General features: G+C 40.4%; 1 protein-coding gene across 2 annotated transcripts; it reads left to right on the forward strand.

Moving 5' to 3' along the window:
* The first annotated feature begins 38,867 nt into the window (after positions 1–38,867).
* On the forward strand, positions 38,868–42,961 carry LOC147603680 (pentatricopeptide repeat-containing protein At2g03880, mitochondrial-like). Of its 2 annotated transcripts, none has more exons than XM_086795775.1 (3): positions 38,868–39,018; positions 39,885–40,077; positions 40,264–42,961. In XM_086795775.1, the coding sequence occupies exons 2-3, from the start codon at positions 40,064–40,066 to the stop codon at positions 42,713–42,715; spliced, it is 2,466 nt and encodes an 821-aa protein (XP_086651901.1). In that variant the 5' UTR covers positions 38,868–39,018; positions 39,885–40,063; the 3' UTR covers positions 42,716–42,961. The 2 variants fall into 2 exon arrangements, with proteins under 2 accessions (XP_086651901.1, XP_086651902.1); XM_086795776.1 differs by having other exon boundaries at positions 38,872–39,018; positions 39,885–40,096.
* Positions 42,962–72,089: the final 29,128 nt, after the last annotated feature.

Genomic DNA, 72,089 nt, shown 5'->3' on the forward strand with positions numbered 1-72,089 from the left:
GGATGATGGGAATACATATGATTGGATGTGGATTAAGCAATGTAAATTGATGTAGAAGAATGTGGAATAACGAGAAATGATGTGGAACAATGTGAAAAGATGAGAGTTTGTTAGAAACTGTATTTATGACCTGTTTTATGTCAAGAATGCTAGGGAAGCATTTTGACCATCTTGTGAATGAGGTCGTGGAGACCTAAGTGATAAAGTTGCAACAGCTGACGGAGAGGAGAGTCAACGGAGGACATCTCGCGTAGCAAGGTCGGCCGAGGTCTTGACCAGCCTCGGTTCGATTTAAATGGTGAGCTTCCGGTACGGTGGATGAGGGACCAAGGAAGCGGCCTATGAGTGAAGCGCTAGGTGACGTGCGAAGGATCCTAGAAGAGGGTGCTGACCATACGGTGCTCGAGCTGGGTCGCTGAAGATACCCACGTGTGTATCGAGGAAGAAAATGGAACAAGGTTTTAGAGTTGTTTTCTGAACTCAGGCATGGATTTGGTTGATTGACCTTGTTGGTCCTCAACGGATGAGTTCACGGCTCTTTTAAATGGATCTGTCGGTTGATCTTGCTGATCTTCAACGGAGAGTCCATCTGGATTTTTATAAGTGAATATATTTCCGGGTTACTATGAGCTAGGAACTATTGAAAAGGTCCCTGAGTGAACAGGTGGTGAGCGTTCTGGTTGCCAATAATGCCATAGGTACACCGATGAAAGAATGATTGGAAATTAGAATTCAACCTGGATATTTTGGAGGATTATGATCAATGATACTATGGTTTCATTAAAAGATTGTTTTAAAGATAGCTGAATCTGTGAAACAGGCAATTTCATATTGGGTGTGTAAGTGGTGTGACTATCTTGAAGTTTGCTTGAAGCGTCGGCTAGGGGACTTGGGAACTCTTTTCCCTGGTACCCGGGGCAAAACATAACCAAATTATTAGAATGATTGGCTAACCCATGAGACTGGATGGGGTTAGGCTAGACTAATGGATCCCTAAAATGAAACTCAATTCTGTTATGGTACAATAGATGAAGTAAATCCCAGATAGTCCTTGTTCTATGGTGGAAAAGAATCAACGGCTGTGCCTCTTGATGGGGGAAAAAGCGTTGGTCTCTATGATCCAAGTGCAAGTCTCTTCCTTGATATGATCATGTGACTTACGGATTTGGTCGGATCAGTTTGGTTGGTTAAGGCTCTTGAGTACGTTAGAATAAAAATATCTTGGAGGAATCACCCGTGCTTTTCTATGATATATTCAAAAAAAGGCTACAAAAATTGAATGAGTTATGGGCGAGGGAAGTTTTTCCGGGTCGTCGGTTTAGGAAGAACCGAGGGATTAGTCTCTTGTCCGGATATCCGTGGGCGAGGCCCTTAGAGTGAGAGGCTCTGCCCTGTGCAAGAAGTGCTACTTCCGCTGCTAGCACCCCGATTTCGTTGCACGGAGGGGGCATGGATCTTTCAAGCTGGATTTCCAATGACAATAGATGCTGGAGAAATTCAGCATTTACTTTTTTAATCACAATTTCATTCAACTTGGCTCTTAAGTGCTTAAACAATTAAAGGGTATTCCCATGGGCTTTTCTTGCTTCCTGGTTATGTGCACTATCTATTTTGCTTATTTTGAATATTGTTTCTTTACTTCTTACATGGATAGCACACATAAAACTATGTTAGAAAGTATCAAACACTCTTGTCGATATATGGATGATATCCTTAATTTTAATTGTCCTAAGTTTGCTTCACTCCTCAAAGAAATCTATCCAACTGACCTTATTCCAATCAAATCTACTTGGATTAATGGGTTAAACATTGAGGAAACCTTCTTTGTCACCAAAACTATCTTTCTAAATATTGAATTTTCACTTATAAGCCCTTTCACTGTGGTGAATTTGTGACACGTTACACTTGGAAACGGAATAAGCTACCGATTATACCTTCGAAATTCGTAAAGAGGAAAAGTAATCGTCCCTTTACTCAAGCCTTAAACACCATTCTTGGGCCTTTTCACCTGGTAATATACTCTTCGACTAACCCTTTTGCCGCTTTTGAGGACGTCTCTAAACTGATAAATAAGTTTTGTAACAATGGCTTCAGAAAAGTTGATGTTCTTAGGATTATCGTGGATGGTTTGGCCCGCAAAGAGTGGCCTAGGGTTAAATTCTAGGATTAACGAGAGCTACCACCATTATCTTACATCAAGGAGTCACGGTAGATATACCAAAGGGTCATACATTCAAGATATAAAACAATAGTGTCCAAAGCTACAACTTGGATGGGCGCCCGTAATGGTGTGACGGAGTATTTATGGCAATTCTCGCTTCAAGAGCATGTGGTAGCAAGTTAGGATGAAGTCCTAAGTGATGTACTTCATGGATATATTATGAGAGTAGTCATTGTAATAGCATTAGGCCTCTTATGAGCCTAAAGTGCCCGGTCGGCCACAGTTTAAGTGTGTGTGAACACTTATGGCCATGTATATGAGTGAATTTCTCTCATAATACAAGATACTCTCCCATTGTGCAATTGAGTCTTGCTCTTGCTAATCCTCTTGCTAATCTCTCTCCCTAATGCATGCTAGTGAGTGTGTGTGATGAAGTGAGGTGAGAGGAGGGACGAGGACCCGTAGTACAACGTGGCGGTGTGATAACACTCGCGGGAGACGCGGTGGGATTGCTTCTCAGGGAGTTGTGGAGCTTGGAGACCTCAAGGGTTGCGAGCTCAGCCATTGGAAAGATTCTCACAACAGTTGCGGTTCACGAGGTAATCTCTTTTTGGATGTGTTTCAAGGAGGGTTAGGGTGAGCCATAACATTTTTGGCGCTGCTGCCGAAGCCATCCCTTGGCTTTTTCCATCGTTTTGCCTCTAATCTACGCATAACCCACTGCCCATTATTTTGATTAGTGGTTTCCCATGAAAAAGATGTGGATTTGATGGTGATTTGTGTGAGATTTGATGTAGAATAGGTCTCTTTTTTATTTTTTAAAAGAATGGTCTTTACTGAATTTTTAGATTAATTTGTGTTTTTATTGTTGTTTTTATGGTTTTTAATGTTCTTAGAGCTCACATAGTTTGTATTAGGCTTAGTTTGCATCCATTGCATCAAACAATGCAAGAGAATGCATTTCTTAGTGAATGTTAGCTCTCTTTAGTTTAAACATAGATCTAAGATCATTAATTTTAGTTTAATTGTGTGTTTTTTATTGAAATTGTTTGGATTAGAGTGTTAGCAAGCATTAGAAGTAGCTGAATCTTTTAAAAAAAATTAAAACCATAAAAAAAACCTTGAATTTGACTAATTTCTCTTAATGGACTGGTTTTTGTCATTAAGGGTGATTAATCTTGTTCAAGAGGCTAAAAATTTAGAAAATGTGTTAATTGGGATCTAAATTGATCATATGAGTAGTCGAAAGTTGGGTTTTTGAGTGTTTTGAGAGATGCTCATGAGTTGTCATTTTGTCCATTTTAGGGGTCATTTATGAAGGGTATAAGGGGTGTCATTAAAAGGTTGACTTTTTTTATTCCACTTACCTTTTTTTTTGGAAAAATGCCCATATCCCTTTCATTTTAAATTCAAAAAATATCCCCCCCAAAAGGAAAATTTGTATTTCCCACAAGATTAAAAAATATATATATATAATTTTCACGTGAAGTCTGGTTCACGCGTGAAAATCGTTTCATAGCGTGAAACACTAGTTCACGCGGCAAAAAAAAAACGTGAATGAAAATCTGACGTGAATAAAAATCTGACATGAACAGAAAAATGACGTGAACGAAAATCTGATGTGAACGAAAAAATGACGTGAACGAAAATCTGACGTGAACGGAAAAATGACATGAACGAAAATCTAACGTGAACGGAAATCCGATGTTTTAAAAAAAATCAAAACTTAATTTCCACATGAAGTCCGGTTCACGTGTGAAAACTGTTTCACGGCGTGAAACACCAGTTCACGCGATTAAAAAAAAAGCAAAATTTCATTTCCACGTGAAGTCTGGTTCACGTGTGAAAACCGTTTCACGGCGTGAAACACCAGTTCACACGAGGCAAAAAATAAAAATAAAAATAAATCAAAATTTAATTTCCACGTTAAGTCCGATTCACGTGTGAAAATTGTTTCATGGCATGAAACACCAGTTCACGCGGTAAAAAATAAAAATATAAAAAATAAAAATATAAAAAATAAAAATTTAATTTCCACGTGAAGTTCGGTTCACGCGTGAAAACCGTTTCACGGCGTGAAACACCAGTTCACGCGGTAAAAAATAAAAATAAATAAAAAATCAAAATTTAATTTCCAAGTTAAGTCCGATTCACGCGTGAAAACCGTTTCACGACGTGAAACACCAGTTCACGCGATAAAAAATAAAAATAAAAATAAATCAAAATTTAATTTCCACGTAAAGTTCGGTTCACGTGTGAAAACCGTTTAACGTGGTTTAAAAAAAAAACCAAATTTAATTTTTTGTGAAGTCTGGTGTGAAAATCGTTTCACGGCGTGAAACACCAGTTTCATGGAGGGGAGAGGGGGAAACACTTGATGTTTGGAGACCCGTATCTCCTAAACCGTATACCTGAGATGAAGGCACTCTAGGGCTTATCAAAAAGCTCACATCGAGCTCTTCGACTTTGGACCTGGTCGTCCGAAGTCAAAATCGACCATTTTGGCCTCCGACGACCAGCAGCCTTAAAATTCGACCCGAAAATCGAGAAAAAAACAGCCCAAAACCACGAAAAATTATAAAAAACAGCACAAAAACGACGATGAGCCATATTCGGGCTACTTTTTTGAGGGTCTAGACGATAAAATCACGAACGACTCAGGGAAACAAAGTTGTACTCCAAAAATACTACAACTCCCTCATACAGAGTTTTTCAAAATTTCTTTTGGAACACCCTAAAAAATGTGCTGCAAAACAGGGAAAAAATTCTCGAGATTTTTTTTTTTGGTTTTGAGACAGTGATGGAAAATAGGTTTTAGGACCTCCTCTTCCATCTGGGAAGTTCCTAGCATACACTTTTTCTGAAAAATATCTCTAGCAGGTTCACGTGCGTATAGCGCCTAAGCTATTTAGGGCAAACGGACACTCGTTTGATCCAACGAAGAGTACGCCAAGCCTCTTGAGGCTGTAATGGGCTGTGGGAAAGTATAAAAAACACCCAAAAAAAATTGTGATTGCTCATTACGGAGCATTTAGGCACTCTGACATGGCCACGAAAGAGGGATTGCCAGGGATTACACAAGGACTCAACCCAATGGCTGACATCTTCGAGCCATTGAGATCTATGCCACCAGTTCACCTCCCCATGCCATTGGCCATGCCTATAAACAAGCGTGTCATCAGGTTTTACACCCCCTATGACTTCGATCCCACCAAGCTTTGGTCCCTTACCTAACATTCTCGCAAATCCTATAAGTACCAACCCTTTCCTGGATGCCCACACCTTGGACATACTGACTAGTCTAGGAAGGGGGGTGGCCCAAGGACTCACTGAGTCTCTTCTAACAAGAGCACTCACATACGGCCTCAATGATTCATACAAAAATATGACCATTTAAATTTCAAAAATTATGGGCAAATTTGACGGAACAACAGACCCTGTTCAATTCATTCAAATGTTTGAACACAGAGATGTGAAACCTTTGGAAATCCCAACTGCCCCACTATGGTACATGCGAAGAACTTATGCTTAGAGGGAAAGCTAGTCGATGGTTCATCGCATTGATGCGCCAGCGATCAAGACCAACTTCAAAACCTTGAAATCAGCCTTTATACATGGCTTTTCCAGACAAGGTGATTGATGGAGTGCAGTAACAGAACTCTATTCAATTGAATGTCAACCCAATGAATCCATTAGAGATTTTATCCTTCGGATTAAACTCTTGGACTCACGTTGTGAGTCATGGGAAAAACTAAATGATGTTCAATTGAGGAGATGTTTCATGATGGGCTTGAAAAATAATAGCTTACACAACTTAATCATTGTATCCAATCCGGAAACATTCGATCAATGTTGTAAAGAAGCAATACAGATGACACCATGCTAGAAGATGATCATGCTACGAGGTGTTTCTCATCTAAACCAAGTGAAGCAATGGCAAAAGAAAGATCGATCTTGGAATTAACATTCCCAGTATTTTATGCAGCCTTGCTTAAGACATTACAGCAGACATCTATAAGACAGGATGAAAACCTTCAAAACCAGACATCCTTAATGCCTCTGATAGTGAGGAGCGAAATGCCTTGTGTTGAATGCAATAAATACGACCATCCCAATCCTCATTGTGTATACAAGGCACCTGTTCTTCTATACTGCATATATTGTAAAACCTTTGACCATGATAGTAAAAAGTGTCCTACTTCATCCACAATGGACTCAAAACCTCCATCTCCCGTGCACCAAACATAAACAATCCAAAGGGTAGAAACTGCTCAGGAAGCAATTAATTAGACACTACTTCAATGTTTCTATTGTCGTTGTGGACCTCACGAGGTGACAAACTGCACAGTTTGGAATACTTCCGTGCCCATAGTCAAACTGACACCTTATGCGACCAATGTGTGAACGATGTGGCATTGATCACATGTTCCAAGATTGCCCAAGATGAGTTGCTTCAATGCAACTTGTCTCACAAAATACAACTCTTAGCATCTTAAGTGTGCAAAACGGACAATTGTCCACGGTGCCCTTGAATGTGCTTACACACTTACAAGCCAAGGCACGACAAACAGTCAAAAAGAACGTAAAAGATAATACCTCAACATGGGTAGAAGAACATGTTTTAAAATAGAACCTAAAAGAGAAAACAAAACCTTCTAAACCCAAGAAAAACAAGGGACTACAAAAATTATCAAAACCAAGGTCCAATTAAAAGACAGGGAAAAGGAGCCTGCAGCAGCAGCAGCAGCAGAGACAAAGACCCAAAAGGGGACATAATCCCGAAAGAGCCAAAAGCTATACAGGATGCAGAAGCATCCACCTCAAAGAGACCACAACACAAACCACAACACCCATATGTGCAACACAGGATACAAAAACCCAAGAGAAAATTTGATCTCGTCGCATGGGTAAACATAGTGAAAAACTTACAAACCAAAGAAATTCAGAGAATGAAACAAGTTCTAGTACATCACTAAGTGAGGATGAAACAAGTTCTTACTCTTCGCTCAGTGCACCACATAGACTAATCAAGAAACTAGAACCCACCCAACCACCCCAAATGGATAATAATGATCACATGATATATGTGGAACGTAAAAAGCAAGCTTAGGAGACGTGGCATGCTTAGCTTGGTTGAATGTTTTACAGGGTCACCGGTTGTGATTGAACCTCATAATGTCAAACCTAAAACAGCAACCAAGATACAAAACCTAGAGGAGTACCGCTTTCCCTTTCAAGAGGAGAGAGTCAATTGAAACAGACTGTATGAACTATAGGCTTGAGAAAGCACGTGAGGAATTCGATAATTCCCTTACAAGATTAAAATAGTCTCTCAAAACCTCATTTGGAGGAATGCTCTCTTCTCTCGTGATAAAGCCAACATCACATCAACACTTGCACCTTTAATGGCTCAACCAGAGTTATACAAGGACATAACGAGCTACATAAAACAGGACTATCAGGATTCACAAGTTTCCAAACAGCCCTCATTAAGAATTGTCAGATGGCCAAGTGTGCCATTGGACGGGTACTCTTGAAAATTTGAAACCCAAACAAAGGATGAAAGTGAATGGGAATATAAAATAGACACAGGATCTAAAGCTGAAACAATAACCGAAACACCCATGGTTCCTTTGGAAGATTCTATCATGGTATGGTTGGATTTCGCTACAGGCAATGATGTTCAGCGCAAACGCACCTTGATTAGCCCTTGAGCAAGTCATAACATCATGGCAATAGACACTTGGGTGTCATTGGGACAACCTAAACTCACCCCAACAAGCAATTGTCTTACAAAAGGAATCAATGAACAAAACATTGAAGTTCCAGGTTACTTTAGATACACTACTCAAACAATCGATGATGCGATATGGAATTTACATTTCATGTTACCCTAGATTCCCTTGAGTATGATGTCGTCTTTGGTGGACCTTGGATAAGTGAATCGTTGTATTCACTAGATGAATCCATGCAAACAATCACCTTGAACACTCTTGCATGCAATGTACAATTGCTATTTTATGGGAGGAAAAAACCTTGCAAGAGCTGGAACTTCCAACATATCTTACTGAAAAGATCCCTAGGATTCTAGTTGGATTGGAAATTGTGAATAAAATCAACATAGCTCAAGCATAGCTTTATCCACCAACACGAGAACACAATCTCATGACCCTTGAGCTATGGGGTTTGTTAGGTCAACCAACACTCATGGCACATCCTGAAAGAATACACTTTACACAAGACTTGAACATGCCATGTTTGGGGTACTTTGAACATACAATGTATATTGAAACTAACCCCCTTGCAAGTTTTTTGTGGTTGAGTATGTGTTGAAAGCAGATTTAATATTGGGCCATAAATGAACTGTTGCTACCCAAGCACCACTATGCTTTACTAGCGATAGAGTCATCATGATGGTCAACGACAAAAAGTTGACAATACCATACTGCCAAGAAGAGGATCCAACTTTAATGGATATCTATGATGTTAAAACGCAAAAGGATACAAGCCTCTTCCACAAAAGCCCCTGTACACAATGACCTACAATCTGCGTCAACAACCAACTCCGATGAAGCCTCTGCTCCTTCAACCCCATCCTCATCTATGAAGTTTGATACCAAAACCTCGCAATCAGTAGGCTATTCCTAAAGAAGTTCCTAGAGCCCACCAACCATCTAACTCTAATAGGGAACTCAAAGAAAAGGCCCTGGATCCTATGCATCTTCATCAACAAACCTCACCAAAGGAGACAACCACATGCTCAAAGGCCTCGTCTCATTGACAGCCACTCCACAAGAGACTCTAACCTCATCATCATCAACAATGTCAATGAGTCTCAACCCTGCAACCTCAATGCCACCAAACTCAAGGAGGGCCCCAAACCTTCCACATCAACCCTAAAGAAAACTCCACCAAGACTCCCACAATCATGATATCTTAACCCTGCAAACTCAATGCCACCAAACTCAAGGAGGGCCCCAAACCTTCCACATCAACCCTAAAGAAAACTCCACCAAGACTCCCCCAATCACGATATCTCAACCTTGCAACCTCAATGCCACCAAACTCAAGGAGGGCCCCAAACCTTCCACATCAACCCTAAGAAAACTCCACCAAGACTCCCACAATCACGATATCTTAATAGTATCAAAATGTGGGTAGAGAAGTAGCTACTTGTAGCTCAAGGCTACTATGAAGGTGCCAATCGAATTTGGGTGCCTCAACAGTAAAAAACTCTTCCTCAACGAAGCACTTGAAAGCCAAGGAAGAACAAGAGTAATCCACAACACCGTCCACAAGAGCCTATGCGAGTTCCTCAAAGAACTCCACCAATGCAACAAGTGTGGGCACCAAAAACATTGCTGCAAGTCCCCTAATCTTGCACAAAGAAGAAAGCCTCAACACCAAGCACATCGGTAACCAAATTATAGTGTTCATCAAAGATGGGTGCCTGTGTCCATGTACTTCAACAACAAGGATTCTATGATGGTAATTCCATCATATGGTTGCCAAAATCGAACAATGTGAAGAAAACCTCACCACCGACTTCAACCCCAACAACTTCACCTATAGTTCGACAAGAATGAATCCCAAGAAACGGCAAGCAAATCCCTCACCACTCTCGTCGTGCATTCAGCACCAACATAAGAGCTTGTCTGTTCAAGCAAACAATCAGCAGTCTTCCTTACTACCTCGACATCATTTTAGCAACAAATTCAAAAATCAACATGGAGACTTAGGAGCACATCAAGAACAGAATAACAATGCTCTTGTCATCCCTCTGGAAGTAAGAAATTTAAGCATAAGAAGCTGTTGCCTATAAATCATGACCTAGATGGCCCATTTAAAAAAAAAAGAGAGGATCAAAATCTACAAATTCAGGGAATTCCATTTCACGAAATTACAATTCAAGGAGTTCCATCTCACGGCTTAAGCACCTGCACTTTCACGATTTAAGCCTCATCACGGTTTAAGCCATATCACACAATAGCCACTATATATTTGTTAAGCTTATCGTTTACTATTCTTTTGGCTAAATTAATGTAGCAGCTGCTCCATGAGTACGAATCCATACTCATGCACTAGAGAACATTTGCACCAGAGTCTCACCATCAACAACTTCCAGGTACATCTCTGGATGGGGGGGCCATGGTGGGCGAAACCTTGGTCAATGGTACAACCCATCGCCTGGAACTTCCCTTCAAATTACCAACCTCTCCAAACGATGCCACAATCTTCACAACTCAATGATTTTCAATCCCTAGTGAAGATCTCTATATTAGCCTCGCAAGAGCCGAAGTAATTCTTTTAATCCTCACCAACAAGTGGCTACTTCAACACGATTTAAGCCTCATCACGGTTTAAGCCATATCACACAATAGCCACTATATATTTGTTAAGCTTATCGTTTACTATTCTTTTGGCTAAATTAATGTAGCAGTTGCTCCATGAGTACGAATCCATACTCATGCACTGGAGAACATTTGCACCAGAGTCTCACCATCAACAACTTCCAGGTACATCTCTGGATGGGGGGGCCATGGTGGGAGAAACCTTGGTCAATGGTACAACCCATCGCCTGGAACTTCCCTTCAAATTACCAACCTCTCCAAACGATGCCACAATCTTCACAACTCAATGATTTTCAATCCCTAGTGAAGATCTCTATATTAGCCTCGCAAGAGCCAAAGTAATTCTTTTAATCCTCACCAACAAGTGGCTACTTCAACACGATTTAAGCCTCATCACGGTTTAAGCCATATCACACAATAGCCACTATATATTTGTTAAGCTTATCATTTACTATTCTTTTGGCTAAATTAATGTAGCAGCTGCTCCATGAGTACGAATCCATACTCATGCACTGGAGAACATTTGCACCAGAGTCTCACCATCAATAACTTCCAGGTACATCTCTGGATGGGGGGGCCATGGTGGGCGAAACCTTGGTCAATGGTACAACCCATCGCCTGGAACTTCCCTTCAAATTACCAACCTCTCCAAACGATGCCACAATCTTCACAACTCAATGATTTTCAATCCCTAGTGAAGATCTCTATATTAGCCTCGCAAAGAGCCGAAGTAATTCTTTTAATCCTCACCAACAAGTGGCTACTTCAACACAGAGTAGTTAAATAAGAGTCTATATGACTCAATGCCTGTACTTCATGAAAATCTACTTCTAAGAGCTCTAAATATACATAAAAGCATTAAAAGCATATGGGCAGAAGAAGACAGGATCAAGTCCTACTCAACAACATTTGACAAGAATCCTGCCACACAAAGGGACATCATCATAAGCCAATTACTTTAAATGATGAATGCTGCTTCAATGAATCAAATGAGGAACTGAGAATCATTATCTCATTCTTATGATTAAGTCTATGTTCCTCTGGATCCTTCTCTCTCTTCTCTCCCATTATTAACATGTCTTAGTGTCCCCACTAACAAAAATCACATGTAACCTTGCCGATGATTGCCAAAAACAAAGTGGGCCAAAAAAACAAGAGGGTTCACACAAATTATAAAATGCAATCATTCGCAAACCCCCCACCCCGTTAGGAATTCCCAATACACAACTAACCTCTTCATTCATTAACTAGCTTTTCTTATTTCCTCCGAAGGAACAAAGACCATTGAACGTTATTCATTCTCCCCACACAAAGGTCTTCAATGCGATTATGCGGACGTGATCATCATTAGGAAGGGAGAAATGTTAATCCAATTCTAGGATTAACGAGAGCTACCGCCATTATCTTACATCAAGGAGTCACGGTAGATACACCAAAGAGTCATACATTCAAGATATAAAGCAATAGTGTCTAAAGCTACAACTTGGACGGTGCCCGTGAGTATGGCGATTCCGGCTTCTTCAAGAGCGTGTGGTAGCAAGTTAGGATGAAGTCCTAAGTGATGTACTTCATGGATATATTATGAGAGTAGTCATTGTTGTAATAGCATTAGGCCTCTTATGAGCCTAAAGTGCTCACCGGGCCACACAGTTTAAGTGAGTGTGAATACTTATGGCCATGTATATAAGTGAATTTCTCTCATAATACAAGATACTCTCCCATTGTGCAATTGAGTCTTGCTCTTGCTAATCCTCTGCTAATCTCTCTCCTTAATACATGCTAGTGAGTGTGTGTGAGTGAAGTGAGGTGAGAGGAGGGGCGAGGACCCGTAGTGTAACTCGGCAGTGTGACAACACTTGCGGGAGATGTGGTGGAATTGCTTCTCACGAAGTTGTGGAGCTTGGAGACCTCAAGGGTTGCGAGCTCAGCCATTGGAAAGATCCTCACGATAGTTGCGGTTCACCAGGTAATCTCTTTTTGGATGTGTTTCAAGGAGGGTTAGGTGAGCCATAACAAGGGCGCCGTCTCCACCATTGAGTATTATTGTTAATCAATGTAACTAATTCGACTATAGTCCTATTACTAGGATAATACTCTCTGATCGCGTTGAACCCACTATTGAGATATTTTTACACACTTGTGGATCAGGGTACAAGGCAACATGTTCTCTAACCAGAATACCATGAGATGCCATTCACAAGTACATTTGACTGCTAGAGTAATTGGTTTAGTACTTAGGTCTACTCTGTTGACCTCTTTCATGGGATATAGTATAAGCTACTACTTAGGGCATCAATCTAACTATGCCTCTTACATGGTGTATAGTATAAGTAACTTGATCTTCATAGTTTTTTTTGGGCTGGTTATGACTAATATGATGAACACCCCCTTGGTAACTAGCAACAGAATAGTGGTTAGCATGTTCTTATTTAACATTGCATATACATACATGGTTTATTAGTGAGGACCTGCCACTAATTGGGTTTACATTCTTTTGAAAGGGTGTTAAAAAGATACTTGACCACTTTACCCGAGGCATTTATTTGTTATGAAAAACTGGTTACCAATTTAAACATAGAATGATACACATAGAGATTGTATCCTAAGGTTTAACCAAAAACTAGAAATGGGTTAACTGACCCTACCATAGCTTAAATCTGAGGATCTTTAAGTGACCCTACCATAGCTTAAATCTGAGGCTCTTTAAGTGACCCTACCATAGCTTAAATCTGAGGCTCTTTAAGTGACCCTACCATAGCTTAAATCTGAGGCTCTTTAAGTGACATCTATAACATGTGGTACGTCTTAAGACACTTGTAATTTACACACAGGCTAACAAGTTGTTTGTCTATCTGGATGGATGTAGGTAACAGGATCTACCCTCTCAAATGTCTTGCATTATTAAGCTTTTCACTAGCTGAGACACAATCTCCTTTCATTTATAACAAACATGATTATTCTAAACAATATTATTGTTGTGTAATCATTTTAAACACTTGATTTTCAATGCTGATTGGGTTCTCGAACTTTTTGTTTGGTTGTAGATATGTTATTAAATGTAGATAAAAAAAAATACACACATGTTGGAATTAGGGTTAGGGTTGCAACAATGCACACACACAAGATAGAGAAGCTTGAGAGCACACAAACTCACTAGATTAGAATGAACAAATGTGTGCTAGATACAAAAGATAAGTACACACCCCAAAATGAGTAGATAAGAGGGTGTACATATGCATGGGAAAAAAACCTCCTAGTGAGGGAAAAAGTGCATATGGTAGTGATGTGTGCTCACACACATCACTACCATATAATGCTACAAATCCCCCCTAGAGTGATGATGTGAACATGTACAGGGTATGGCCGATCAATCTTGAAAAGGCAGTAAGCCCAAAGCTTTACGAAAAGCTTCAAACTTTTCACGACAAGGAAGAGCCTTCGTGAATAAATCTGCCATGTCATGTGTAGGCACATAGACCAAGCTGATCTCTACTATAGAGAGTCTTTCCCTGACATAGTGGTAATGCACCTCAATGTGCTTAGTGCAAGCATGAAACACTGGGTTCCTTGCAACTACTAATGTTCTTTGGCTGTCAATGAAAATCGTAGTGCTAGACGATTGTCCAACACCCAAATCAGCCCTAAGACGTCTTAGCCATACACACTCAACTGTAGCTATAAAAGTTCACCTGTACTAAGCTTCACAGCTAGAAGTGGCCACTATAGGCTGCTTCTTACTGAGCCATGATATACATGAATCACCAAGGCAAAAGCAGAACTCACTAGTGGACACTTCTCACTACACTCAACTGTAGCTATAAAAGTTCACCTGTACTAAGCTTCACAGCTAGAAGTGGCCACTATAGCTACACTCAACTGTAGCTATAAAAGTTCACCTGTACTAAGCTTCACAGCTAGAAGTGGCCACTATAGGCTGCTTCTTACTGAGCCATGATATACATGAATCACCAAGGCAAAACCAGAACTCACTAGTGGGTCATAATATCCAGCCCAATCTGAATCACTAAAAACATGCAGTTGTGACTCACCCCCTTCTGGATAAAACAATCCAAAATACTGAGTGTCCTGTAAATAGCAAAAAACCCGCTTAATAGCTACCAATGCTTTGTACCTGGGCTATGCATAAATCTGCTCAATTGTGAGACCACATACTGTATATCTGGCCTCGTGTTGCATACATAAAGAAGGGATCCAACAGCCCGCTAATACAAACTAGCATCAAAAGAGTCTCCTACATCTTGAAGACTAAGTCGAGTTCCTATCTCCATAGGTGTAGCCATAGGTTTACAGTCTTCAAGATTAAACCTCTTCAATAGCTTATGTATATATTTAGACTGCAGCATAACAATGCCATCATTGTGCTGCATAAACTGAATCCCCAAATAGTAATGCAACGGCCCCAAATCTGACATCTCAAACGATGACTGCAAATCGGTCTTAAAGGTTGAAATCTGATCTATATTGGGTCCCGTGAGCAGCATGTCATCAACGTATAGAATGATGACCAAAAATGTGTCCTTACTCCTCTTCACATAGAGGGTACTCTCTGTTGGACTGTTGCAAAAATCATTTGCAACCAAGTATGTATGAATCTTCTTATACCATGCTCTAGGAGCCTGCTTAAGGCCATAAAGAGCCTTTTTCAACCTGCATACTTTAGACTCTTCTCCTTTCACAACAAAACCAGGAGGGTACGATACACACACCTCCTCATGTAAATCACCATTCAAGAATGTAGTCTTAATGTCCAACTGATGTACATTCCACCCATGATATGCTGCCAAAGCAATGAGACACCTAATGGTAGTCATATGAGATGTGGGTACAAAGGTCTCATCATTATCAATGCCCTTTTGCTGGGCATACCCCTTTGCAACAAGTCTGGCCTTGTAGCGATCAATGCTACTATTTTCTTTACGTTTTAACTTGTAAACCCACTTAGTACCAATGGCCTTATTGCCATGAGGTAGATCTGTCAAATACTAGGTGTCATTCTTGAGTATAGAGTTATACTCATCCTGCATAGCATGCATCCAATGATCATCATCCTGTGCTTTCTCAAAGGAATAGGTTCCTCCTCATTACATCAAGTAGAAATGAGAACATGATCCACATGAGAATAATCTGCATGATGAGAACCTACACGAGTTCTGCTAGGTAAAGGAGCTGCCAACTTGCTATCCCTCATTCAATGTTTGCACAAGCCATTTTGGCATACGCCTAAATTCTTCTATGGCTCATCCACTACATCCTCAATAATTGCCTCATCAAAAGACTGATTTGCAGGCTGATTTTGCACCTACAAAAGGCTGAGTTTCAGCACTTGGTTGAGCATTCAATTGCTCTACATATGGCTACCCTCCATTAAACAAAGGTAGGAGAGAATCAAACATGTTCTGTGAGCATAGATTCTGCTTTTTTTTTTGCATGAAAGCATGGGCTGAACTGAGTTTTCGACAAAAACAACATCTCTACTTACCAAAATCCGCTTTGAGGCTGGATGGTAGATTCTATATCCCTTGCTTTTTGAACTGTATCCCACAAATATGCATTTAATTGCCTTATCATCAAGCTTACTACGTTGTTACTCAGGCACAAGAGCATAAGCAAGACAACCAAAAACACGCAAATGAGCTATAGAAGGCTTCCTACCATGCCAAGCTTCATAAGGAGTTTTAGACACTGCAAGGCGTTGGTAGGGCATTTGTTCAACACATAGTTTGCGCACATAGTTACCTCTAACCAAAAACCATGAGGTAAATCTTGGGCTTTCACCATACATCGTGCCATCTCCATGAGAGACCTGTTCTTCCTCTCAGCCACATCATTTTGCTGAGGTGTGTGTATGGCACTGTACATTGATGCCTTATGCCTTTTCTAGCCATATATGCATAAAATTCCCTGGACATATACTTCCCCCTCGATCTGAACGAAGGGTGCCAACTTTACATTCACATGCATTATTTTCAGCCATGGATGCGAAGTGCCTAAAGCACATAAAAACCTATGACTTATGGTTTAATGGATACACTCAACTATATCTGGAGTAATAATCAATAAAAGTGACAAAGTAGAGATATCCCCCAATAGATGGTGTCCTCATAGGACCACATACAGCACTATATATAAGCTGTAATTTCTTAACAGCTCTCATAGATCCATCCTTTGGAAATGATGCCCGACGCATTTTACCAAGAATACACCCCTCACATACATGTCTAGTAGGGGTCTCAAGAGTTGGCAACTCTCAGACCCCTACTAGACAATCTGCCATAATTCAGATGGCCAAATTGTGCATGCCATAATTATGCATCACTCATAGCACGAGTTGTGGATTGAGCAAGCATCATGCTGCAACTTCTCAAATACATCCATCTTGTATAGGCCATGAAACAAGGTACCTGAGGCAATGATAGAATAACCATCATTTCTATCTTGAACTGTACATCTGTCATCCACAAATTTCATCGTCAAGCCTGACAAGGCTAAGGCTGAAACTGACAGCAAGTTCTTCTTAATGCTTGGCACATATAAAACTTTAGAAAGAGTAAATGCGCCCCCATTTGCAGTAGTGAGCATAACTCTACCAACTCCTTTAACAGGATATGAGGAACCATTTTCACATGTGAGGGTTCCTGCACTTGGAGCAGATGCACACACAGCCATGCCCGATTCTTTCTTTTTCTCCTTCTCTAGCCTTTTCTTGCACTCATGTATGTAGTGCCCTGGTTTCCTGCAATAGTGACACTTGCCCTTCTTTTTAGGCTTATCACCTTCTTTCACCTTCTTTCTCTGCATCCTTACTTGATGATTCTGATTTTGGCTTATAGCCACCATGCGAAGAAGCTTTACCTTTGCCTTTCTGATTGGCCAACAAAAGCTTGGTCACCAACTCGCATATTAGATCTGTTTTGCCTAGACTGCGAGAGTACTAAAACCAGCTCATCAAATGTAAGGGCATTTGGATTTCCCTTCATCTTATGAGTCTAAGGGTAGAGGCAAAACTCTGATAAGAATCTAGAAATGCATTGAGAACTGTGGGCACCAATGTACTATCAGGATATATCTCATCCACACTAGCAAGCTGCTCCTTAAAATCTTTGATCTTGGTCAAGAAGCTGTCCATTGAGTCTCTCTCATTCATGTGCTTAGACTCCAACTGTTTGCGTAAATATGCAACACGTGCTTCATTGCACACCTGGTATAGTGCAGCAAGTGCATCCCATGCCTGATTTTGAAGTCTTACATGACCGAATATGAGGAATAATGCTTTGCTTCATAGAAAGTGCAAGCAATGCATGTGCATGTGCATGTGCATCTCTTCCATCCCATCTCGTTTGAGTAGTAGTGGGAGGTACTGGTGGTGCATGTGGAGGAGCCACATCTATATCAGATTCTACTTCAGATGTACCTACAACACCTAGTTGCACTGGTAGTTGTTAAACAGGATAAGTTTCACTACCATTGACCACATTCCAAAGGCCTTTAGCAACCAGTACATGCCTCATCATATAGGACCACAATGGGTAGTTAGTCCCATCAAGTTTGTCCTTAGCACACACAACATGTTGAATACATCACTACTACAACCCATGGCTTTCTACCAAATGCAAAATCTTTCATCAACACATTGCAAGTACTCAATATTCACTGAATGTAACCCTGGATAGCTGCCACCTACAAAGTGTATGAAAAATAACACAGAGTAGAGAATAGAGTGTTACTGGTAAAAGTATGATGGTCGATGTTGTTGAAGACATTGTAGATGTTGCTGCATACCAAATCTTTGCCGCTACACAGCCAAACACCCAAAATCAAGTAGAACCAATCCAAAATGATGCCTCTCTAGAACGTCTGCAGAAACCTTGTGGTGCCCAAAACACGCCCGAATCGCATTATGGACCCCGAAAATTTTGTATACCTAAGAGGATATCTCAATCAGAAGACAGAAAAAACAGGGTCGTGAGATGAGGAGGGAGGCAGACTACTAGATCAAGTGTCAAGGAAGCTAGCTCTGATACCATGTTGGAAACATGGATCCTCCCACTTCTCAGGAGGTCACCCATCCCAGTTGTGTTCCTACGTAAGCACGCTTAACTGAGGTGTTCCACAAATTGGTCTAGCCATCCAGACCCCAAAACCTTAAGGTGTTAGGTGACCTCCGGTAATCCAATTTGTAGAAACCTTAACTTGCCAAGATTCAAACCCAATCTCACCATGTGAACTGGTTCTCTCTAGAAGTGTGGATTGCATCTTCAACACCCCCCCTTAAGCCACACTTTTGGTTGAGGTCTTAGCTTCCAACATCACAACCTAGGCTCTGATACCAATTGTTGAAATTAGGGTTAGGGTTGCAACAATGCACACACACAAGATAGAGAAGCTTGAGAGCACACAAACTCACTAGATTAGAATGAACAAATGTGTGCCACATACAAAAGATAAGTACACACCCCAAAATGAGTAGATAAGAGGGTGTCCATATGCACGGGGGAAAAAACCTCCTAGTGAGGGAAAAAGTGCCTCGGCAGTCCTAAGTGTGTTCACACACATCACTACCATATAATGCTACAACACACACATGCTTGCTCCTTGGAGGCCTTGGGAGCTGTTGTGCAGGGCAAGTTGGGAGCTGCCATATGGTAGCTCCCCAATAAGATATTATAGATAGAGATAGAAGATAAAAAAATTAAGATAGCAAAATAAAATGAAGGTGGTAAGCCACCAAGTGTTTGTTTGCTCTGTCGGTTCAAATTAATGCCAAATGAGATGTTTGCTCTGTCGGTTCAAATTAATGCCAAATGAGATGTGTATATTACATTGCTTGATAAATTATTTCTCCTAGCTAGTAGCTCATCATTGGCCATTTCACAATAGTTTCTAATGTGTGTTGCTTAGGCAATTGGCACCCTATTTGCAAAGCTGAGCTTTTAAAATTTTACAAACATGGCCATTTGGCTCATCTATGGCACAACGATAGAAGTCTTTGGCCAAGACTATGGAGTGGTTAAAGGACCTCTAGGTCATAGTTCATGAGATGATATGCATTCTAGTTTTTTGATTGGTGGAAGTGACTTTAATTTTTTGCACTCAAAAACCCAAGTGTGAACCCTCTATGGAGCAATACTCCTTCTGATGTTAAGTTTACTGCCTTCTTCCCATTTTGAGTCTTCTGATGTAAAGTTTACTGTCTTCTTCCCATTCTGAGTCTTCTGATGTAAAGTTTACTATCTTCTTCCCATTTTGAGTCTTCTTACCATCACACCCACTTAGTAAAGGTTTTTAATTTCCTTCTGCATCACTTAAAAGCATGCAATGTTTATTGAGCCTTCTCATTATCTACTCTTCACCCACTTAGTAGAGGTTTTTAGTTTCCTTTTACATCACTTAAAAGCATGCAGTGTTTATTGAGCCTTCTCATTATCTACTCTTGAGGTTTTGAACACTCGACATGATGGCTTTCTATCCTCAACATCCATGGAACACCTCAAAAACACTTCCATATTGTACATCATTAAGAAGTAGTAATGAAACATTTAACTCTATATAATCTATAAGAAATTACGGACTGCAAAAATAATCCAAATAGGGAGTCACAAACTATATCAAACATACATACATAAAATAGATTAAGACCCAACTATGCTCGAGTGAAAGAATTATGTTTAATCTAGCATATTTTTATATCCTAAGTTACAAGCTAAGTAGTAGACTCAAAAGTTCTAGTGGGTCTATGTAAAAGGATAAGCTGATTATCCATCAACAAAGATAATCATCTTAGAAGGTAATATCTTGTGAGTGCAACATTGACACAGCAAGAGCTGCCATCCATGCACCATGTATGCCATCGAGACGGGGCTTCATTTGAGACCAAATCATAAGCATTTCAGTATATTCATGTGGGAATGGAAATACAAATAAATGGAATTTTTACACACACACACACACACACACACACACACACACACACACAAATATATTCTTTCTACACACACACACACTCTTAGTAATGGAAGTATATTCTTTCTACACAATTCTTTCTACACACACTACATATACACACATACATATATTCTAGACACACTCTCTTATATATATATGCTCTTATATAAAGAGTATAATTAGAAAAATCTATTAATGTGTGTATTATGTGTGTGTGTGTGTGTGTGTGTGTGTGTGTGTGTGTGTGTGTGCATGTATTTTAATCTCTCTCTCTCTCTCTCTCCCACACACACACATTCTCCTTGGGGAACCACCATGTGGTAGCTCCCGAATAAGAGATTATATATAGAGATAGAAGATAAACAAATTAAGCTAATAAGAGATAATAGATAGAGATAGAAGACAAGCAAATTCAGTTAATAAAATAAAATGAAGGTGGTAAGCCACCAAGTGCTTGTTTGTTGTCGATTCAAACTAATGCCACATAATGAAATGTACTTATTGCATTCCATGGTAAATATTTATCCTGGATAGTAGCTAGTAGTTGGTCATTTTGCAATAGTTTCTAATGTGTGTCGCTCAAGCAACTGGCACCATGTTTACAAAGCTAAGATTTTGAAATTTTACAATCCCTGTCATCTGGCCAATCTATGGCACAACGATAGAAGATTTGGTTAGGAATGTGGAGTGGTTAAAGGACCTCCAGGTCATAGGAAATGCATGAGACGATACGTATTGGTTATTAACTATTGAAGTTTGAGAAGAGGAAGAAAAAGAATCGTTTCTTGATTGTTACACAGGGGGACTCTAGATGGAAGCGTCACGTTGCTGGCCTCAAGGTGTGGCCTAGGGACTTGGGAAAAGGGATTCAAAATTTCATTAATTCTCCTTCTCCTTTGCCCACATAAAGTCTAGGCACCTCTCCTTTATCTTTGGGTGGAAATAGGTTGCTTTTGGAAGAATTTGGTGGAAACATATTACTTTGGAAGTCGGGTGGAAACAGATCGCTTTTGGAAGAGAAAGCTTTTGATATTGTTGAATAATCCAACCTGTTAAGTGCTTTTGGAAGAGAAAGCTTTCGATATTGTTGAATAATCCAACTTGTTAAGTGCTATGGAGTCATGTCAAGTGCTTTTGATATTGTTGAACAATCCAACCTATCAAGTGCTATGGAGTCAACATGAACAGGTAGCCAGTGCATTACTTTCAAAGCTATAATGTATGCAATTTCCACACATGTAGGTGACATTTTTTTAATGAATGGTCTAGGGGATCAGGGAAGACATTTTTTTAATGAATGGTCTAGGGGATCAGGGAAGACATATTTGGGTAGTTGTTTGCAAAGATGAGGGTGAGGAATTTTGGGCTGTTTTTCAAAAAGTGAGACACCCCTTGGGCAAAATTTTCAAGTGGGCACACCCTACCTCAATCAAGGTTCCCGAACCTCGAAAGAGACACATGTCCATCGAACACATACCTCAATCTAAGTATATGTCCATGCCATGTCAATGCTTATCCAAACCTCCAACGAGGTCATAGGACACGTTGACACAACACATCATACAACTCATAAATACCTCAACTGAGGTATCTTTACACATTGGCAGTTGACATCATATGCCATGTAGATACCTCAGTTGACATCATATGCCATGTAGATACCTTAGTTGAGGTTATATGCCAGGTCACATGCCATGCAAAACATTACTAAGCAAAAGTAAATATTTAAAATCTAGATGGCTAGGATGCATCAAAGACCTTGATCGATGTTGATAATGCATCTAGATTGTCAATAGCTAGTCGACATGGCGATGGCCTTGATTACATTCAAGACCTCCATCGAGGTCTATGATGCATCGTGGCCATCACATTGGATGGCTTAGATTGCATCTCGGACCTCGATCAAGGTCCATGATGCATCTCACCATCCTAATAGACAATCCAAATGCGCATGGAATCTAGACCATTGATGAAAGACATTTGAGATCTTGGCCATCTTTTGTGTGTTCCAAACGGTCAAGATTGCCTCCACGACCTCGATCGAGGTTTTGTTGCATCTTAGCAGTCTCCTTATGGATGGCAAAGACTCAATACTATACCTTGATCAAGGTCATTGGATAATTTTAGCCATGTCCACCGTGTTGGGAGACCTCGATCTAGCTATAAAAACCCCCAAACTCTCTCATTTTCACTATCTTATCAATGAGCGCATTCCCGACTCGAGCTAAAGGAGGTAGGCATCTTAATCCCTAATCTTATTTTAAATTATAATTAGTTCTTTAATTGAAAACTTCTAAAATTTTATCCAAAAATTTAAATTTTTAAAATATTAATAATTTAGGTTCGCTAGACCTTAGTATCAACCATTTTTCAATTAGGATATCACCATTAGCCAGACCTTATTATAAACATTTTTCAATTAATAGTGAAAACTTCATACCTTAGGATATCACCGTTTGCAATTTATAATATATTTTCCAAGACCTTGACCTTAGGACCTTAGAACCTTAGGACATGACTAATGTTTCTTGCAAGGCCCATACACTACTCTTTTTAATGATAAATACCATTGACTATTAATTAAATTAAGTATTACTATATGTAATTTCCTTTCTTTTATGATGTAATAAAAATAGGTTGCCTTATAGATTGTTTAATTGATTGTCCTTTGTTGTGTGTTACATGTGCAGTACTTATTTTTCTTTTTTGCCCCCATTGCTTGCTTGTTTTCTTTTTGCCCATCACCCTCACTAGATTATCCACATGGATTCATAGGAGCCTAGTGCTAGTGGAGGAGATATGCAGGAGTCTAGTGGCAGTGGTGGAGATGGATTTTTTAGTCGATTGAGAGGGAGTCGATAGCTACTATTAGGAGGTTAGGTAGGGACTCTACCACCACAATGCACATTGTGCTGATCTAGAGTCCATGCTCGTATCACTTTATAGTAGCCTTGACAGCGGGTTCCCCCACACACATGCTTGCAAAGTTTCATCACCATCGGATGATGTTTGACTATGATAGTGCATGGGGAAGAGTTGGAATTTTAAAGGCCTCTCGAGCACCGAGAGACTTGAAAAATGTGCACTGGGCACTATTAGACCAATTGAACCACGTTCTGATGATAATGAAACTTTATAAGTGTGTGGATGGGGTCTTCCCCCACTTGCTTGCAACATCACACCATCAGATGATGTTTGGGTGTATGATGGCATAGAGAAGAGCGGGGTTTTTCAAGGTCTCTTTAGCATTGAGAGACTTGAAAAATGCGCACTATGGGTGCTACCAGACCAATCAAACATCATTCGATGGTGATGAAACTTTGCAAGAATGTGGGTGGGGTACTCCCTCCCACATGCTTGCAAAGTTTCATCACCATCAAATGATGTTTAGGATGGCATGGGGAAGAGCGAAGGCCTCTCAAAGCACTAAGAGACTTGAAAAATGTATAGTGGGCACTACCAGACCAACCAACATCATTTGATGGTGATAAAACTTTGCAAGCATGTGGGAGGGGTCCCTCCACATGCTTATAAGTTTCATCACCACCCATCATTATTTGGGTATGATGGCATAGGGAAGAGCTCGATTTTTCAAGGCTTCTCGAGCACTAAGAGACTTGAAAAAATGTGCATTGGGTGCTACCAAACCAATTGAGCATTGTCCGATGGTGATGAAACTTTGCAAGCATGTAGATGGGGCCCCTTCCACATGCTTTCAAAGTCTTATCACCATCAGGACCAGATGGCATGGGGAAGAGCAAGATTTTTTAAGCCCTCTTGAGTACTGAGAGACTTGAAAAATGCGCATTAGGCACTACTTGACTAATTGAACATCATTCGATGGTGATGAAACTTTGCAAGCATGTGGGGGGGGGATGATGGTGATAAAACTTTGCAAGCATGTGGGGGTCCCCCCTTGTTGAAATATACAAGTGAATAGGGTGTGTGTGGGAACAAGCTCTTGGATAGAGGCTGTAAAAGAGAAGATGTAATTGTGAAAGAACCTGTGAAAAGGTGAGAAGAATCTACTGGGAGAGAATAATGGGTAGCATGAGGGAATTTAGGAGTGTGGAGATATTCTGGGAGATAATCAGGGAAAAGAGAAGAGGTGGAGAGAATCAGGCAAGAGGTGGAGATATTCAGGGAGTGAATCATGGAGAAATCAAGGGGATTTGATGCTTGATGTAAACACTATAAATTGAGGCATAGCCCTAATGAGAATTTGCTGGTTTTTGAGTATCCATGCCTACATTAATCTATTTGTTAATTATTCACTAATTACGTCTTAATTATTTCTTAATTACTTTGTTAATCATGTTGATTCTAGTGTTTGATCCACCATAGCTCATCATTATGCTCAAATTTCAACATGGTATCAGAGCCATGCCTAGAATCAATTAGGTTTATGAGCCCATTAGTTAATTAATTAGGATTAGTAGATAATTAGTAAAAAATTAAAATTTTAGTGAGTTTTCACTTCTCCCCTTCACCCCCAGCCAGTGGAGGAGCTCCCTCTCCTTGCACACATAAAATTAGGCCAAACCCTTCTAGGACATGATAGCCATCTCAGTGCTCTTCAAGCTCATCAAAAAAGAAGTGCAAACCGTCAACGGAGCTGGGAGAAATCGCTGTTTTAGCAGGCTACGTTTTTTTGCAGCAAATCACTAATTCCCACTTCATCAAATCAAATTGCTCTAATTCCCCTTAGCCCCGGGGGTTTTCAAGCATGCTCTACAAGCTGGTGAAGACAGAATTCAGTTTCATCAAGTCTACATTGAGATCAAAGCTCTTCATCAAATCTGCAGGTGACTTTGGTAAAACAGAGATTAAGCTTTCATTATTTGGTCAAATCTTGTGTTTCTTGGCTTAATCCTCTACTAGACTCATTGCTATTGATGCCTTTGAAAGCATTTGAGCTCATTTGAAGTGGAAGGCACCAGATCTGGGCTCCCCGCATACTCTGTTTTTTGCACACAAACCAGAGCATTAATTTGCTAATCAGTGATTAATCAGTGCTAATCACTGTACTTTGGTGCAATTGAGGGTTCAAATTAACCATTAGGTATCTGATACAGATCCCTATAACTTCAGATTTCAAATCGGAGTTGGTTTGATACTCCAACCATCCCGTACAAATTGGTTACCCTTAATTTAGTGTAATTTCTGGAAAATTGTGCTGATAAAATTTGTGAAAATCATCATTTTGCATTTAACCCTTGGTTAATGCCTGTAAATCTCACTCAAATTCAAGATTATTCACAGCCAGAATTGCATTTGGAATGTGCATGAGAATGAATGCTATACGCATTATGTATTGGGCACATTTTATCAGTGTAAAAATGGGAACAGACACTGCCCTTGTCCAGATTAAGGCAAGAGGTAAGACCTCCCGCATAAATTTGGGTTTGCATTGCATAATGATACAAAATAAACATAAAAAGCCCAAAGGAACTGTCAGCAAAACATTGAAACATGTTGCTCACATGGAGCAAAATGACCTGACGGACGAGCTCATGGCTCCAGCCATGAAAGAAGAAGAATATCTCTTCCCAAGAAGAGGATCCACACCGAGAAGAAGACCTGAAGGAAGACATGGACACGAGAAGAGAAGCTGCCACAAGAAGAGAAGCTGCCCCGAGAAGACTGGAAGAAGAGACGGACACGTGGAGAGATGCTGCCACGACAAGAAGACTGAAGACAAGAGAAGATGTGAGGCTCCAAAGAGTGAGGAGCCATGTGAAAATCTCTGAGAGAGAGAGAGAGAGAGAGACCCCACAACCCAATGTAACCTGCCCCAATAAAGTAAAACCACCTCTGAGCCACCGATGATGTAGGCCACGTGGTAGATGTATGTGTGAGCACTTTAGTCAAGGTCGCGGGCACTTATAGTAGCCTTGGACACATAGAGAGAGAGAGTGTCAAGGACTATGGAGTTTAGGGACTTGAGGCACTGGTCGCGGACTGTCAAGTAAGAAAGAAACTTGATACAGGGTCCAGGTGTGCTGAGATAACTTGAGGGGAGGAGTAGACACTGGTCGCGGACTGCCAAGTAAGGGGAGGCAAACTTGGTATAGGGTCTAGGTGTACTAGGAGTATTCACTTGAGGGGAGGTGTTGAAATATACAAGTGAATAGGGTGTGTGTGGGAACAAGCTCTTGGATAGAGGCTGTAAAAGAGAAGATGTAATTGTGAAAGAACCTGTGAAAAGGTGAGAAGAATCTACTGGGAGAGAATAATGGGTAGCATGAGGGAATTTAGGAGTGTGGAGATATTCTGGGAGATAATCAGGGAAAAGAGAAGAGGTGGAGAGAATCAGGCAAGAGGTGGAGATATTCAGGGAGTGAATCATGGAGAAATCAAGGGGATTTGATGCTTGATGTAAACACTATAAATTGAGGCATAGCCCTAATGAGAATTTGCTGGTTTTTGAGTATCCATGCCTACATTAATCTATTTGTTAATTATTCACTAATTACGTCTTAATTATTTCTTAATTACTTTGTTAATCATGTTGATTCTAGTGTTTGATCCACCATAGCTCATCATTATGCTCAAATTTCAACACCCCTCACATGCTTGCAATGTTTCATCAGTAACAATGTTTGATTGGTCTGATGGCATGATGTGACCAAACTTTGCAAGTATGTGGGAGGGGCCGTCTTAGGGAAAATAAATAACAACTTTATTTTTAAAGCAAAGCTGGTGTAAGAATATAAAAGAGACACTTAGTTGGAGCCATAATAAATAAAATGTAAATAATCATTAAGATCAATTTTACACTAAAAAGTACAAAGATAAAATCAAGGTAGAAGAAAATATCAACATAATCAAATATGAAATGCCTCTGAAAGTACAAACATGAAATGAACAAAAGTACCATTAGGCAAAATTTGGACTCAAAAAGAGCCCTCTAAGCAATACTGTGTCAGCCTTTTCTAAAAAAATGGGCTGATGGTTAAATTTTTACAAATCAAACCAAAATTTGTTCGAGATTATAGATTGAGAAGCTAATGTTTGAGATCTTTTCAATGATATATATCATGATGGGCAATTTCACATATTCAAGAAGTTGGCATGTTACGAGAATCTATTGTTCGAGATCTTTCCAATGATATATAGCTGATGGGTAATTTTGCATATTCAAGAAGTTCCCAAATTGGTGATGATGTGGCATGTAACATGATATATAGCATGATTTCGTATATTTAAGAAGTTTCCAAATTGGTGATGATGTGGCAAGTAACTTCTTGAATATGCAAAATCGCACATCATGCTATATATCATGGCATGTTACATGCCACATCATCACCAATTTGGAAACTTCTTGAATATGTAAAATTTCCCATCATGCTATATATCATTGGAAAGATCTCAAACAATAGATTCTTATAACATGCCACGTTATCACCAATTTGGGAACTTCTTGAATATGTAAAATTGCTCATCATGCTATATATCATTGGAAAGATCTCAGACAGTAGATTCTCAATCTGCAATCTCTGATAAATTTTGATTTGATTTGCAAAAATTTAACCATCAGCCCATTTTTTAAGATAACGCTAATATGACATGCTTTGACGGCCCTTTTTGAGTCCAAATTTTGCCTAATGTATGACGGAATGTTGCCTCCCTTTCATGATAGAGATCTAGGCATCATCACCCTATCTTACTCTCGAATGCTCTAAAATGCTCTCATTGTCAGCCACTTGAAGCCAAAAAATACGGGCAAGATCCACGTTTTTTACTCTTTACTCAATCAAGAGAGAGCTCGATCTCGTAAGCACTAGATGAGAGTACTGGAATGCCTTTAACTCCCACTTCCACAGTTGAAACTAAACACTCTCCAACGATGTCTGATCTATTGGTAGAAGTGACATGCCATAATCATGCTGTGGACATCAAAAGAAAACCCATGATCATCCATCATATCCTGGTCGAGGATGCACTTTGGCCTACTCCAACTCATGAGATATAAACCACATGATGCTCTCCACACAAGGTAGCATATGGTAATAGGCATCCTCTGTGTGTGCACACAAAAGAGAGTGGATGAAATAAAATATTGATGCTCTCCACAAAAGGCATCATATGGTAATGGGCATCCTCCATGTGTGCACACATAAAAGAGAGTGGATAAAATCACGAGGACTGCGAGGTAACTCTTTATGCCCACTAAGAGAAGGTAGCACATCATAAACATTTGGAACTCAACAAAACGTGTGTCATGTTGTTGTGAGTACCTCGAACCAAGGCTTACACACCTCAAATGACCTTTGCCCAATTTTAAGGTTTGGAAATGATGTTACATATATTTAGATATGATAAATATATAAATTCATAAATATTTATTTTAACATATTTCTATTTATTTCTATGTTTATCTTAATTATTCAATCAATCATGCACTATTTAGATCAAAAATCCAATGAAATGTGAAGTGGATAAGCTAATTTTCTTATATAAGTACACATCTCTAGCACTATCCCATCATTGAGCCCTCACATTTTTTTCTCTCTTAGTTTTCTTTAGAATGAGTTCTCAAAGTCATAGAAGTCAAAAAACATGATAGGACTAGACTTCCCCCCATCCACCAAGCTCAAGAGGAGAAGAGAAAAAATATAGCTCGTGAGGGAAAGAGAGAGTGGAGAGAGCACATCAACAAGCAACACGTACTGTTGGCGAGATTATCCAAGCCTTGTTCCTCCTCTTCCTTTGTCCTCTTCTCCACCACTATCTCTCAGTTTAGATAATGCACGTGAACCACTCCTTCATCCTCCACAAGAATCCCCCCCCCCTTCTCCCACCCTCCATCCTCTAGGCACCCATAGTGTGGATAGGGAAGAACTATCAAAATCGAGAACGCATCGTCATGTCCATGCAATTTTCCAACACTATTATAAAGGCCTCATGCCTTTATCACATAGTCATACATGCTTAATGTTGTGATCGATGATCCCAACATGGTAGAGTGCAAGGCACTTTCTAACATTGGAGGCCGAAGAGAGAGGAGAGCTAGCATGGCGGTGTTACAAAGTGTTCATTGTTCTTATGCAGTTATCAAGAAGAGGAACTGTGTGGATGCTTTGGCTTCTTGATAAGCTATTGTGGCAGCCATAAGTAGCTAACAAAAAAAGGGTAAGGTGAGTGCCATATCTCTCACATCCTTTTTATAGCACCACATGCACTTAGAGTTGGCTCTAGTAAACAACAAATTTTAGATGCCAACAAGGCTAGTGCTTTATGGACGAGTAGTGGTCATGTAGCTAGGCATGATTACCTACTAGACGAACCTATTAGAGCCTTGATAGAAAGATTTTAGGAGGAGAATTGACATGCCTCACCAGTTTTAGCTTAAAGATTTTAGGAGGAGAATTGACATGCCTCACCAGTTTTAGCTTTGTGTAAGAGAGTCACAAGAGGAGTGTTTATTGAGTATGGTGCTTGCTTTCTTGTGACCCAAACCGAATTTAAAATAAAAATTTTATAATTAAAAAAATTATATCTTCTCTTTGTTAGTATAACTGCATTTTCTTCCATAAGGCATGTTTTTATAAAAAAAGGTGATTTTTTCTACTAAAAAAGGTATGTATTGCTCATTGGCATGTTTTCCACTCTCTACTTCTCTCACGAGCTATCATTTTCCTCTCCTCCTCTTGAACTTGGGAGACAAGGGGAAGTCTAGTCCTATCACGTTTTCAACTCTTATGACTTTGAGAACTCATTTTAAAGAAATCTAAGAGAAAAAATTATGAGGTCTCAATAATGGGATAGTACTAGAGATGTATGCTTCTATAAGAAAATTACCTTATCCACTTCACATTTCATTGGATTTTTGATCTAAAGTACATGATTGATTAAATAATTAAGATAAACATATAGATAAATAGAAATATATTAAAATAATATTTATAAATCTATATATTTATCATATCTAAATATATATATTTTAAAAAATATATTTTCTTTGATAATATAACTACATTTTCTTTCATAAGGTGTTTTTTCAAATTTAATTCAAACATTTCTCCTATAACATATTCTTTAAAATTTTATATTTATTTGTTCTTTCTATGTATATTTCTCATGTATGATGTTATCCTCAAAATAAAATTATATATTAAATTAATTAAAATTTAATATTTAAAAATATTTTTAATATTTAAAAAAAGAGAAGGGGAGGGGTCATGTGGCATTTGTGCCCTGCCACATGACATCACCATGGTTGATGTGGCTACTCCCATGTCCACATGGGTTGACATGTGGAGGGATGATGTGGAAGGGTGCATGTAATAACTATAGTAATCCCTTGAGTTTTAGATAAAAAGATTCAATATTTGATATTTCAAAATTAAATCACACTAGACCTTTAATAGTCATAATAAATTTTACAAATTACATCTATAAAAATTCAACTATTAGATTTATAATTTTACCTTGGATCTATATTTTAAGTAATCTTTCATAATCCAATGATCACTAGATCCATACAAATTTGAGCATTTTAAATGGTAGATATGGTGGGTGGGTGGACAAAATAGTGCATTTTTAACAATTGTATTGCATTTTAAATAATATAAAAAATAAAAAATAAACAAATATCTTTTTTTCAATAAATCAAGTTAATCTCTATGTTATGTGAATTTGTGATATGCAAAGTAGGAACATCATATGAGTAATGATGAATCAAGTTAATCTCTATGTTATGTGAATTTGTGATATGCAAAGTAGGAATATCATATGAGTAATGATGAAAAAGTTTTAAGAAATTTGCTCTTCTACTTGGGACATAGATTACACATAAATTTTGGGACATAGATTACACATAAATTTTGTACCCAAACAAAAGGGGCTTTGTAATTTTTGGGGATATTCGATCAGATTATGGTTTCAAGTGCCTAGCTTTGCATGTGATGCTTCATTAGAAGACCTTGATGTGAAATTTTGTGGGGCTAACTAGGAGAGATTGGCCATTCTTTATGAAAAACTATCTATTTTTAGGCTAAACCTAAACAAAACTTTGCGACCACATCTTGCAACCACCCATTTGTATAATTGCTTGCTTGTGTGATTACATGCACAAGGGCATGTTGCTCTGGCCACTACATCATCAGGTATTGCTTCTCTACTCTTTGCAATGGACGTATTGCATATTCTAAATTCAATATACTCTCCTACCCAAACCTAGGGCTTACATACAAATTTTATACCCAAACAAAATGGGCTTTGTAATTTTTGGGGATATTCGATCTGATTATAGCAGGTGCCTAACTTTGTATATGATGCTTCTTTAGAAGAGTTTAATGTGAAATTATGTGGCTAACTAGGAGAGATTGGCCATTCTTTATTAAAAAAAACTACTTATTTTAGGCTAACCTAAAGCTGTGTGCTAAACAAAACTTTGTGACTACATCTTGCAACCACCCATTTGTATAATTGCTTGCTTTTGTGATTACATGCACAAGGGCATGTTGCTCTGGCCACTGCATCGTCAGGTATTACTTCTCTAGTCTTGGCAAATGGACGTATTGCATATTCTAGATTCAAGATACCTCTCGAGCTAAACAATTCTTCAACTTGCAAAATCCTTGTGCATGGACAACTTGTAGAGGTTTTGAGAGTTTCTAAGCCCATTATTTGGGATGAGGCTCCAATGATTCATCAATATGCTTTTGAAGCATTGGATAAGAGCTTACAAGATGTATTATTCTCAACCAGTTGGTGGAAAGGTTTTATTATTGGGGGAATATTTTAGACCAATTTTGCCAATCGTTAAAGGGGAGACGTGAGGATATTGTTTATGCAGCATTGTGTTATTCCTTCTTGTGGAACTTTATTAAATTTCTAAAGTTGATTGGAAATATGCACATTCAACCAAGCAATACTAATGGATACAATGAGTTTAACTAGTGGGTCATGAATATTGGGAATGGAGTGGACTGTAGTGATGGCAATCTAATGGTGGCACTGCCAAGTAACATGGTCTTGCAAAGATTAATCCTAAAGACTTGGTACATTGGGTATACTCCGAATTGGTTACTATCACTATGACGTATACTTTATACTTTACTGAGTACGCTATCCTTGCTCCCATAAACAGTCAATTGGATATTGTGAACAAGACAACTTTGGATGCAATGCTTGCTGTGGTAAGTCAAAGCAATATTTCAATGCATATTCAATTCTTGAAAATGATCAAAATTCATTCATGTATTCTATGGAATTTTTGAATGCAATTGACCTTCGGGGAAGGTATCCACCTCACTGCTTGGTTTTAAAGTTAGAAGCTCCTATTATAGTGCTTCATAACTTAATCCAAGACATGGGCTTTGTAATGCTACATGGATGATATGTAGGTCCTTTCACTCTAAATCATCACCAGTACTAAAGTTGGTGAAGGATAATTTCTTTCACATATTACCTTTATATGCACAGAGACCCAACTACCATTCATGATGAGACGTAGATAGTTTCCTGTGCGACTGCTGGCATTTGACATGTCAATAATAAATCATAAGGCTAAACCCTAAATGTCATGGGGTTTGACTCCAGTGTTTACTCATGCAAAATTGTACGTTACATTGTCACGAGTGTGGTCTCCTCATGCTGTGTGAAGGTGAAGTTGAGGATAATGTTAATGCAGAGTCTTGATGTGTTAATGATCTTTAAAGTTACATGCCTACAACAAGCAACATTGTTTATAAGGAGATCTTGAAGGCTTCGGAGTGACAAGTCACATTTCTTATTTAAGTTGTGTGTTTTGATTAATTTTGTTGTGATTGTTTTTTAATATGTATTTGATCGTGTTAAAAGTACTTATTTTTGTTATTCGTGTTTTGATAGACATGTATGAAGTTATCTTGACATTGGACGTGCTTTTCTCGATAGCAGAGGTTAGTTATTCTCTTTTATATAACTTTCTTGATTACAAAATATAAAACATGACATTCTATACTATATAATGTCTCTATAGAGCCATCTCTATGGTCAGGTTCACTTACTATGGGTCACGTAGGAGGGATTATGATTGATGTTCATAGGAATAGTGGATAAGTATAAATGTAATTATTAGGCAAGTCAGACATCGTATAAATATTTGTAAACCTATGTATAAATATAAATAATTGTATAACTTATTTATTATACTTTGATTTTAGGATTTTTCTTGATGTTAATACCTTTATCATGAGAGTTGTCGACGAAGGGCTAGAGATGTACGGAATTAGAGTGGGGCATTTATTTATTTCAGAGAGAGGTGGAGAGATGCTTTGCATCTTTTAAGGGGTTTTCAGTACCTGAGAATAGGGTGTTTCTGTCAGAATATGCAGTGGAGATGATGACCAAATCTGGGAACACAAGAGCAAAAGCAAAAACGCAGGCAGAAAAACAACACAAGAGAGAGACAGATGTAGGCGTGTAACTCTGCTCTATATACACAAGAAGATCCCGAGGAATGATACAAATGAGGTATGGGGGCTGGGGTCCTATATATACCCCCCTAGAGGGCAGTCGGCCAGCATAAGAAAAGGCCCATGACTGATAAAAGGTCCACGACTGCATAAATGCAGTCGGCCAGCAAAACAGGTGCCCACGACTGATCAAATCCAGTCGGCCAGCAGCCCTGAAGCCCACGACTGATGTAGATCCAGTCGGCCAGCAAAAGGGTGCTCCTGGCATCACCTGGCAGCCCTCCCAAGCCTCAGAAAAATGGGAAAAAATAGGGGAAAATACGGAGAGTGGGGAAAAATGGGAAAACACCTCATAAGGGCGGGCACACCCACAACAAAGGCCCTGGTGTATAAATCTAGACAGGAGATGACTTCTAACACCCCCTCTCAGCTCCTGGCTGTGTGACCAACCACTGGGAGCTGGGGTGCCGCCGCCTGAGCAAATCCTGAGAGCGACTTCGTGAAGAGGTCCACCGTACTGTCCTCCGTCGAACAGAACTCTAGCAAGATGTCATCAACAACGATCTGTTGATGAACAAAGTGCCTCTGGATAACCATGGGTTCCTCCAATGGAAGCCCAAACTTGCAATGTAACCTCCTCTTGCTCCGTAAAACTGCTCCTGGGCCTGAAGTAGATCCCCTCGTGTCCGGATCTCCTCCCCAAACTGAGTCACTCCATCCGCGGAGTCGGACTCCATCCAACAATCCCCCTCCTGTGTACAAGAGTCCATGATCCTTCGCATGCCACAGAAACCACAGGAAACGCAATCCTGCCTCCCAAAGAGACATCTGTAACCAAGAGCTCAACTGCCTCATCAGGAAGCTCCCGTCCAATCCGGTGTCCATCAACCAGATCCATGAACCATACAGCTTCTGAATCACAGAGACATCACACTGCTCACAAGGATCAACACCTGTTACGGTGCACAAGCAAGTCCTGGAAACCTTCTGAAGACCACGCAAGGCCTTCTGAAACCTGTCAACCACCCCCTCTGAATCCGGAACCACAAAGCCTGGGAAAACCACCTCCTTCTGCAAGTAAGCACCTGCTACCTGCCTGGCTTTCCGAAAGGTCCCCGTGGAAAGAACATCCTCAACTACTGGAAGTTCTATGTCCCGAACACGACGAGACATCAGAGCATAAGTGATCTGTTCAGCTTCCTCTGACTCACGAACACAAGAACTACCAACCTCAGTACTGGAAAGTTCCTGCCAACTGCTGCTATCTACTGGTAAGCTATCCACCACCTGGTCTCGGAAAGCCCGCACCTGCAGCGTATCCACACTTGAGTAGCCATTACTAGACTGCCACTCATCACAATCCTGAGGACCTGGGAGAGAGAGTGCTGAAAGCCTGTAGACTCCATTCTCCACTCCACCTTCCCAAACCACTTGGCCTGTTGCTTTGTCCCGAAGAGCAACAAAATGCTCATCAAACTCCACCCGTACGCCAATCTTGCAAACCTGATGCACTGACAACAGATGAAAACCAAGTGCCGGAACATACAACACTTGGGAGGAATGCTTCCCCCCTGTGCCATCGGCGGGAACTATCTCCATCCTGCCCTCACTGTGAACTGGGATAGTGGACGTATCCCCAGTAAGAATATGACCAGAACACCTGCAGAGATCCTGTAAACCGGAACGGAAAGGAGTCATGTGCCTGGAAGCACCACTATCGAGAATCCACTCCCGAGTATCCGTTTGCGGAGAGTCCTCCAATCTCCTCCCTGCCTGAAGAAAATGAAGCATCGGTGTCCATCACCTCCAGGTGCACAAAAGCCGGAGTCTTCATGATTGCTGAGGAGTCTTCACCCTTCTCGGTCTTCCGCTTGGGACACTGCCTCCAGTAGTGGCCTTTCTCGCCCTATACCTCTGGCCAGCGTCATATGCTTTACATGATTGATTACCTGCGGTGTGCAGTTGAGGAAAATAAACGAATGGACCCTGGCATTGACACGATCCCACATCTGTGTCTGGGCCTCCCGGTCCTTTCGGGTTGACGGTAACTCCCCTTCCTCTACTTCCGGCCGTGGAACACCAACAACGACGAAATCAGCGAGATCGTAGGACTCCAGAACGGATTCCATCATCACTTTCCATATGCCGTAGTTGCTCCCGTCCAACTGACGGTCCACCGGGAACGTGGGGAGTGTCGGGATCTTCACATGTCTCTCGGCCATCTCAAACAGATCTGCCATAGCGGGGATGTACTCTGAAAAGGGTCGGTGGGTGGGAACAAAGAAGAACTGATACTACCTGCAAGTGGCTGTCCAGCAAATCAGCCCGCCTTCCTCTTGCTTCTCCTCTTCCCGAACAGTCCAAAACAGTCCACCAATCAGCCACAAAACAGTCCCCCTCTTGCTCACACAAATCCCAAGACCTATCTAGAGCCTAAGGCTCTGATACCATGTCAGAATATGCAGCGGAGATGATGACCAAATCTGGGAACACAAGAGCAAAAGCAAAAACGCAGGCAGAAAAACAACACAAGAGAGAGACAGATGTAGGCGTGTAACTCTGCTCTATATACACAAGAAGATCCCGAGGAATGATACAAATGAGGTATGGGGGCTGGGGTCCTATATATACCCCCCTAGAGGGCAGTCGGCCAACATAAGAAAAGGCCCATGACTGATAAAAGGTCCACGACTGCATAAATGCAGTCGGCCAGCAAAACAGGTGCCCACGACTGATCAAATCCAGTCGGCCAGCAGCCCTGAAGCCCACGAGACTGATGTAGATCCAGTCGGCCAGCAAAAGGGTGCTCCTGGCATCACTTGGCAGCCCTCCCAAGCCTCAGAAAAATGGGAAAAAATAGGGGAAAATACGGAGAGTGGGGAAAAATGGGAAAACGCCTCATAAGGGCGGGCACACCCACAACAAAGGCCCTGGTGTATAAATCTAGACAGGAGATGACTTCTAACAGTTTCTTATATCCACCATCGACTTGGATATTCGTTATGAGTTTCATATTAGAGCTACTCTTGTACCATTAACTCAATGTTCTACTGTACGAGGTAATCTTGAATATCTTTTTCTATTGTATTTTTGAGACTTTATTTATCGTTGTATCGTTTGTGTAGGTCCTTTTCATTTGTCGACAATAGAGCAACTGGGGGACGGATCACTGCCTTACAATACGAAGTGTATTGTGGGACATAGGAACGATCTCTTTCAAGCGAAGAATTCAGTTTGTTGATTAGGGTCTAAGCATTAGGAAAATTATGACATTGCTGACTTAGATTGGTGACTTATAGATATATATAGGCATTGCTGACTTAGATTATTTTATGTGATCCATTTTGAGATTCTCTGACATTGGTCCTTTTTTGTGTCTTTGTATGCTACATTACTATGATGGGATTTTTGTGAGACGTGGATGTAATTTTTTGAGATTCTATGAGACATGGATGTAATTTTGGGATATAGATACATGATAGTTTCACTGTTATATTGTGTGTGAGTTCACTTGAAATTGATGTGTTTGTTTAAAACATGGCCTAAAGTGTGCGTGCGTGCGTGCGTGTGTGTGTGTGTGTGTGTGTGTGTGTATGGTTGATATAATAGAGTTCCTATGCACCAAGTTCGGATGTCAATCTTTCTAAAGGAGGAATGAACAAGACATGTTTTTCCTCCAGTTCTTGAAGGTGATGTTGAAGTAAACGGGTTCTTTTCAAGATCCTTGGCTGCAGCAACGCACAGGTCCAATAGTGTAAGGTTAATGTTAATGTTAACTTTAGTAAAATCTTATAGTAATACAGAATATATATATATATATTCAATAATAATCAAATAGTGAATTAACAATTTTTTGGTTGCAAGAGAGGGTACTTAGTATTTGTTTAAATTACCTTCTTTAAGAAGCACTACAAGGGCAAAGCTTTTCCAATGAAATGCTATATATATATATATATATATATATATATATTATGGTTGATATAATAGAGTTCCTATGCGCTAGGTTCGGATGTCAATCCTCCTTTAGAGTTCCTATGCGCTAGGTTCGGATGTCAATCCTCCTTTAGAGGACATGTTTTTCCTCCAGTTCTTGAAGGTGATGTTGAATCCTTGGCTGCAGCAACGCATGGGTCCAATAGTGTAAGGTTAATGTTAGTGTTAACTTTAGCAAAATTTTATAGTAATACAGAATGAATATACATATATATATATATATATATGCATCCACAATCTTTTTTTGAGAGGCATTATTTAATTTGCCTGTGGGACCTTAGAAATATCTACAACAGCCCAAGGAAAATCACTTAGGGAAATGCTTTTAAAAAAAATCTTATTGTATCTCCTTTATTTGGAAGTTTTTGACATGTGGGAGTTCACCATGCTCTTTGTCTACTTCTACAGGCATCGTAGTAGAAGTTCCCCTCTCTCTCGCCATTGTAGCCAAATCTGACCCTCTTCTGCACTCCCTTTGCCTCTTTTTGCACCTCCATCAGATTGCACATCAACGCTTCTTGCTTGACATGCCTACGTTCTCACCCTTAGATTCAGAGAGTGAGGGTGAGGGGGTGTTGAGGGTGATGATAAGGATGGTGAGAGAAGGTTGCTGAGAGCAGAGGGGAGGGAGACGACTGTGCAGGTCGGGTGGGGGGCTCTCACAAGGAGGAGGCTGCAAAGCACAGCGCAGGCTGAGGGGGGGTGGGTGGCGAAAGGTAGATTTGTATATGAAAACGCAGGCCACCTTCATCAATAGGGGGGTGGTGGCGAAAGGTAGGTTTGTATCAAAAGCAGTCGACGATTGGGAGCGAGGGACGCGAGTAGCACGAGCTAAGGTATTAATTAAATGCCGCGTTGGCATTTAATTAATACCCCACAATAAAAAGGGTGAATATGCACCCACAATAAAAAGGGTGAATATGAACCCACAATATATATATATTCAATAATAATTAAATAGTGAATTAACAAATTTTTGGTTGCGAGAGAGGGTACTTAGTATTTATTTAAATTACCTTCTTTAAAAAGCACTACAAGGTCAAAGCTTTTCCTGTGAAATGCTACAGATCAAGCGATGGCGATGGAGAAGACACGGCCGAATTTTGCAGGATACGCTTCCAAGTGGTCTGTCAACAGGCTTAAGGTCATTAACTCTCATGCTCAATTTTAGACACTAAAATGAGGGTTTCTTTGAGAAAAAAATTGCCTAATTGTTACTTTTTAAGAAAATGACACCCTGTTTTTCGAAATCGGATCTGTCATCTCTGTTGTGCTATGATCTATTCAAGCAAATTTTCTACACATGAGACCACACATACATAATTGACATGCCCTGTCAAATACTGGAGTGAACACCCTGCACAGCTGTTAGAGAACCATACTATGGAGCCAAAGATGCGTTATGCCCTGCCATGTCCATCAAAGCTTTAAGAGCGGATTCTGCCACCAATGGATATGTAGCAGATGAGGGAGAAGCATTGGGTCTTGGAAACACCTGATGTATAGGTGTGGCCCACTTGCATGATAGCCATGTGAAGGAGTGCTACCAAGATTTGAACCCACGACCTCCACTGTGGAAGGCACAGATCATTAATAGATGATAACAATGAAGATGTTATCATCTAATTAATTATCTATTTTACTTGGTTTTTTTTTTTCTGGAAGCCCCCTTTGAGGGGATGTAGTCGAGCTAGATGCTACACCACTGACACAAAATCCTACGGTGTCAGGACTTGAACCCACGACCTCTTGGTTAGGGTGGGTCGTGATGAGCTGAGCCACTCGGGCAAGTGCCACTGACTTTTGTATTTGTTTCATTTGCAGGGTTTACGTTCATGTGTCATCATTGTTTTCATATTCATGTGTCATTGCATAGTTGTTTTTGTTGTTCATGTATTATTATTTTGTCTCTATTGTCATTTTGTTTAATTTAGTGTTTTTATTTGTTTGAATATTTTGTAACCTGCAATGGTGGTTTTTTTTCTCAATGAGGATTGTTGATATATACAGGTAGGTCCTGAATTACCAGGCCTTCTTGACAATAGAGTAGAGGAGGCACTGTGTATAGAGAGCGGGTTGAAGCCTCCTTGGACAGAAGCAGAGCTAGATTCTTTGAAACCTCATGTTTCACATCATGGCGGCTGCCCAGTCCAGACACCAGAGCTGATGTGAAATGTGGAGGTGAAGGCATGAACAGTTTCAGGTGTTCCTTCAAGCATAAGGTCTCGATCCTTTTGAATAGGCCACTGTGTTTTTTAAATAATAAAGTCTTCACAAGAGAGGTGGGAGAGAGGTGGCTAGTTATCATTTGGAGGGTAAGATTGATATATATGTGTTAGTGTTGGTGGTGTGGCTGTAAAGGTGTATACTGGTGTTTAAATACTTGCAGGGTGACAGAAAATAAAGTTGCCATCGTCGAACCTGTTGGAGGTCTTGCAAGGCTTTGCCAGCTTGGCAATGCATACCAAGCTGTGGAGATTTTGGACAAGCAAGGTTTTTGCATCTCCACAAACACTCTCTTTTCCCTTTTGCAGGGATGCATAAAAAAGAAAGACTTAGCAGCAGGCCATGAAGTGAACTCCTTGATTGTGAGAGGTGGCTTTGAATCAAACACCTTTCTTGGGAGCCATTTGGTCCGCATGTTTGCCTCATGTGGGAGTTTGTCCGAAGCTGATTTTGTCTTCAGCAGGCTGCCTGGCCCGAATTTGTACACATGGAATGCTATTATATCTGCACACGCCAAGTTGGGACAAAGCGAGCGAGCTATTCAGTTGTATTACAGCTTAGGGAAGTCCAGCGTAAAACCAAATGAATATATTTTTGTTGCAGTACTCAAGGCATGTGCAAATATAGCTGCCCTTACTCAGGGCAATCTCATATTTTCCCAAATTATCGAGGATGGTTTTGAGCTGGATTTGTTCATCGGAAACACAGTCATGGACATGTATGCCAAGTGTGGGCATCTCAAAGATGCGCGCAAAGTGTTTGCCAATATGACAAAGAGGGATGCCATCTCATGGAATGCACTCATCACAGGGTATGCACAACATGCACATGGTCACGAGGCTGTTCAACTTTTGCAGCAAATGCAACAGGAGGGCATGTGCCCGGATGATGTTACATTCGCTAGTGTCATAAAAGCATGCTCCAGTATAACTGCTCTAAACGAGGGTGAGTTAATCCATCATTGTATCATTGAGAATGGCTTTGGAGGTGATGTTCATGTTGCTAATATCCTTATTCACATGTACATGGCATGCGGGAGCGTGGATGATGCAAGCAGAGTCTTTGAGAAGTTGCCGAAGCGAGACGTTGTGACATGGAGCACCATGATTTCTGGATATGCTCATCATGGGCATGGTGCAAAAGCTGTAAAAGCCTTTGACTGTATGCAAGGGGAGGGTTTGAAGCCTAACAAGGTGACGTATCCCAGCATTCTTAAAGCTTGTGCCAGCTTATCTGCCCTTGATCAGGGCAAACTGATTCACACCCACATTATAGAAAATGATCATGGTTTGGATGTATTTATTGGGAGTGCGCTTATTGACATGTATGCAAAATGTGGGAGCCTGGACGATGCATTTGGTGTGTTTGACAGGTTTCCGAGACCAAATGAGGTGACATGGAATTCTATGATTGCTGCATATGCTCAGAATGAGCATGGTCAAGAGGCTCTTCGACTCTTCCAACAACTTCAACAGCTCGGGTTTGAGCCTGACAGAGTCACATTTCTTAGCGCCTTGAAGGCGTGTTGCTGTGTGGCAGCACTAGACTGGGGCAAGCTACTTCATGACCAGATAATAAGACGTGGATTTGCGGCTGAGTTGTCTGTTGGCAATACGCTTATTGACATGTATTCAAAATGTGGAAGCCTGATAGACGCGTACAGTGTCTTTGAGGACATGCCAACCCGAGGTGTGGTGACGTGGAGTGCAATGCTTGCAGGCTATGCTTTGCATAATGACTATGAGGTGGTTCTTGAATGCTTTGAGGAGATGCAAAAACTAGGCTTGAAGCCAAATAATGTGACATTTGTTTCACTTCTATCTGCATGTAGTCATAAGGGTCTCATTGACAAAGGTTATGACTATTTCTACTCAATGAAGGCTGGCTATGGCATCAAGCCGACAACTGAGCACTATAATTGCATGGTTGACCTTCTTGGTCGTGCAGGACGTATGCATGAAGCAGAACATCTACTCCTTACTATGCCATACCAAAACAAATTCCTAGGGTGGAAGTCATTGCTGGGTCATTGTAAAATCTATAGCAATGTAGAGCTGGGCAGGCAATGTTTTGATCATCTCGTTGCAATCGACCCAAGAGATGCTTCTGAGTATGCACTTATGTTGGATATTTATGCTAATGCCAACATGTGGAATGAAGTGCATCAGATACAGGAGATGAGAAAGCGGGCATCTGTGAGGAAAAAGCCAGGGAAAGCCTTCATTCAGGTTGAGAGTACAGTGCATGACTTTAGTGTTGGAGACAAAAGCCACCCGAAAATCAATAAAATCTATGAGAGGCTAAAAGCAATAGCCCTGCAAATGAAAGAGGGTGGGATCATGTCACGGCTAGCATCTGTGTTGCAATCGATGTCAGACGAGGACAAGGATGATGTGGTGTGTGGTCATTGTGAACTACTTGCGATAGCATTTGGGCTCATCAGCACCCCGGAAGGGACAACTCTGCGAGTATCCAAGAATCTGAGGGTGTGTCCTGATTGCCACACTGCGACCAAATTCATCTCGAAGACTGAAAAACGAGAGATTATGATTATGGACACATACCGGGTCCATCACTTCAAAGATGGAGTGTGTTCCTGTAAGGATTATTATTGACATGCAGGCATGGTTTTCAAATAAGGTGAATATCATACTTGTTTACATTTATATGATGCAGAGGCCATGGCCAGACCATATATAGCTGGTCACATCCAGCATTGTCATCCACAAAAGGGAATGAGCAATTAACAGACCAAGGAACAGATGCATTCACAAGTGCTCTGCATAAACAGCTTCATGAGCTGCTTGTAAAAATGTATTTGCTCTAGAAACACAATTTTGAATGGCTTTGAGTTCGACTTATTTGGTGGCTTACATGTGAATTGATTAGGTTAGGATAATGTTTGGTAGCTCCTTTGTTCCTCAATGTTCTGGCTTGCTTGAGATCTTTTTGCTTTTGCTTGATGAAGATTCCTTGTTGTTTCCTTTATGCTTCATGTCGATGTCATGTCTTTTTTCGCATTGTTGGATGCTTCTTGGCTCTTGGTATTTTCTGTTTGGCTTGACTTTTGCTTTTTGGTTGCTTGTCCTTGATAGAATGTGCAGCGGAAGAAGGGAAAGTGAAAACACAAGAGAGAGAGTGAGAGAGTGAGATGGAGAGGAAAAAACAGGTGAGAACTTGCTCTCAATATCATCATCCAAAGGAATACATGTCCCGAGCAAGAGAGGAGAAAACCTCGTATGTGAGGGACTGCAGCAAACAATGCTAAGCAAGCAGTGAGAAATGAGGGAGGCAAGCCAACTATATATATGCCCATGGGTAGGCAGCTGACTGGTGATAAAAAACCTCCAGGATTGGGAAAATACCCAAGACTCCATAATATGGGGAATAATGTGGGAAAATATATGTGGGGTGACTAGCCCCTCTGACTAACATGGTCAGTCCTAGAGGCTAAAATAGGACACCAAACAAGAAGCCAACAAGAAGGAGATGATGTCTAACACCCTCTCTCAGCACCGGATGCTGAGTGAACTCCAAGAAGCCAGAGATGCCGTCCTCGATCAAAGATGAAAGACTACAAAAACAGAAAAGCAACTCAGCTACAAAAGCAACAGAACAAGCTGCCAGGTACACCGCTCCTCTGGAAGAAAACAACCATGTAGGCTGCGACGTGCTGTTCTAAATAATGGTTCCAAACCCAAGTGTAAGAACACTCCCCGAAGTCGAATGTCGTGTATCCAGCCTGGAGAGGGTATGACCAACCAAGATCAGATCTTGTGTATAATCAATCTTGGGAGAAGCAAACTGCTCCTCACTGGAACCGTCAAAAGAAAGAGTCAATCTGCTCTAATTCTGGTACCTAACTATCTCCAAAGCCACAGTCCAAACAAGAAACCCCCTCTGCAAGTGATCTGTGTCCACTAGAGAAGAAAACGCAGCCAGACAAGGGCTACAAACTTGAAAATTCATGTTAACCAATGTCCACACCTCCTATGAGGAAAAAGGCTGAAGAGAAGGTACCTTCGGATCCAACAGATGAAGCCCAGGTGAAGGTAGAGCTACCAGCAAGATCAATTCAAAAAAACACAGCAACCATGGTTGCAAATATGAAAACGCAGAGGTATTCGGGGTAGTAGAAACGGCTGAATGTGGAAACGCAGAAGAAATAGGTACACCCAAGCCTTAGATCAACAAATCAGCATTAGAAACCTATAGAAGAAAAAAACGCAGCAAAATATGCTGCTGCTGGCCTGTACAAAACATGCGACCAGCACAAAGGGGGAGGGGGGTATGAATGCTGAGAATTGCTGTAGGCAGCCACCTGAAAACAGTGCATAAAACAAGTGTTCTCAAAGTGATGAAGAAAGACCACGGGCTGCTGAGAAGAAACGCCTGGAAGAGGCAGGCAACCAGCAGCACTTCTGAGAAAAAAACGCAGATCTGTCCACCTTGCTGAAAACGCAAAAACGCAGGAGGGAGAGGAGGGAGCATCCAACACTGAAGATCACCGACGCTCTGATACCATGATAGAATGTGTACGGAAGAAGGGAAAGTGGAAACACAAGAGAGAGTGAGAGAGAGAGAGATAGAGAGGAAAGAACATGTGAGAACTTGCTCTCAATATCATCATCCAAAGGAATACATGTCCCGAGCAAGAGGGGAGAAAACCTTGTATGTGAGGGACTGCAGCAAATAATGCTAAGCAAGCAGTGAGAAATGAGGGAGGCAAGCCAGCTATATATATATGCCCACGAGAGGCAACATGAGAAGCCCTAATTGTTGACAAGAAGGCCTTAGTCGATGCCTTGCAAAGTGTAGAGACGTCGAAGAAGCAAAGATATGGAAGCTTATCAAGAAACCCAAACCACAATAGCAAGAAGAAAAAGTAGAAGAAGAGGTACATGATGACTTGCCACCCTCTTTGCTCTCCAAACATCTAAACTACCAATATGTAACTTCCATTGGCTTGGATGTGCTAACCTTACATGAGGTCCAGGTGACACAACCAATGTGCCAACCTAACATGAGGTCTAGGTGACACAACCATACATGATGTACTCATCAATGTGCTGCCCATCCATCAAATGTCATCCATCAGATGTCTCAGTTGTGCTGGAAAGTATGCCAAGTATGTCAATAGTGACTGCAATCGAGACTACATTTGTACGAAGTGTTGCACTAAGAACGCCTATGCTCAAAGTTGCTATGAAAGTCCTATGACAATAGTGATTGTAGTCGAGACTACATTTGGATGGAGTGTTGCACTAAGAATGCCTATGCCCAAAGTTGCTATGTATTTGCCTATGACAATGACAATATCTATGACAATGTCCATGCCCAAAGTTGTTATGTCTTTGTCTATGACAATGCCAATATCTATGCCTGTTTTACCACAAAAAAACAGTGGAGCACAAATAGAGACATAACATGCATATGCAAGCAATGTAAAGTCACAGTCACAGAGATTGTGACAAATATGTAGGGGGATGTCGCTTTGGCTTTAAAAGCATCGGTAGAAATGATTAACATGCCAATCACAAAGTCACAAGGGACACAACTCTTTTATGAGCACCACCAACTTTTGGTACGCATGCCCCAAATAGCCACAATAATTGAAGTAGTGGCAAGTAGTTCTAGAAAACCCGACTGAGATACAGAAGAGGAAGAGGAAAAGGTGGATAAACTACCACTGGTATCCCCACTGAAGCCACCCTTCTAGAGACCATTAATCATTGTTTGAAGTATCGGTCTTTGGATGACTACTATGAACAACACCCAACTACTCTGAGGTTGGCAAACTACCACTGGTATCCCCACTGAAGCCACCCTACTAGAGACCATTGATCATTGTTTGAGAAGTAAGTATCGATCTTTGGATGGCTACTATGAACATTACCAACTGTTGCTAAGACATGCTCCAAGTATGTATCAGTCTTTGGATGACTAATATGTATTGGTCTTTGGATGACTAATATGAGCAGGACCAACTGCTATGAGACATGCTCCAAGAAAGTGTCAATTGCATCACCTTGACATCAAACTCCTAGACCAAAATTAGACTTAGTTATCCTAAGACTTGAGGATACACTCACAAAAATAGAAAAGTAGCTTACTAAAATTACAACAAGAGAAGAAGGATATGCTAAAAAACCACCAAACTATGCTTGGTCGTACTACGGATGGGAAGCTTAAGGATTGAACTAAACCACAAATGCCACCTAGCCATGATGAGGAGGATGAGGCATGAAAGGAGGAGGAGGGTTTACCGGCATACCCCGTCAGCTGTCCTCTAACTTCTCTACTTGTATTCTATAACTCTCCTAAAAAAGATAGGGTCCACAATCTCAAAATAAAGGATAATATTTGTTCAAGTTTAGAGTGTACCTTAGCCTTTGTGAAGCATGTGCCATTGGGTCTTGTCTTTGAGCCGCAAATGCAACTTCCCATTGTGGGTGTAATAGCTCATCTGGCTGTCTCGTGCCCTCACTTTGTTGTCACACCAGAATGCTCCTTGCCAAAGGGGTGAAGGGAGAGCTCTTAATGCCTAGATAGAGGCAACAAGAAGAGATGGTCCTTCGCAATGGTTCTCTCTCACATATGTGGAGGAGAAGAAGAAGCTATTGCAAGGAGAAAACCTACAATCAACCTTATCTAGCATGCATCCATCAAAGAAACAAGATTTAATAGCATAAGAAAGAGGAAAGAAGAAGAGCTCACAAGAAAACTATTGCAAGAAGAAAACCTATACCCTGTCTAGTAATTAAGCAAGCAAGATTCGACACTACCAAGCAAGTAAATAAGAAGAGGAAAGAAGGAGAGCTCACAAAGAAATATTGCAACAAGGAAATGATTGTGTGTTGCTTATTGCTAAAAAATGACTTATATATAAATGACTAGCTTTCACACAAAGCAAGTCAAACTTAAAAAATGGTCCAACCTCTATTACTAATCTTAAGCAAGTATGTATATAAAGTTCATTGACTTTTATTATTTGACGTTATGAGGCTACTTTATATGTTCCAACACAGCCTTACAAAAGATAGGTGCCAGTTCTCATAGGTAAGATAGTAAATCCCTTTATAGTAGGTTAAACGAGTAAAACCATGTTAACCAATGGAGTGATTAACATATCCCCCTTCCTAATGGTGACCACGTCCTCATATCACCCAAGTAAGTGGTGAAGCTACTATATCAGCGGGATGTGACTGGTGTGGATGATCTAGGATACACGGTGTAGTTGGGTGGTTGAGGTTAAGTGGTATAATTTGGGACTCATTCACAACTGGATGCAGGGTAAGGTGATGGGAAGCTTTGGGTAGCCTTGATGGTAGGCAACTTGTCGAGTTGACATGGGAAGTGATAGGCGATGTAGAGGTATTTCATGCCGAGCCTCTATTGGTTGTGAAAGTGGTGCAAACTCATTTAATTGATTGATTTTCTATGAAAGGAGAGTGGATGGATCTCTTTCTGGGGACTGGTACCAAAACTGTCAGTGCATTGAAAAGAGGTAGAAATGTGGTGCAGTGGAATGTGATCCACTCCAGGTAAAATCTATTGAGCAAAGAGTGACAACTCTCAAGGAGTTACCAGATGAGTTCCATGAGGTGGGAATAAAGAGCATGGAATCTAATCCTCGTTTTTTTAATGCATCTGGAGAGACATAGCCTTCGATTAGTAGTGAGTAGGTTGGGGAGATAGTTGACCTTGTAGATTATGAGCCAGATGGCGCAAAGGCTGAGAAACAAGTTACTAACACTACTCTTGTAGTTACTCCAATGGTAGAGGAGGCTAGGAATGAGGAGGAAGATGAGCATCCCATTCAAGCATAGTTGTCATGACTTTTTAGACCACGTTAACACATACTTTTAGTTTCCAAAAACTTGTCATTTTTGTTTGAGAAGATACTTGTTTGGATTTGTAGTTCAAATTGTTTGCTGAAGCTTGCCATGGTTTGAATTTTAATGCGCATGTGATGGAGTTTTATTTGTGGGTTATAAATTTATCAAGCTTCTTTGAAAATTTCATAAATGTAGACCTAGCATCTTGATATCTCTTAAAGTGCTTTTGTGTATTCATTGAATGCCTAGCTTTAGAAGCATCAAAACCATGAAATTTGTTTTTCCCGAGTCTCAAATTAGATTGAGACTGAGTTTTGCTAAGTTTTGAAAACATAGCTTTGTAGGTGGTGTCTATGTTGTTTTTTTGTTAGAAAAATAGCTTGTTTGTCGAGACAGAGAAACCATCAAGTAATGCTATAATTTTTTTCAATAAAAATAACCTTTTTTAAAACAAAATTACAACTCTTTGTTACAAATGGGTTTACATGTTTGAAAAATTGGCCATTTTCCAAGTTGTTGTGAAATTTTGGATGAGCCCTTGCAAATGACTGACTACTCACAACTCGTGCTAATTTTTCATGACTCGCTGTTATGATGACCATTGTTGGGTAAAACTTGCAGAGAGCCATGTGAAGTTTTCTGGAGTAGTACGAAAGAGTTCTTATGGAGGCTTATTTGAGTGCACGTATGCCTTGTGTGGAAGCAAAACTATGAACATCACACCGAATACAACATCATGGATTGGTAAGCTTATTAGCTTAGCCCAATTTCAATAAATCATGATTAAAAAAAGTATTTATTGGTACTTTTGCATTTTTTTAAAATAATAGGCAAGCTCACATAGAAGCTTCCGTCTCACTGGGCTTAACAACGGATGGGTATGGCTCTTTATCTTGTTTCTACTCTACAAGAAAAAACATGTACGTAGGAGAATGTGTGGTGCTACGGTGTACTATTGTATGCCTGCTAACCCACATATGACCAGATTGATGATACATCAAGGGAAACATTTTCATGCGGTGGTGGAAAGGGGCACATCCAGACAGGCATTACAAAAGAAAGGAGAACTTGTGCAAGAGGTAGTTTCAAAGGTGGCTACAAGTGGTCCAAGGAAGATACAAATGGATATCACCAAACAACTTGTATTGGATGCAGCTATCAAGAGGCATACAAAGGATGGATCAAATATTAACAACATGGAGTTATCGTTATTATTGGAACACATGCATCCCCTAATTCAATGTCAAAGGTAATGTGTACTCCATAAATGCTTTCATTATTCTTCTACATAGTTTGTTAAATCTCCAATTCTCTTCTAGATTCACGAGGATGGTACGTGCTTCTAGGATCAATGGTTCAGTGCAAGTAGCTAAGTCTAGTATCCTAGAATTGAGGATACAATGCGCTTTTGAGTTCTTCCATGGTAGCCATTTTTTTAGGCAAGTGAGTCAGAGCGGTGTTACGTGTTTAAAATGTCAACCACAAGACCCACTTTTCGAGTTTGGATTTGGTAAACTATATGCACCAAACAGGAGACAGTGATTTGAGGAGGGCTTGGGTTTGTTTTGATCACGTCAAGCATATGCAAGGATGGACAACAATGGCTGCACATGTATATGATCCAAGGTACATTTTGGTCTTTTCAAATTCTTTAAAATTACGAACTTGTTTTCGACTACTTTCCAACTGTTATATGATGGCATGCAGCCTGCAAGAGCTCATGACAAGTGCGACTTGCGAAATGAAAGAGAAGGACACAGTGGCACAAGTTCTTTTCTAGGAAACGATCAACAATGTTGTGGTGCAAAAAGACTTTCCCAAACCTGAATCTTTTGGCTTCATGGGGCTGATGAGGTAGGAGCCAACTAGAGGGCAGTGAATATAATGGAAGGTCATGAGCGTTCCTGACTTTTTCACTGGGAACAAAGCTTGAACATCTATACAGTAGAAAATGTAGTCATGAATTTTCAAGAAGAGCATAAGCGACATGCCGTCAGTGTTGTTATGCATTGAGTGAAGAGGAGGCACTCTTGAAATACATACACATTAGATCGTGGTGGATGAACGATACAGTTGCTGATGCAAACTTACCAGGCATGGATTATTGGCTTAGTTGGTAGCATAGTAGATATCCCCATTGGAGGAAGCACCTTGTAGGTGTAAGTATAACTTTCTTGGATTTGAAAACCAATAGCTTGCATTTGGAATCTAAATTGTAATTTCTTGTCCAAATTCAGCCAAACTGAAGCTGGAAATTTAGAACTTAGTTGGACTCAGTTAGTGGCTTCCCTCATAAATAGACCCTCATTCTTTTGTATTCTCATCTATGAGCTATACCATAAAAGTATTACATTAAAATAATCATATTTTCTATTATCCCTTAAAAATCCTCTACTTTTGGAGAGCTTGGAGCTTCTCTCTCTCTACAACAACTCTTGGAGCTTTCTTCTCAATTCGCTAAACCAATTGATTGGTTGGGGGCTTCACTTCTAGAAAAAGAAGCAAGCTAAACCTTGAGGTAAGAAGAAATTTTATGGTTTTTGTTAATATTCTCAAATGATTTCACTTCTCAACCCCTCTCAAGCTTGAGAAGTTTCTAATTAGTTGTTTTTAATGCAAATCAAGCTTTCCCTAAGAATTTTAACGATTAATCACAAAAAAGTTAATCTTTATGCTTATTTAGAATGCTTTTTATGTATCTCTCTCTCCCAAAAGAATAGTCATTCCTATGGCTAATTCTTTAGAAAAAGAATGCTTCTCATCAATAAATTCTTAATTCAAAACCAATCTCTAAGCTTGTTAAGCTAGAGGATAAGAAAATAGTATTTATATGCTTTTATGATAATAAAATAATGGTAAATTCTTTTAAATTATTAAAAAACTACTTTAAGTGATTCTAAATGTGAAAGAGATAATCCTATCATTTTGGAAAAAGAGGAATAATAGAAATAGCATAATCTAGTAGAAATAATCATAATTAAGTTTATGATTATGGCTAAATTTATGATTTAATTTCATAAATTAGACTTAAGTTTAAGAATAGATCTTCTATCATAATTGTATTGCAATGTCTTATTCTTTTTTAGAAAATTTGAAATTTATCAGTAATAGCAGCGAAGCTATGGTAAAATTTTTAGAAATTAATACATATCTTATTTTTATGCATAATGCTAAAAGAGGACTTCCTACCATATTCTAGGATTGGACATCCTATGCTAAAAGAATGATTTTCATCATATTCATGGGAAACTAATTTTTAGTGTTTATGCATAAATAATTAATTAAAGAAAAGAGAAATTTTTGGTAATTTTATTTTTATGCAAAAAGAGAGATTCCCATGATAATGGAGATCCATGTAATTAAATGGAAAAAGAGAAATTTTTGGTATATTAAAATAATGGATATTTTTATTTAATTTAAAGAAAAATTTTAGATAAATTTATTTTATACATGAGAAATTTTTAAATGATAAAAGAGAAATTTCCATGACATTTGGAATTCAATCATTTAAATGGTATAAGTGAAATTCTTGGTATATTTGAAATAATTGATATTTTTATTTTAATTAAAGAAATGAGAAATTTTAGATAAATTTATTTTATGATAAAAGAGGTATTCCCATGACATTTGGAATTCAATTATTTAAATACAAAAAGAGGAATTTTAAGCATATTCAAAAAATGGATATTTATATTTAATTAAAAGAAGAATTTTTGTGGTATTTAAGTAGAGAAAGGTTTAAATTAAATGTTGGTGACAAAAGAGGAATTTTCACCATAGTTCCACCTAGAGAATTAGGGATGATAAATTAAATTGGTAGAAAGAATATCTTTAGATATTTTATGTGGATAAATCACCAAATTGATCTTTACCCAAAATTAGATTAAATGGAAGAAGAATATTTTTATAAAAAATCTGGTATTCTCATATAAAACCATTTCTTAATCTATTATGGTTAAGAAGGAATGAAATTCATAAAGTTAGAATTTTCTTACGGTTAGAAGTTCAGTATAGATGTTTATCTGAAGAAAATCCTTAGAATCAAAGTTAGAAATAAATCGAATAATTTTGGTTAGACCACGAGTGTGAGAGGGACGGCCAGTAAACTACTTGCCCATCTCTCGCTCTGAATCAAGAAAAAACTTCGTGACCAATTCCAGTTCTTAATATATAAAGAATAGACTACCGTTGAATTAGCATAATTTTTCCTTGACCGAAATCATCCAGAATCTAGTTGGAAATTCAGTCAGATAATGGGTAGATTACCCTGACGAGAGATCAATGATTCTCATTAAGAAAATATGGATTAAGGAAAAAGGGTTTTGTGGAACCAATCTCAAACTAGAAATTTTACTTGCATAGAACCTCTGTTTTCTTTTAAAGGACTGTTTTATGCCAGAATGTTGGAGGAAGCATTTGGTATGTGTTTAACTAAGAAGAGGCTCGTTTGCCAACAGCTGGCGGGGAGTCGTTGAGGGACGTCACTTGCGGCAAAGCCTGCCGTGGTCTTGACCAGCCTCGGTATGGTTAAAATGGTGTGCTTCCGGTATGATGGGCGAGGACCGACGAAGCGGTCCCTGAGTGAAGTGTTAGGACACCTAAGTAGGATCCTAGAGGGTTTTGACCAGGTGATGCATGGGCTCGCATTGCTAGGACACCCATGCGTACGTCGAGGAAGATTCGAATGAACTGAAAAGAATGACTTTTGTGAATCGAATTTTGATATTGGATCTCGTTGGTTGACCAGCTGGTCTTCAACTGAGAGTCCAGATGATATATTTTGTAATACAATGGACTCAATATTTTGGAGGATTATGATCAGTAATACTATGATTTTCATTAAAAGATTGTTTTAAAGACAACTGAATCTGTGAAACATGCAATTTTATATTGGGTGTGTAAGTGGTATGCCTACCTTAAATTTTGCTTGAAGCGCCGACTAGGAGGCCTGGGAACTCTTTTCCTCGGTACCCGAGCAAAACATAACCAAATTTTTATAAAGGAATCCCACCAATACAGTGGTTGGGCGGTTGGCTAACCCATGGGCCAGTTGGGTTATTTAGGCTAGATCGGATTCCTGCGATACAAATAAGTTACGATTAGTTACGTTAGTCTTAGATTAAGTCCTTAGAAAGACCCTTGTTCTGTGGGAGGGAATCAGTGGGCTGTGCCTCATTAAAGAAGGAAGAAAGCGACGATTCTATGGACCAAGTGCAAGTCTCTTCTTTGATCTGACGATGTGACTTTCGAGTTCGGTTGGAATAGTTAAGACTTTGACTCAGATCAATTCTCCCATTAGATGTTTTTCATGGTGGAATCACCCATGCCTTCCGGGCGAGGGAAGTTTTTTCGGGTTTGGTTTGGGAGGAACCGCTAGGCTAGTCTCTTGTCTGGATATCCGTGGGCGAGGCCCCGAGTGTGGATCCCTGCCCCGCGCGAGAGGCTAACGCTTCTTCCGCTGCCAGCGCCCTCGGAGGGGGCATCGCCAAAGGGGTCGGGGGTCTCACAGCTACTAGTATCAGAGCTTTGTTGAAAGCTAATAAGGAAAAATGAATTCTTATCAGAAATTTATAATAAAAACTCAGAAAGAGCATTTACGTATTGTATTTTTATTCCTTAAGCTTCATTAATGAAGATTTTTAATCAAAGAATTTGGTTTTATAGATGGAAGTTTCACACTTATCCGGTGTCCTCGATCTCACCCAGTCATAAGATATGACTGCTTTCGCCTTCGAGCATCTCATCTCTTCCGCTACTCCAAATCGAACGAGCCGAGCCAGAATCGTAGGCTATTTTGAGGATTTATATTTCCCAGACCCAGCGGAGAGGCGGCAGCACAAGTGGTTTGCAGGGTAGTATGTCCACGCCTCTTGCGACCAGCGTGTGATGCTGAGGCAAAATATCTCATTGGCCAACCATGATTCTTATGAGGCTAAAAGTGATACATGGTGTTATTTTATATCACCCTACGCCTTGAGATTTCAGACTTTCCTACCATATCTACAGACTTCTTAGTCGCTTTATTCCTAAAGGAGAAGATAGTAGCTCCCTTGGCAGTAAGGGAACATTTAGATAAAGAGTGATCCCTTGTTTTTCTCATTACTTTTTGGGATGAGATTGGGGTTGAGATCAAATGATTAATTAAGATCTTAGCATGATGAGAATATAGAGAGTGGAAAAAGACTTTGGCTCTTTTAAGAATGCAGAGGGAAGAGCTTCAAAGTGAGAACATGTGCTTCGGATGTTAGGGGTTTGGGCACCAGCTCAAGGATTGCCCATCTCCTTCTGTGGGCCAAGGAAGCCAAGGTCCCATAATTCAAAGATAGACTCCTTTGTATCAGTCCAATCAGGGTCCCCCACGCCAAAATCAAGGCAACCCCAGAAGAGTGCCAGCTCAGCCTGCATCCTCCATACAAAATAGTCTCCGAACTCCCTCCCAAAATTGGGGAAACCAAAGAGAGAGAGTTCCACCTCAGACTACAGCGGCTAAAGCTGTCACTATAGCTGAGGAAGTGGAGGAAGAAAAAGGACAGATCTATGCCGCAATAGAGCATCAGGGGAATAACCATCAATTTTCAGTCCTCCAGACTCTAGCAGAGTACCAGGGTAAGCAATTCAAGCTTTTGATTGATTCAGGCAGTACTCATTCGTTTATTTCCCCAGGATGTTTGTGTAAGTTAGTCCTAAATCAAAAATCAAGGAAACCTATGCAAGTGGAATTGGCCAGTAGAAAGATTCTTTTCACACACCTTGAGACATACCTTATTCAGTTTAGTCTAGATGGGAATGTAACAGAGTGCCAGTTCAGAATCCTACCCTTGGGAGTCTATGATGGAATCCTTGGAATGGATTGGCTCCATAAGAATCAGGCTGACATTCACTGTCACAAAGGAACCATCTCTTTCCTTGACCTTCACGGGAATAAAGTTCAAGGAACTAGAATTTTTGGATCCCCAGTGCTGCAATTAGTCAAGGCTTCTAAATTATTAAAAGGGCTCAGAAAGAGGTAAGCTGTTTATGTCGTTAAGATGAATTTGGTAGACATAAAATACAAGGCTAAAGAACCAGAGTGGTTAAGTGAGCATACAGATGTGTTCCCTGAAGAGCTAACTGAGATGCCTCCGTCTCGTGAAGTAGATCATGAGATCGAGTTAACCCCCGGAGCTCAGCCACCAGTAGCCTAGCGTGCATACAAAATGCCAGTCCCTGAAGCCATAGAACTTAAGGAATAGTTAAGACAATTGTTAGAGCAGGGATTCATCAGACCCAATGTCTCACCTTGGGGTGCGCCCATTCTCTTTCAAAAGAAGAAAGATGGTGACTATAGAGGATTGAATCAATTAACAAATAAGTATCCTATCCCCAGGATTGATGAACTTCTATATCGGTTACGTGGGACCCAAAAGTTCACAAAGATAGATCTCAAATCCGGGTACTACCAGATCAGAATCAAGGAACAGGACATCCCGAAGATTCAATACTCACTATGGGCATTATGAGTTCACAGTCATGCCATTTGGATTGACTAATGTCCCAACGACATTTAATCGTCTTCTTATGCAAGATATTCTCAGATGATTTTGTTCTTGTCTTCTTTGATGATATCTTGGTATACTTAAAGAATGCTGCAGATCATGAAGATCATGTGCGCAAAGTCCTGGAAATCCTAAGGAAACACCAACTCTTTGCAACAAAAAAGAGCAAGTGTTCTTTCTCTGTTGACTAAGTGGAATACTTGGGATTCATAGTGTCAAAAGATGGGATTTCTCCTGACCCCGCAAAGATCCAAGCAATCATAGAATGGCCGAAACCCAAGACGGTGAAGGAAGTCAGAGGAATCCTAGGATAAACTAGATGGTATACGATCTTTATACCCAGATAGCATCCCCTTTAACTAACCTTCTCAAGAAGAGTACCCTATTTCAGTGGACTGCAATGTGTCAGAGTGCCTTTGATAAACTGAAGATAGCCTTAGTAACCAACCCTGTCCTTAAATTGCCAGATTTTACCAAACCTTTTGAGGTAGTTACTGATGCCAGTGGGTTTGCCTTAGGCGATGCTCTTATGCAGCAGGAAGGTCATGCACTGGCCTATGAATCTAGAAAACTTAGAACACATGAGAGAAATTATGTCGGCCACCATGACTTGGAGTTACTCTCAGTAGTTTATGCTCTGAAGTTGTGGAGACATTATCTTTTGGGATAGAGGTTCACCTTGATGCAGAGCATCAAAGTCTGAAGTGGATCTTCACCCAAAGGGATCTCAACATGAGTCAAAGGAGATGGATGCAGACCCTGTAGGAATTAGATTTTGAAATTAAGTATTGGCCAAGGAAAGAATATAATAATCGGCTATGCATTCCCAATGATGAAAGGGAAGGATTTTGAGAGAAGCCCATGATAGCCTGATAGCTAGACATCCAGGGTTTATAAAAACCTATATGTCTGTGAAGAAAAGCTTCTTCTGGCTACTAGGACTCAAAAAGGATGTACTTGATCATGTGCGAAAATGCTTAATGTGTCAGAGAGTCAAGGCAGAGAGAGTCAAGATGCCAGGGAAACTGCAGCCTCTAGACATTCCACAGATGAAGTGGGAATGTATTAGTATGGACTTTGTCACTAGATTACCTTCAGTGCAATCAGGTTACAACTCCATTTTTGTGGTAGTTAACAGACTAACCAAAGTTGCCCATCTGATTCTAGTGAAAGAAACATACACTGCAGTGGATGTTGCCAGAGTTTTCCTTAAAGAGATCTTCAGATTGCATGGCTTACCCAGGAGGATAGTAAGTGACAGAGATCCCAAATTCACATCGAAATTTTGGACTGATTGTAAGCAAATTCAGTAATAGCAGCACCGAAGCTATGGCAAAATTTTTAGAAATTAATACATATCTTATTTTTATGCATAATGCTAAAAGAGGACTTCCTATCATATTCTAGGATTGGACATCCTATGCTAAAAGAATTATTTTCATCATATTCATGGGAAACTAATTTTTAGTGTTTATGCATAAATAATTAATTAAATAAAAGAGAAATTTTTGGTAATTTTATTTTTATACAAACAAAGAAATTCCCATGATAATGGAGATCCATGTAATTAAATGAAAAAATAGAAATTTTTGGTATATTAAAATAATGGATATTTTTATTTATTTTAAAGAAAAATTTTAGATAAATTTATTTTATGCATGATAAATTTTTAAATGATAAAAGAGGAATTCCCATGACATTTGAAATTCAATCATTTAAATGGTAAAAGTGAAATTCTTTGTATATTTGAAATATTTTTATTTTAATTAAAGAAAAGAGAAATTTTAGATAAATTTATTTTATGATAAAAGAGGTATTCCCATGACATTTGGAATTCAATCATTTAAATACAAAAAGAGAAATTTTAAGCATATTCAAAAAAATGGATATTTGTATTTAATTAAAAGAAGAATTTTTGTGGTATTTAAGTAGAGAAAGGTTTATATTAAATGTTGGTGATAAAAGAGGAATTTTCACCATAATTCCACCTAGAGATTTAGGGATGATAATTAAATTGGTAGAAAGAATATCTTTAGATATTTTATGTGGATGAATCACCAAATTGATATTTACCCAAAATTAGATTAAATGGAAGAATAATATTTTTATAAAAATTTGATAATTCTTATATAAAACCATTTCTTAATCTATTATGGTTAAGAAGGAATGAAATTCATAAAGTTGGAATTTTCTTATGGTTAGAAGTTTAGTAGATGTTTATCTGAAGAAAATCCTTGGAATTAAAGTTAGAAATAAACCGAATAATTTTGGTTAGACCACGACTGTGAGAGGGACGGCCAGTAAACTACTTGCCCATCTCTCGATCTGAATCAAGAAATCATCCAGAATCTAGTTAGAAATTCAGTCGTCAGATGATGGGTAGATTACCTTGACGAGAGATCAATGATTCTCATTAAGAAAATATGGATTAAGAAAAAAGGGTTTTGTGGAACCAATCTCAAACCGGAAATTTTACTTGTATAGAACCTTTATTTTCTTTTAAAGGACTGTTTTATGCCAGAATGCTAGAGGAAGCATTTGGTATGTGTTTAACTAAGAAGAGGCTCGTTGTTTTCCAATAGCTAGCGAGGAGTCGTCGAGGGACGTCACTCTCGCCGCGGGCAAAGCCTACCGAGGTCTTGAGCAACCTCGATATGGTTAAAATGGTGTGCTTCCAGTACGATGGGCGAGGACCGACGAAGTGGACACCTAAGTAGGATCCTAGAGGGTTCTGACCAGGTGATGCACGGGCTCACGGTTGCTAGGACACCCATGCGTACGTCGAGGAAGATTCAGATGAACTAAAAAGAATGACTTTTGTGAATTGAATTTTGATATTGGATCTCGTTGGTTGACCAACTGGTCTTCAACTGAGAGTCCAGATGATATATTTTGTAATACAATGGACTCAATATTTTGGAGGATTATGATCAGTAATACTATTATGATTTTCATTGAAAGATTGTTTTAAAGACAGTTGAATCTGTGAAGAAACATGCAATTTCATATTGGGTGTGTAAGTGGTATGCCTACCTTAAATTTTGCTTGAAGCGCCGGCTAGGGGGCTTGGGAACTCTTTTCCTTGGTACCCGGGCAAAACATAACCAAATTTTTATAAAGGAATCCCACCAATACAATGGTTAGGTGGGCGGTTGGCTAACCCATGGGCCGATTGGGCTGGATCAGGGGATTCCTGCGATACAAATAAGTTACGATTAGTTACGTCAGTTAGATTAAGTCCTAGGAAGACCCTTGTTCTGTGGGAGGAAATCAGCGGCGGGGCTATGCCTCGTTAAAGGAGGAAAAGAGCGCTGATTCTATGGACCAAGTGCAATTCTCTTCTTTGATCTAACCATGTGACTTTCGGGTTTGGTCGGATCAGTCCGAATAGTTAAGACTTTGACTCGCTAGATCAATTCTCCTGTTAGATGTTTTTCCTAGTGGAATCGCGCATGCCTTCCGGGCGAGGGAAGTTTTTTCGGGTTCGGTTTCGGAGGAACCGCTGAGCTAGTCTCTTGTCCGGATATCCGTGGGTCATCATTGTTGCCACAGATTATGTAACCAAATGGGATAAAAGCAAGAGCTTCACGAAAGTGGATGCCATGGCGACTACTAAGTTTCTCTAAGAGAACATCATTATCCGCTTTGGATGTCCATTTGAGCTAGTGAGTGATCAACGTAAGCATTTCATCAACTAACATATTCATGTCGCTCATCATAACAAGAAAATGGCCAAGCAGAGAGCACCAACAAGGTTCTCATTTCGATATTGACAAAAAAGACTATTGAGGCTCGACACACTGACTGAGAGTCTAAGGTCATAGTAGCTTTATGGGCCTATCGCATATCATACAAAGTTGCAGTTGGTTGACATCATTAAGATGGTATATTGACTTGAGGCAGTAATGCCTTAGGAGTTCATGATCCCTATCTTAAGGGTAGCTATAAGTGAAAATGTCACGTAGGCTGTAACGCCTGTGACCGGCAGACCGGATGGCCATATCCGGGGTTCAGTGGGAGAGGACGCCCATGCGGAGTCATGGGCGGCCAGGCTAGTGTGGACGGCAGGCCACACACTATATAGCCTGGGGGATGAGGGGCAATCCTCATTCTTCCTCTATGGCTGGGTGGTGAGCCAGAGGCCGTCCCCTCTTGTGGTAACGCCCGTAGCGGCGTTACGGGAATGTAACACTGGTATCAGAGCGTGGTTCGATGGGATCGTCAGAGTCCGCGCGTGACCGGGGGACCGGAGCCCACTCGATGGTTCTCAACCATTCATCTCCTCATCCTTATCTCCAAGGGAGTGTGTGGAGGGAGGGGCCAAGGAAGAATGGAAGGGAAGAATTCACTCTCTCTCTCTCTCTCTCTCTCTCTCTCTCTCTCTCTCTCTCTCTCTCTCTCTCTCTCTCTCTCTCTCTCTCTCTCTCTCCCCGTCACACACAGCAAGCAGCATCACAGGTAAGCAAAGCATCTCGTTTTGTTTGTTTTTCTCTGCGTTGAAATTGTTTGTGTTGAATGGCTGCGAAGGAAACGTTCAATGTGTGTGGGAGTGGGGGGGGCGAGAGCCCACTACTGTGTGTGGGGGGCGAAACAATTTTTTCATTCGGTGTGGGGGGGGGCGAAGAGCAGCCCCCAGCGAACACTAGCCCCACCAGCCCCTCACGATTTGAAGCTGCTGTGAATGGCCGAAGACTTGACTGTTGACCTGCGCTACCAACAAGGCTGTATAAGGCTTGAATGACCAGGCGGCTACGGCGGCGGGCGTGTGGAGCTGCTGCTGTTTTGCCTGAATGACCAGGCGGCTACGGCGGGCGTGTGGAGCTGCTGCTGTTTTGCCTGAGCTAGGGCCAGCCCAGGCGGCCTAGGCGGCCTAGGTGGCCTAGGCGGCCTAGGCGGCCTAGGCGGCTAGGCCAGCCTTGGGCGGCCAGCCAGCGGCGGCCAGCAGGCGGCGACAACGACCACCAGGCAGCCGACCAGCCCAGCAAACGCCACATGAGAAGAAAAAAAAGGGGTTAAAAACCATTTATTTTTTTAATATATTTTCATTATTCAGGCGGCCAGCCCTTGATGCCATCACATATGGACCTGCCCAGCGCACAGCTGGCAACGGGCGGCCAGCCAGAATCGTGTGGACACTCCCCACGGGCGAGCGGCCACGCCCGAAGTGGCGAGGGCCGGCCTGGCCCGTTATTTTATTTTATTTAAAAAAAACACAAAACAACGGCACACCCCACGAAACAAACCCAACACGACCGTTGCGCCGTGTGGCCGTAGTGCCCGTTTTCCACGAAAGAGACCCACCGCACATGGCCGTAGCGCCACATGCTAAGAGAGAGACAAATCCCACGGCCGTAGTGCCGAGTCCTTCGAGAGAGAGACGTTCTATGGTCGTTGTGCCTAGTGAACACTTCTATGGCCATAGCGACTCGAAAGTAGCACATGTGGTGATCACACATTTGACTAAATTTAAGTTGAGCATAGACTTAGTATTGACCATCAAAGTCACGTAGTTTGGCTATAGTGTAAATCTAAAACTGCGGTGTGTTTTACTTGGGCTAAGGACCGGCAATGGCATCAGTTGTGCCCAAATTAGACGAAGTGCTTATCACGAGAAATCAAGGTAAGCCTAATTGAGCTGTAGTGCTCATAACCCTTCACAATCTTTTAACAATTGCTAGAAGATTGTGATAAACTTTGGCAAATATAACCATGTACAAGCGTAGTCTTGATGTGGTTATGCCTTGTGTCCAAACAAGTTGCTTACTATTTGTAGCAACAAGAGAGCCTTGGCCCGTAGAGGCAAGCTGGCCCTTGTTGGTAGTAACAAAATAGTGTCACTACTTGGGCCTAGAGAGTAATGACTAGTTTGATTTAGTCACGTAGATTACCTTGTAAAAGTAATCCCTAAGGTGTGTATTACTTGGGATAAAGGGGCGAGCAGTGCTGCTAGCAGTACTCAATTGAATAGTTTATCTAGGAGTACTAATCTGAGGGATTAGCATACACCTAGATAATAATAGCAGATTTAGGATTGATTTGTAGAAAATCAAAGGTAAATCTGAAGGGGTATAGTCTTGAGATGTAATGCTCAATGCCCTTATAAAGTTGATCGAAGAGAACTGTTCTTAAACTTACTAGCATGGTTTTCTCTTCTTTTTATTGCCATGCGTCGACATCCCACTGCTCGAGAGTTTGTGGTGATCTTTCGAGGGGGGAAAGAGCCTTTTTATATGTCACATCAATTGGTTTGGTGGTAATTTGATGGTATGGGACATCAATTCTCACGGAATCGATTGTAGTCTTGGTGGAATGGGACGCCAAGGCTTGTGCATGTAACTTGACTCTTTGGCAGGTCTGTATGTACACTTGTCTGTAGTGATAAAGTGTGCAAGATAAAATTTAAACTTTGAAAATTACCAAATATAGCCATAAGTTGGGATAAAACTGAGTTACAGAGTTCGGAGAAGCTCTAGGTAGCAAGACCATGATGGTGTACTAGTGCTAACAGTAAGTTAGCAGTAAGACTAGTTTGGTTGGACAGTTTCATGCATGGGGGACGCCCTATAGCATTTTGCAAGCATAATCTTGCCTATGTTCAACAATAGTGTGCGATTGTGAGCACATTTTAGTTGCTACCATATGAATTTGGAAAATATATTACTTTCCTACATAAGCAATTGTAATATTGCATGACAGGCTATTTTGCTTACAAAGTTCATGTGCGTGTAAACCCTGTAAGTCGTATGACCCCTGAGGAATGAGTGGAGCATTTCTAGGATTTAATAAGGTTTTACATGGCAATAGTGAGTAGTATCTCACTCCAGACGAGCCTGCTTGTTGTTAGTATCGGATCCGACATATGTAGTGTACATAAAATCGGGCTGAGTTAAGTAGGAGGCTAAGCCGGAGAGCTTAGCGGTAAATCCTACTGTATCTGGTGAGTTTTGACTTAACCGGAGTGTTAAGAAGTAAACTCAAAGTCTGGGGCTGAACTGGAGTGTTTGGAGGCAGACATATCTTTTGTTAAATCAGAGCATTTAGCAACAGATGAGCTTGGGGTGAACCATGGTACCCAGGAAAAAAGCTCTTCACACTAAAATAGTGCACAATAATTTTAGGGTGATAAAAATCCATCGCAGGAATGTTTTACAACTTTCCATAGATGATAGATGAAGACCATGTACTTTACGGAGTTAAAGTACATAGGTGGTGACTTCGGCGCCACATTTTTTGTAGGAAGTCACCAGTGGTGTGGTTAGGTCAGCCGAGACTCCACAAGACCTATGCACTAGTTTTTAAGTTGACCTCTATGATAAGGACGTCCAAAAATTCGTGTTGTAATACCAGAGATTGTACTGCAATGTGCAATGGAGGGGTCAATTTGTGTAGTCACTTCTTAGCAGCAAGTGACTTAAGCATCTTGTTATAGATGGTTGTATATGGTACTCCCACTCGGGAGAGGTACGCCATTGGGTACGGAGTTACTCACAGACTAGTATGTCAATTTGTGTAGTCACTTCTTAGCAGCAAGTGACTTAAGCATCTTGTTATAGATGGTTGTATATGGTACTCCCACCCGGGGGAGGTACGCCATTGGGTACGGAGTTACTCACAGACTAGTATGTCAATTTGTGTAGTCACTTCTTAGCAGCAAGTGACTTAAGCATCTTGTTATAGATGGTTGTATATGGTACTCCCACTCGGGGGAGGTACGCCATTGGGTACGGAGTTACTCACAGACTAGTATGGAGCTACTAATGTGATGATAGTGGGTACGTAGTTACTCACTACTAATACATAGCTGCTAATAAAATTAAGATCCTCGAGTGAAAGATACTCTAGATCAACATTTTAAATTACCGAACCACAATCCATGAGTATCGAGGTACTCATAAATATGTTGACGTTGCTCAAATCGAGGGACCGATTTGTTCGATGGTATGGAATAAGCAAGGAGAGTGGAGTAACTTAAAAGTTACACATCACTAGTCCTAGTGAGTTGTCGAGGTCATCCGTAGTTTGATGATCCCCTCTACCTATCAGATAACATTCAATTTAGCAAGCCCTGGCATGTAATCCGTAGTGATTATGAGTTTGGTGTGAGATATGGTTATGAAGTTCTTACAAGAGTACTCGTTTATTTGCTTGTCATTGGTTATAACTTGGTAGAGATTGCCACCTGTGATGGGTAGGTAGCTTTGCCGCTATAATAAGGAGGCAGCAAATAATGTTCTCATAGTGATACTTCATACCAACACCAACAAACAGGGATAGGATGAAATTCCTAAGTTCATCATCACGAAGTACTGTGATGTTTGCATTTATATTGAATGTATGATGTAATGAGACATTGGGCTTGTGTAATTACCATCAATTATCTAGCAACCTATGGCTTCGCAGCAAGCTCAGTCATTATCTGTGGATTGATAACGTGGTTATTAGTAGTTTAAATTTTTTTCTTGATAGATGGTACAACCCACCCAAATGATTCATAAGTGTGTAACTGCTTATGAAGGGTAATAATATACAACAATGAAGCACTTTGTTACAAGTGTGAAACCACTGATCTGTTGCAAAGCAGTTTATCAATAGTACCACCATATGTGCGTAGACACTATACCACATCTTCGTTGCAAGATGTTTAAAAGTTTCTTGGAAGGACTCAAGAATATAACATATGATATTAAACACGGTCTAGATTTGTTCTTGGACCTATGACACTAGCGCGTAGTCTGCTTGAGAGTAGAGTTTTTGAGGACAATAACCTTTCATGAGGGAAAGGAGGGATATCCTCAAATATCACATAAACTCGAATAGTTGTGTGAGTCCAGACAATACTTGAAGGGATGTGTCTGGTAATAGCAACAAAGAGTTGTAAGTGATTGGATGTAACTCCAGACACCCGTAGTGGTGCAAAAATCTTTATCAAACATCTCCACATACTATATGGTCTGCCCGCATATATAGTATGGCATAAGAGATAGGAAGTTTGATTGTTATATTTGAAGGGAAATTTTCAAAACTTACATTTACTCTGAGTTAGAGTGGAGTTTAACCATCCGTAGATTGATGGTAGTTAGAAACTCAACAAGATTCTAGAGCATATGCTTGTGCAATGATGTTACTCTAAGAGAGAAAGTATCTCTCAGCTTTGGAACTAATCCTTGTGATGCATGATTAGATTGGCTCTAGTTTATTTCTCCTATGGCCGTGAGCTTTCCAAAGAGAAGTTTTAACAAGTTGGTGATGCAACATGGTAGCGTAGTCTACAAATATCTAGTAGCATAGTCTAAGAACTTGCGCTACTAGAGTGCTCTCCAGTACATTAGCTTCTGTGCTAATGACATGATGCAAAATCAAGGCATGAAATTTGCCTTGGGGTTTTGGTTGAAATACCAAATCACGGCTTGCGTGAGCACTACTAGACATTTGCTTACCAATGACTTCCCCAGTTAATGGCACGTCGGATTGCCCGTAGAGCGGTGGTCGAGCTCGACCGGACACGTGGGAGAAATATGCTAATTACTCCATTGACGCGACGGGTACTTACTTTACAAGGGTAGAGTATGTGTACCAACTATTGCTGACTTTTGGGCCCAAATTCTTAAAGAAAGTCATGATAGTCCAAGTGCGGGTCATCCTGGGATTCAGAAGACCTATGCACTAGTAAAAAGACGGTTTTATTGGCCTAGTTTGTTTAAGAACGTCCAGACTTATGTGCTGAAATGCAATAAGTGCCAGGTCAATAAACATGAACGTCTTAAGGTTGGAGGACTACTCCATCCGCTGGAGATTCCTCAAGGGAAATGGGAAAGCATTTCCATGGATTTCATTACCGGTTTACCCAAGACGAGTCGAGGGAATGACTCGGTGTGGGTGGTAGTGGACAGGTTAACTAAAATGGCAAAGTTTATTGCCACGAAGAAAACTGTTAAAATGCCAGAGTTGGCAAAACTCTTTATTGAACATCTCTACAAGCTATATGGCCTGCCCGCAGATATAGTGTTGGATAGAGATAGAAAGTTCAACAGTCATTTTTGGAGGGAAATCTTCAAAAAGTTGGATACTACTCTGAGTATGAGTACGGCAGATCATCCGGAGTCTGATGGTCAAACTGAAAGAGTTAACCAAATTCTAGAGGATATGTTGCGTTCTTATGTTAGTAAGAAGCAATCTAATTGGGAAGAGTACTTGCCCTTATTGGAGTTTGCCTATAACAGCTCCAAACACTCAGCGACTGGATTTACACCATTCATGTTAATGTATGGATTCCAGCCGAGATGTCCGATGGCTGTAGGCCTAGAAAAGGAGAAGATTCAATCTGTCAAAGATTTCCTTGAAGATATGAATGATATGCTCAGAGCCGCACGAGAGAGCATTCGTAGCGCTCAAAATCGCGCTAAAACTTATGCGGATAAAGGACGAAGAAAGGTGACCTTTGTAGAAGGTGACTTTGTATTCCTCAAGGTTCCTGCGCAGTCAGAAACCATGAAAACGGGAAAGTGTGATAAACTTTCTCCGAGATATTGTGGTCCTTTTAAAATCCTTAAGAAGATTGGAGACGTAGCATATAAACTTGAGTTACCGGAGAGTTCTCAAGTCCATCCTGTCTTCCATGTCAGTAAACTGAAGAAATCAGTACACGGGTTAGAGAACGCAGTTTCTCCACAGATTTTGGTGGACTTGATAGAGCCACCAAAGATACCACATGAACCTGAAAAGATTCTACAGTATCATGATAGACAAACCCGACATAAAGTGTACCAGGAGGTACTTGTTAAATGGACAGATAGGGATGAGGAGGTAGCTACCTGGAAACGCCGTAGTGCAATTTCCAAAAGGTTTCCCCAGTTTGTTTTCGAGGACGAAAACTCTTCTTAAGGGGGGGTAATGTCACGTAGGCTGTAACGCCTGTGATGACCGACGGCAGACCGGATGGCCATATCCAGGGTTCAGTGGGAGAGGACGCCCATGCGGAGTCATGGGCGGCCAGGCTAGTGTGGACGGCAGGCCACACACTATATAGCCTGGGGGATGAGGGGCAATCCTCATTCTTCCTCTATGGCTGGGTGGTGAGCCAGAGGCCGTCCCCTCTTGTGGTAACGCCCGTAGCGGCGTTACGGGAATGTAACAGAAATGGTAATGAATTGGCTAACCGGTTATTTGTTTTAGAGAACAACTTATAGAGGAAAGACAAATTGTAATGAAAAACATGCTGGTAGAAAAGGACCAAAGAAAGAAGTGGTTTGATAAAAAGATATCAAGGTAGGAGATCTTGTACTTATGTATGGGGTCCATAGCATAGTGAAAATAAAAAGCCTAAATATACTGGAAAGGGACCATTTAAGGTTTGTGAAGTTACTCCACAAGGTACTATACGTGTTGAGACTCTTGACAAAGTTAAAACTATCAATTTCCTTAATGGTAGTAAGTTTAAAAATACTATAGACCTCTTACAAAAATACCAAAGAGTCCTTACGTGCTTCTCAACACAAGAAAGCTGCCAAGGAAAGGGCCACTCAAAAGAAGACCCAAGCCCAAGATGAGGTAAGGGAAAGATGACCCAAACTTCAACAACGTCGAGACGAAAACCTTAGATCTACTACACAAGCTTATGTTGGAGAGTTAATTGACAACATGGAGGATCACATCCTAGCTCTCACAACATGGAGGATCACATCCTAGCTCTCACAACACCCATTGAGCCGCCTAGTCCCTATTGTAAAGTGTTCTATAATGCTATGCTTGACATGGGTGCTAGTCACAATCTACTCTCCTTTGCTACATGGAATAAATTTGATAAACCTCAACTCGAAAAGTCAAACATGAGAATAGAGGGTATAAGTGCCAAAAACACCAAAGTACTTGGTTTGCTTAAAACTATCATCTATGGTGATAACGGGCACTTGGTTGTTAGATTTTTTGTCATGCTCATAGGAACTTTAAAAGAACATGTTGTTCTTAGATGGACTTTGATGATAGCGGCTCAATGCGGAATCAACTAGGCCACAAGGAGTGTCACAATGTCAAAAATTCTAATGCTACACTTTTACACTCCACAAACATTGCCTCCACACACATCAAATGCATAGGACCAGCAACAAGCATTTGAATGTTGCAATAACAAAGCCTCAACATCGACACAATCCCATGTCATTCCCTCCCCATCAACATCCACTTCACCACCACAAGGTTCTTTATCTTTAAGCTCCACATCTACATCTACCTCCATACCAAACCAACTACCACTACGAGATCAGCATAGAATGCCACTACCTACCTCTAAGTGGGTCCCTAAATCCTCTACACTAGTTCTCAATCACCAATCTACTAATAAAAAACCTCAAAGGCCCCATCGCAACAAAAAATCAATCTAAACCATAGGTTACCTCTCTCTCGATGGATTCCAACTCGTCTTCTTAAAGCTCAAGGCTACTACACGAGGGTAACACATGAATTTGGGTGTAGTCTATAGCCTCAACACTCACAGACACATGGATTAGGGTGCCAAAGAGAATGCACATATCTATAGCCTCAATAGTCACAGACACATTAGTTGGCCAATCAACAATCTTTGCCAACCCTAATGCCAGAGCAGACAAGTGAAAACAAATTGATATACCTCCATTGCCAACATCCCACAAGATTTGGATTCCAAAAGCTGTTCAAAAGATGGCATGACCCCTAATAAGAAAAGTAGACTCTAATAAACGCTCCAATTCCCATGAGGCCTCTACAGGCTCTTCAATTCCTACTCAGCCTCCCTTTTCAGAAGTACTTCAAGAGAACCCAGTACTTGAGCAAAGTCTTCCTACTCAACAAGTTCTTGCATCAATGACAACACCTCTCCAAGAACCCATAAGCTCCATCTAGTCTTATGAGAGCCCTTTGCCGCCATTAAAATTGGAAATTGACATGTGGCCATTGTTGAAATTTGAGCATAATGATGAGCTATGGTGGATCAAACACTAGAATCAACATCATTAACAAAGTGATTAGCAAATGATTAAGATGTAATTAGTGAATAATTAGCAAATAGATTAATGTAGGCATGGATACTCAAAAACCAGCAAATTTTCATTAGGGCTATGCCTCAATTTATAGTGTTTACATCAAGCATCAAATCCCATTGATTTCTCCATGATTCACTCCCAGAATATCTCCACCTTTTGCCTGATTCTCTCCACCTCTTCTCTTTTCCCTGATTATCTCCCAGAATAACTCCACACTCCTAAATTCCCTCATGCTACCCATTATTCTCTCCCAGTAGATTCTTCTAACCTTTTCACAGGTTCTTTCACAATTACATCTCCTCTTTTACAGCCTCTATCCAAGAGCTTGTTCCCGCACACACCCTATTCACTTGTATATTTCAACACCTCCCCTCAAGTGAATAATCCTAGCACACCTAGACCCTATACCAAGTTTGCCTCCCCTTACTTGATAGTCCGCGACCAGTGTCTACACCTCCCCTCAAGTTTTCTCAGCACACCTGGACCCTATATCAAGTTTCTCTCTTACTTGATAGCCTACGACCAGTGCCTCGAGTCCCTAAACTCCATAGTCCTTGACACTCTCTCTCTCTATGTGTCCAAGGCTACTATAAGTGCCCGCGACCTTGACTAAAGTGCTCACACATACATCTACCACGTGGCCTACATCATCGGTGGCTCAGAGGTGGTTTTACTTTATTGGGGCAGGTTACATTGGGTTGTGGGGTCTCTCTCTCTCTCTCTCTCTCTCTCTCTCTCTCTCTCTCTCTCTCTCTCTCTCTCTCTCTCTCTCTCTCTCTCTCTCTCTCTCTCAGAGATTTTCACATGGCTCCTCACTCTTTGGAGCCTCGCATCTTCTTTTTTCTTCACTCTTCTTGTCGTGGCAGCTTCTCTCCACGCGTCCGTCTCTTCTTTCAGTCTTCTTGGGGCAGCTTCTCTTCTCGTGGCAGCTTCTCTTCTCATGTCCATGTCTTCCTTCAGATCTTCTTGGTGTGGATCCTCTTCTTGGGAAGAGATATTCTTCTTCTTTCATGGCTGGGGCCATGAGCTCGTTTGTCAGGTCATTTTGCTCCATGTGAGCAACATGTTTCAATGTTTTGCTGACAATTCCTTTGGGCTTTTTATGTTTATTTTGTATCATTATGCAATGCAAACCCAAATTCATGCGGGAGGTCTTACCTCTTGCCTTAATCTGGACAAGGGCAGTGTCTGTTCCCATTTTTACACTGATGCAATGTGCCCAATACATAATGCGTATAGCATTCATTCTCATGCACATTCCAAATGCAACTCTGGCTGTGAATAATCTTGAATTTGAGTGAAATTTACAGGCATTAACCAAGGGTTAAATGCAAAATGATGATTTTCACAATTTTATCAGCACAATTTTACCAGAAATTACATTAAATCAAGGGTAACCAATTTGTACGGGATGGTTGGAGTATCAAACCAACTCCGATTTGCAATCTGAAGTTATAGGGATCTGTATCAGATACCTAATGGTTAATTTGAACCCTCAATTGCACCAAAATACAGTGATTAGCACTGATTAATCACTGATTAGCAAATTAATGCTCTGTTTTGTGTGCAGAAAACAGAGTATGCGGGGAGCCCAGATCTGGTGCCTTCCACTTCAAATGAGCTCAAATGCTTTCAAAGGCATCAATAGCAATGAGTCTAGTAGAGGATTAAGCCAAGAAACACAAGATTTGACCAAATAATGAAAGCTTAATCTCTATTTTACCAAAGTCACTTGCAGATTTGATGAAGAGCTTGGATCTCTCTGTAGACTTGATGAAATTGATTTCTGTCTTCACCAGCTTGTAGAGCATGCTTGATTACCCCTTGGGCTAAGAGGAATTAGAGACCTTTGATCTGTGGAAGTAGAAATCACCAAATCATCTCAGAAAAACGTAGCTTTTTAATCAGCGAAATTCGGGAGCTTCCGTGGGCGGTTTGCGCTTCTGATTCGATGGGCTGGAGCTCCTATGGGTTAGCTAGCTTGTGTTAGAAGCTTATGCCCTAATTCTATGTGTGCAAGGTGCTAGAGATCCTCCACTGGCTGGGGGTGAAGGGGAGAAGTGAAAACTCACTAAAAATTTGATTTTTTGCTAATTATCTACTTATCCTAATTAATTCACTAATGGGCTCATAAATCTGATTGATTCTAGGCATGGCTCTGATACCATGTTGAAATTTGAGCATAATGATGAGCTATGGTGGATCAAACACTAGAATCAACATCATTAACAAAGTGATTAGCAAATGATTAAGACGTAATTAGTGAATAATTAGCAAATAGATTAATGTAGGCATGGATACTCAAAAACCAGCAAATTTTCATTAGGGCTATGCCTCAATTTATAGTGTTTACATCAAGCATCAAATCCCATTGATTTCTCCATGATTCACTCCCAGAATATCTCCACCTTTTGCCTGATTCTCTCCACCTCTTCTCTTTTCCCTGATTATCTCCCAGAATAACTCCACACTCCTAAATTCCCTCATGCTACCCATTATTCTCTCCCAGTAGATTCTTCTAACCTTTTCACAGGTTCTTTCACAATTACATCTCCTCTTTTACAGCCTCTATCCAAGAGCTTGTTCCCGCACACACCCTATTCACTTGTATATTTCAACACCTCCCCTCAAGTGAATAATCCTAGCACACCTAGACCCTATACCAAGTTTGCCTCCCCTTACTTGATAGTCCGCGACCAGTGTCTACACCTCCCCTCAAGTTTTCTCAGCACACCTGGACCCTATATCAAGTTTCTCTCTTACTTGATAGCCTGCGACCAGTGCCTCTAAAAATTTGATTTTTTGCTAATTATCTACTTATCCTAATTAATTCACTAATGGGCTCATAAATCTGATTGATTCTAGGCATGGCTCTGATACCATGTTGAAATTTGAGCATAATGATGAGCTATGGTGGATCAAACACTAGAATCAACATCATTAACAAAGTGATTAGCAAATGATTAAGACGTAATTAGTGAATAATTAGCAAATAGATTAATGTAGGCATGGATACTCAAAAACCAGCAAATTTTCATTAGGGCTATGCCTCAATTTATAGTGTTTACATCAAGCATCAAATCCCATTGATTTCTCCATGATTCACTCCCAGAATATCTCCACCTTTTGCCTGATTCTCTCCACCTCTTCTCTTTTCCCTGATTATCTCCCAGAATAACTCCACACTCCTAAATTCCCTCATGCTACCCATTATTCTCTCCCAGTAGATTCTTCTAACCTTTTCACAGGTTCTTTCACAATTACATCTCCTCTTTTACAGCCTCTATCCAAGAGCTTGTTCCCGCACACACCCTATTCACTTGTATATTTCAACACCATAACAAGTAACAAAGGGTGCTCCTAGCCAACAAACAATGATGGAGCACAGCTGGAAGGGATGGTTACAAAAAACCTTCAATACCTTCCGCGAGGTTAAGGTATGATAGAAATCAGGAAGGGGGGACTTGTGCTAATATCATTACTTTTACCCTCCATGTTTTTCTCCCCGACAAAGCTCATGTCCATATCAAGAGGAGGGAGCCTATTAAAGAAAGCTACCCCATGACAATATAGCTTGCACCATGTACAGAAATATAGCACCTA

The sequence above is a fragment of the Cibotium barometz genome, chromosome 63, assembly GCF_041138505.1.
Source record: "Cibotium barometz isolate CiBa-2024 chromosome 63, ASM4113850v1, whole genome shotgun sequence".
Lineage (NCBI taxonomy): Eukaryota > Viridiplantae > Streptophyta > Polypodiopsida > Cyatheales > Cibotiaceae > Cibotium > Cibotium barometz.